General features: G+C 48.2%; 3 protein-coding genes across 4 annotated transcripts; 1 reads left to right on the top strand and 2 right to left on the bottom strand.

Moving 5' to 3' along the window:
- Positions 1-33,705: 33,705 nt before the first annotated feature.
- Positions 33,706-37,546, top strand: LOC127316355 (probable ADP-ribosylation factor GTPase-activating protein AGD11). Of its 2 annotated transcripts, none has more exons than XM_051346750.1 (9): positions 33,706-34,161; positions 34,265-34,320; positions 34,704-34,806; positions 35,262-35,337; positions 35,638-35,801; positions 35,889-36,057; positions 36,130-36,252; positions 36,337-36,432; positions 36,958-37,546. In XM_051346750.1, exons 1-9 carry the CDS (start codon positions 34,103-34,105, stop codon positions 37,237-37,239), a joined length of 1,128 nt encoding a protein of 375 aa, XP_051202710.1. In that variant the 5' UTR covers positions 33,706-34,102; the 3' UTR covers positions 37,240-37,546. The 2 variants fall into 2 exon arrangements, with proteins under 2 accessions (XP_051202710.1, XP_051202718.1); XM_051346758.1 differs by having other exon boundaries at positions 33,707-34,161; positions 34,707-34,806.
- Positions 37,547-39,758: 2,212 nt separating this feature from the next.
- On the bottom strand, positions 39,759-42,693 carry LOC127308209 (cation/H(+) antiporter 20-like). Its single transcript, XM_051339000.2, has 3 exons — positions 42,470-42,693; positions 40,027-41,049; positions 39,759-39,944 (listed from the first exon to the last, which is right to left on the bottom strand). Exons 1-3 carry the CDS (start codon positions 42,689-42,691, stop codon positions 39,783-39,785), a joined length of 1,407 nt encoding a protein of 468 aa, XP_051194960.1. The 5' UTR covers positions 42,692-42,693; the 3' UTR covers positions 39,759-39,782.
- Positions 42,694-63,112: 20,419 nt separating this feature from the next.
- On the bottom strand, positions 63,113-65,016 carry LOC127316347 (cytochrome P450 CYP94D108). Its single transcript, XM_051346744.2, has one exon. It carries the CDS (start codon positions 64,786-64,788, stop codon positions 63,253-63,255), a length of 1,536 nt encoding a protein of 511 aa, XP_051202704.1. The 5' UTR covers positions 64,789-65,016; the 3' UTR covers positions 63,113-63,252.
- Positions 65,017-71,291: the final 6,275 nt, after the last annotated feature.

The raw sequence follows: 71,291 nt of genomic DNA, 5'->3' as shown, positions 1-71,291 counted from the left end.
ATACTTGACACTTGATATCCTTCATCAATTTCTTCTTATTGCAACCTTGAAGCCAACATATGGTTCAAGAATTGCCTATGGACAACTCCTACAAATATAACTCAATGCAAACATTAGTCCATAGGGATTGTCATTAATTACCAAAACCACACATGGGGGCTCCATGCACTTTCAATCTCCCCCATTTTGGTAATTGATGACAATCTCTTTGAGAGGGTTTATATAAGGAATTTAAGTAACAAATAAGTTGAATATATAGAGCAAACTCCCCCATAATATATGCATGTGTGAATGATCTTGACTTTCATTGCATATATTGGCATTCAAAGCCTAGTGGAGTTTCCTCTAAATATTCAACTATGCAAAGCAACAAGATGCAATGCAATAAAGGCACATGCTTAAGCACAAAGCAAAGACATAACCAAATTCCCTTAAACCCTCCAAACTTCTCCCCCATTGGCACCAATTGCCGAAATGGGTGAAAAATTTAAAAGGCTAATATAGTGAGAGTTCCTCCATAGCGTGTGCATTTCTCATAATTTGAGTGGAATCAAATGCACATATCCAATGGCGAATATTCGGAAGGAATCACACTATAGATAGGATCAAAGATTGCAAAAAGATAACAAAGTCAAGAAGCTTCAACAAATGAAGCAAGCAACCAAATGAATCACAAAGAGGATACCAAAAGAAAGATAGATATTATGATAAGATCAAGAAGATTGCTCTAAATAATATGAGGAAGCTCCCCAAGGTTTGTGCACAAAACTAGACAATTTGCATTGGAGTATAAAGTGCACAAACATGGAATCATCACTCCCATAATATCATTCAAAAACAAAAGATACCAAGTGAATCAAACTCTAATGATCACCACAAGATAGTGCTCTAAATCAAATGAGGAAGCTCCCCAAGGTACATGCATAAATTAAAATGTTGTATTTGAATACAATATGCATAACATGGAATCCTCACTCCCTCATTACCATTTAAAACACAAACATTTGGAATAGATCATAGATAGAGAAATAAGCTTAACACTTGCAACAAACAAATAGTTGAGCAAAAAGTAAGAGGCACCATAATAAAAGGCTCAACCAAGAAGATATGTGAAAGGCATGATAAAGCATATTATAAGACTATTATATGGATGAGCAAAAGCATCATCATAGTCTTCAATGAATTATATTTCTTAGCATGACCAATCAACATGCAACAAATAAAAAAGATATCAAATGGAGATGTATCATCTCTTATGTGTATAAGTTTCTCTAAGTGGACAATATCACAAAGATATTTATCCACAAAGAAACATGCACACACCAAATAGATACACAAGAAAAATAGCATGATATCCAAGACGAAGTCATGCAATATACCAATAAGATTTTTGCTTAATAGCATGGCCAAAGGCTCAATATTATCTTATTGTACATTCATGAACTTCAACCACAAACAACTAAAATACATCACAAATATCAACAAGGGATAGAAGATAGTTGGGATGCATTTGAGAAGGCAACAAGTATCACAAACGGGGATACCAAAAGAAGTAACTAAATTTGCACTTTCATCTATATTGCACATGTGAGAGCCTTGAGGAATTGATATGCAACAAAATTGCTAGATAGGCATAGTTGGGATGGATGAATCATGAGCATGATTTAAAATACTTCCCAACACATGCACTCATCTCAAATTACTCACATTCACAATAAAGAGGTTTCATTAAGACTTTTGCAAGAAGCACAACATTTGCAAATCAAGAGATTCATGCCAAGATGCAACCATAAGGTTGGATACAAGAAAAGTATGCATGAGAAGATACTTGTTACCAAGATAGCATTGGTGTGGATGTAGTAGATATGTGTTCGTTGATCATCCTAGCTTGCCTCACGTTACCATTGAGTCACCACTTCTTTCCAAGAGTGAGACAAGCATTCAATGCATATCCATTGTACCTAACACAAAGGTAAGTACAAAATGGTCCCCAAACTAATTGGGTCCGAAGTAGTTAGACACACTACAACATATAGGACAAACTCCACAATTCTATGTGCATATAGATATGAAATTGAATTTCATGCACATCTTAGCCAAATTAGGATTTGATGGAGTTTACCCTATATATTGGATCAAAGAAAGTGACACATGCCATAAGATATACATATATTAAATATGCATGCACAATACTTTCAAGAACCAAAGGAAGATACAATTTGGACAAAACACCAAATAAACCAAGAGACAATGGTTGTCCAAATTATATCAAAGAATCAAATCAACACAAGATTGACTCCAAAGACTTATCTCATTATAAGAAGCTAATTAAACCTAAGCACAAAGGAATGAGATAACCAACTCCCAAGAGAGCAAGGTTCCAACAAATAAACCAAACCCTCGACACTTTTTATGATGGCACACAGTACCAAAAAGAAAATTTATGACTCCCAAAACCAAATTTTTGATAAAGATCAAGAGAAGTTTATATAACAAATATAGGAGAGCTCCCCCAAGATTAGTGCATTATCTAGGATTTAGAATATGGATACAAAATGCACACAACTAGGATCATCACACTACCTATATCTACAAAAAAAAAGCTAAGAAAGTTTGAATAGAAAAAAGAACACATGGGAGTCAAAGCACAACAAATTCATGGCAATAAATAAGGCAATTTAAACACAAGATCCATAAGATGCAAGGAAGACACATGGGAGTCAAAGCACAACAAATTCATGGCAATAAATAAGGCAATTTAAACACAAGAGCCAATGTAGATATGATCAATAAATATCTACCTCATAATTGATTACCAATTGTCCTAGGACAAGAGGTATTAGGAAATATTTCCCGGTGGTAGTTTGTAAGTATACATAAGATCATATTTACAACGAACAAAGCATATGGTAAAAGATAAGAGTTAACCATCATGCAAAGAAAGTTTCTTGATAGCTTCATTTAGTCATACCAACATGCAAGGCAATTAATAGTATTCATACCAACATGCAAAGCAATTAATAGTATTCATACCAACATGCAAAGCAATTAATAGTATTCATACCAACATGCAAAGCAATTAATAGTATGACTTGAAGCACATGGTTTTCCAAAAATGTATTGAGGGACACGTTGTGAAAAACCATGCCAAGAAAAACTTACACAAATAAGATCCACAAAGATATTAGCAATGAAGCCATTTAAGCAAATTGGAGCTTGTTTGAGCAAACATGCCACATAGGAGAGATAATCTACAATATCAATTCTATGTGACACAACCTCAAATGTTCACATTTCCTAGGCTTGTAATATGCACAAAGCTTATTACTCCCCCATAATGTGATAAGGAATTTATTTTCACAAGAGGCAAATAAGATCCAACTAGAGATATTAATGAACATTAGAATTTGAATTTCTCATGAAGATGACATACCACATAGAGACTAGATAATCTTGCAATATCAATTCTAAGTGATATTCCTCATGTACACACATTGTTAGGATTGTGAAATTCCTAAAGGCATATCACTCCCCCAAAATGTTATAGTCCAATAATCTCTCATAAGAGCCATATAAGATACAACAAGATGCAAAGAGGCTCCAACACAAGCACAAATACATGGTGTGCAACCTAACATACATAGCCTTGATTTCTCAAGAAAAACACGTAGGATGCACAACATATACAAACACATGTTAGGAACAAAACTAACACATGCAAAGGGGCGAGTAACTTTCAATATAAATGAGTTGAGCACATGTTACCGCAAGGAGGAACATTGGGTGTATGATAGAAGTAAGATAACCAAAAGACTTGGCTTGAGATAGTATAAATGATGAAGATCCCTTAACTCTTCATGATGTAGCCAAGTCTCCAATGCCCTCCAACAAGCACCTATTGATCAAGTTTTGGATTGTTGGTCCCCAACTAAGTTGGGTCCCTAAGAGGTTAGTCACAATAGGCCTGGCAACCCAAATGGTTCTTTTCTTGACACCACTTTGAGCACCAACAAATTTGGCAAACACATTGCCACCCTCATCCTTACGAAGAGAATAAACATCATCAATGGTGATAGAGTTGGATGAGGTACCAATAGTGCAAAAGGAGGAGATGTGACCCTTCTCACGGCATATGTAGCAAGTTCTTTTCTTCTCCTTCTTCTCACTAGATTTCTCCACAATGGGAGCATTGGCTTGATTCTTCTTGGGAAGTGGCATTTCTTCAACTTGAGGTTGAATATGAGTTTGAGCTTGAGGCCGCTTCCCTTTTTGCTTCTTCTTCAAAGGGCAAGATCTAACATGGTGCCCTTCAATTTTGCACTTGAAGCAAACGATCTTGGCCGGGTCTTTGACTTGTACTTTGCCCTTCTTCTTCTTGTTGTTCTTGGACTTGATCTTGTTGTTGGAGTTGAATCCAAGTCCACTCTTGTCATTGGGGGATTGTTGCACACTTAACATCTTATCAAGTTTGCATTTCCCTTCATGACCCTTTACCAAGTCGTTCTTCAAAGAAGAGACTTGGGCCTTGAGCTCTTTGATTTCCTCTACATGGTTAGTAACAACACAAGTACTAGTGGAAGTAGAACCTTCATTGTTAGAGCAACAAGGCAATGAAGATAATTCATCACAAGATTTAGCAATATTATGAGTGGATGAATTACTAGGACTAGCACATGGCAATATAACATTTTGAGTAGTAGTGCTAGTACCCACATGAGGCTCACAAGGTGTTGCCTTAGATATTATAGCCTCATGAGCTAACTTTAGCCTATCATGAGAGGCTAGAAGATCCTCATAGGAGCTAGAAAGCTTTCCATGAATTTCTCCCAATTTCCCATAATTGCTAGTTAGCAAATCAAGTTGAGCCCTTAGCTCAACATTCTCCTTCAAGGTAGATGCTTCACAAGAAGTAGAGTTAGTAGCACAAGCATCATTATCAATAGCAATAGGAGAAGGCAAGTTGGCATGCACTTTTAGATAAGAAGCTTTAAGTTGCTCATGCGACTCGGTGAGTTTGGTGAGCGCACTCTCAATGACCCTTGAGCCCTTTTTGAGTTGCTCAAAATCCTCAAGGAGTTTAGCATTAACAAACACAAGCTTATCATTTTTTTAGCTTTAGTTCATTTGCCATCTCAAGAGCTCTATCATGGTTTTCCTTTTCTCTAGACAATTCTAGAGCAAAGGTCTCCTCAAGAGCTTCCTTGATGGTTTGTTCTTCTTCAAGTTCATTCTTTAAAGATGCTACATCATCGGCATACTCTCGTTCAAGAGCACCCTTTTTATCAATGGTGTTCTCATGCATCCAAATAAGTTTTTGGCTCTCAATAGCGGTAGTCAAGATTTCAAAGAAGTGAGTGCTAGCAATTTTATCTTTGCAAATAATCTTGAATACACTCTTACCCTTATCGCGTAGAGAGACAACCCAATCCTCTTCTTCATAAACATCCTCATCCTTATCACCACGAGAAGTATGAGGTTCCATGGTAGGAGATACCGTGGAACCCTTGGCCATAAGGCACATATGAGAACCGTGAGATAAAGATGAGGAGTTACTTGAGGCTCCTTTCAAGATCTTGTCTTGACCAATAGAATCTTTGGTTTCCTCTACAATGTTAGTCACACAACAACTAGAGGAAATAGAAGCATTTTATCATGGCCACAAGACAAAGCAAGCATATCATCATTGGATTTATTCAAGCAACTTACACATGATATGCAAGGACTATCAACACAAGCATGTAAATCATTTCTAGTGCTAGATGTGTTTGAGTCCGTAGATGAAACATTGCATTGAGATAGAGATGAAGAATCATCAATAGAAAGCTTAATATCAACATTGCAATTTTCATCACCACTCACCATATCATTACCTTGTGTCTTGACACACTTTGGTGAAGTGGATGAAGATGAGAACTCATCACGGCCGGAAGTGGAAGCAATGCAATCATCCTTAATAATATTGGACACATCATATTTATCTTGAATTTTTGTCCATAACTCATGAGCGCTCCCAAAAGGCATGATTGAAGAAGTAACTACATTGCTCACAACAATGGAAAACACATGAGAAGCAAGAGCATCGAGGCAAGAGTTTTTCTCCTCCTCAAGAGATAAATTTTGAGGATCCTTAGGAGAAGAAAAACCCATGCCAAGAAATCGCTCCATGTCCGGAGACATACGCCGCAAAATATTAAGCACATAAATTTTCCATAGATCATAATTTGTGCCATCAAATATAACCAAGTTATTGTGCGCTAATCCCCTAACCGACATCTTTACTCTCAAGGCGGTGAAGCCTAAGAATGAGAGACCTTGCTCTGATACCAATTGAAAGGACACGGATGTCGCCTAGAGGGGGGGGGGGTGAATAGGCGATTTAAAACTTTTACGAGATGGGCTTAACAAATGCGGAATAAAACTAGCGTTTACTTTGTCAAGCCCAAAGCCTATATACTATGGTTCACCTATGTGCACCAACAACTTATTCTAAGCAAGAGTTCACCTATGTGCACCAACAACTTATGCTAAGCAATACAAGCAAGTATGTGATAGCAAGATATATATAACTTCAAGCACGATGGCTATCACAAGGTAAAGTGCATAAGTAAAGAGCTCGGGTATAGAGATAACCGAGGCACGCGGGAGACGATGATTTATCCCGGAGTTCACACTCTTGCGAGTGCTAATCTCCGGTGGAGAGGTGCGGTTGCTTAGTGCTCCCGAACGCCACAAGAGGCTCACCTTGAGGTGTGGTTGCTCGATGCACACCAACGCCACAAAGGCCTCACCCCAAGATGCGGTACTCACACCACACACACCGAACGCCACGAAGGCGCCTCACCTAAATCTCCGGTGACCCTCGCCACAAAGGCCTAGGTCACGGTTCCACTAAGGGATTTCCTTCGAGGCGGAAACCGGGCCTTACACAAAGATTGGGGCACACATCCACAACTTAATTGGAGGCTCCCAACAAACCGCCACAAAGGCCTAGAGTCCGTCTAGGGTTCCAAGAACCCAAGAGTAACAACCTTCTTGCTTTCACCACCACGAATCACCGTGGAGAACTCAAACCGATGCACCAAATGCAATGGCAAGAACACCACAAAGATGCTCAAGTCCTTCTCTCTCAAATTCCAACAAAGCTACAAAAGCTATTGGGGGAATAAGAGAGGAAGAACAAAGGAATTCACAAAGAACACCAAGATCAAGATCTAGAGAGTTCCACTCACAAAGAGATGGATTTGATTGGTAGAAATGTAGATCTAGATCTCCTCTCTCTTTTCCCTCAAATGGGGGCAAGAATCATGGAGGGATTGAGAGATGGAGCAAGCTTCTCTAGTTCAACAATGGAGGGGAGAGAGAGTGAGAGAAGCACAGCCCAAGGAGGAAGAAGGGGGGTATTTATACCCCCCAAGAAAATCGAGCCGTTTGGGCAAAAACAGGCCGGATATTCCGGCCCAAGTTGGGGCCGGATTATCCGGGGCCGGATAATCCGGCCTCGGGGACAAAACCTGGACAAAATCCGGCCAAAAATCCGGCCCCTATCCAGAGCTGCTTTTCTTCCGGTCCTTAGACGATTTCGGGGGCCGGATATTTCCGAAATATCCGGCCCGGATAATCCGGCCCGGATATTTCCAAAATATCCGGCCTAAGAAAACTGCAGAAACACCAAAACTAAAACGGGCATAACTTTTGCATCCGGACTCCGATTTCGATGATCTTGGGCTCGTTGAAATCACAACAACGAGCTCTACAACAATATGCATAGAAACATCATAGTCCAGCAAAGGAGGATAGAAACAAATGAAGAAAGGTTTGACCTATCTCAAAAAGACATACCGGTAAAACCTCCAATCTTGAAAATGCAACAAGTTGCCCATGGAAAAACCATTCTCAATGAACTAGAGCTTGTCATGAGAATAAGCACAAGCTCTAAAACATCACATGGATAAGATCCAAATAAAACCAAGAAAGATGATGAACCAAACTCGAAAACGCAACAAGTGATCTATGCGAAATCCGTTTTCGATGAACTAGAGCTTGTCATGAGAATAAGCACAAGCTCTAAAACATCACATGGATAAGGTCCAAATAACAACCAAGAAAGATGATGAACCAAACTCGAAAACGCAACAAGTGATCTATGCGAAATCCGTTTTCGATGAACTAGAGCTTGTCATGAGAATAAGCACAAGCTCTAAAACATCACATGGATAAGGTCCAAATAACAACCAAGAAAGATGATGCAAGGATGCAAAGGTTTGAGCTCTCTCCGAACGATACGATCGAGTTACTCACTCGAGAGCCCTCTTGATAGTACGGCAACTAAACTATAAACCGGTCTCCAACTACACTATGAGACCGGTGAGAAACAAACCCTATCAAGAGCAAACCTTATACTTGCGCATTCCACTTGAGCTCGATGACGACGATCTTGACCTCAACAAGATGGAACGCCTTTCTTGCTTGTGCTTGCTTGACGAAGTCTTGTGGATTGCTCCCCCATAATCCACCATGGGAGAGCTTCTTCTTCGGCGCATCTTCACATATCCATGATCACCATATGGATGGCAAGACTCAAGCAAAGGATCTCTTCGAGATGGCTCATCTTGAACTTGCACTTCATTTCTTCATTCTTCATCATGTTGATGTCTTGAAGTAGCTTGAGGGCTCACTTCATCTTCATCTTCAAGACATACTTGACACTTGATATCCTTCATCAATTTCTTCTTATTGCAACCTTGAAGCCAACATATGGTTCAAGAATTGCCTATGGACAACTCCTACAAATATAACTCAATGCAAACATTAGTCCATAGGGATTGTCATTAATTACCAAAACCACACATGGGGGCTCCATGCACTTTCAACTGGGAGTGGAAGAACTGTCCATTTGGATGGCAGGGTCAGTACAGCGGGCATGCAGAGGGACGGACTATCATTCTTGAAGCCATCATATCTCAAGATTTATGGATTTGGCATTCATTCTTTGGCATGGCCGGTTCGAACAATGACATCAATGTGTTGCACCGATCACCGGTTTTCAACCGGCGCATGCAAGGCAAAGCTCGCCGGGTGAGCTATGAGATCAATCAAAATGAATATGACAAGCCATATTATCTTGTTGATGGCATCTACCCTGACTAAGCCACACTGGTGAAGATTGTCCGTAATCCAAACTCCGAGAAGACGAAGAGGTTTGCCAAGATGCAAGAGGCTTGCAGGAAAGATGTGGAGCGTGGATTTGGTGTGCTCCAAGCTCGGTGGGCAATTGTCCATCACCCGGCAAGAACATGGTCGCTGAAGACCATGCATGAGGTGATGACATGCTGCGTGATCATGCACAACATGATCGTTGAGAACGAGCGTCCTGATGGCCGCAATGAGAACCACTGGGACTTCCAAGGTGAGCTAGTTGCGCCACTCCCTGGGGCTTTATCTTGGGAGAACTATCTGCATATGAATGTAGAAATTACTAACGAGAACGTGTGCAAACGGCTACAGACGGATCTAATTGAGCATCAGTGGGTATTGGCTGGCCATGAAGACCATGCCTAGAGGAATACCATCTTATTTTCATGTAGACTTTTTTAAATTTGGATGTAATAAGGACTATGACTTTGTTGAATCTCTTTATTTTGTTGTTTTTAAACTTCATATTGCATACCGACGCGAAAATGCGTCGAGCCGCTGGAGGCACCCCAGGCGCAAACGGACGCGCGAACAAAAACGTCTTTCTCGCGTCCGCCGCGAGACGCAAACGGACACTCGCGGACACCGATTTGAGTCGCGCCGCTGGAGATGTGATATGGATATCCAGGCCTGGTACACTAGGACTGTCGTGGTATCGTCACGGCATATGCCATAGGGTGGCTAATCGAAGTGGTTCCTGAGGGATCTCACGGCGGTATCCGGAAGCGGGTATGGGCACGAGCGACACGGCGACGTACCCAGGTTCGAGGCCCTCCGATGGAGGTAAAACCTCTACTCCTGCTGTGAGTGTATATGATGATCACACAATACAATGGTGCTCCTAGAGCTGTGTCCGGCTGCTCCTGGGAGGCTAAGGGAGACGATGGTCTCTCTCACAGGTCAGCTCTATGGGTGGAAATGAAGTAAGAATGATCGATCCCCTGCACGAGAGGGGGTAATGTGGCTTATATAGGCGGTGACGTCAGGAGCCGTTGAGGCATCGTGGCTTGTCCCATCCGGCTGCCACGGTCAGCGGTATGGAGAGGAGGTGTCCCTGTCGCCGTCAGCCACTGTAGCCAGTACGGATCGTCGTAAGCCCTGACGGCCTGTCCGGCGCGTGGCACTATTGCTCCACAGTGCCCCGCGCTTTACGGAAGATGGAGTCAGCGTGGACTTTGGGAACCTGGATCACCAACCCGGTTCCTTCCGGTGCAAGACTCGCCAGCCTCGAGTCGGTCTGAGGTACAAACCCCAGTCGGATATGGCTTGTAGAAGCCGGCCCAACTACAGCATTGGTGGCCGTAGCCAGGCCGACTAGGACCTAGAGCCAGCCGGCTTCCGGACCAGCCGGCCACGGCGCCAGCCAGCTGCTCCTGAGCCGGCCTTTGCCGCGAGCCGGCCAGTGGCCAGCCGGCTGCTCCGCGTCCATTGCCCTATCCGGGGTCTTCCCCCCGACATTAGCCCCCGAAGCTGGCAAGGTCCTGCGTTTAGAAGGACCTAGGCAGGTTTTCCTGGTTTCTCGAATATATTTGACGGCACTTGGAGGGGCCGACTGAGAATTTCCATTCAGCCGGCTGCGCCCTCATCCGGCTCGTTCCTGCCGGCTGCTCCCAGCCGGCCGCTTTTTACACTTGTACAGTTTTTGCTTTCTCGCAAGATCTGATGGCGTCTCCGCCTTGCTGATGAATTTTGGTTCGAATGGAACTTATTGTCCGGCTCCGGCTTGCGGCGCGCCGGAGTCTCCGCCGCCTCGGGTCCTGCGCCCGACTTGACTGGTCTGACGCCTGGCCTGGCGATCGGTTCGTCTGGTCACATCAATGTCCCCCCGGATCCGGTGCGGTAGTGGGCGACGTGGTGTGGCCGTTTCCGATAACCGTCGTGGTCGTGGGAGGAGTTACGGCGCAGTAAATCCGGGGACGTGGCCCACGACCGCCACTTGGAGGCCAACCGCCCGCGGCAGGAGGCTATAAATGCCGCGGGGGAGGCATCGAGGCGGCCACTTGCCTCTTTCTTCCTCCTCGCGCTCCTGCTCCCATCGCTCTCCTCTTCGCGCTCGAGCTCGCTGCTGCTCCGGCGAACGCCTCCCGCTGGCGAACTCCGGCGAACGAATCTCCACCGATCCGCCGCCGCCACTCCGTCAATCCGGCGCCACGGGGCCGCGCGTTTCGACGGAGCGTCCTCAGCCGCCGTTGTCGCCGCCGCGGTCGCAAGGCTCTTCCTCGCCGTTTCGCCTCTCTTGGTCATCTTCTTCCTCAACCTCGACAATGGCGTCTCCCAGCGGATCGTGGAGGGGCTCATACATGCGGGAGGACGACATCGAACGACTGGTGCGCCTCCGGCGGATCCCGCAGTCGGTGATCACGCGGGTGCCCGGCGAGGAGACGGAGCCCGCGCCGGAGCCCGGCGAGCGCGTCGTCTTCGGCGCGCACCTTGATCGCGGGCTGGGCCTGCCGGCTTCGACGTTCTTCCGGCAGTTCCTCGACAACTTCGGCCTGCAGCCGCACCACCTGCCGGCCAACGCGTGCGTCCTCCTCAGCTGCTTCGTGGCGTTCATGGAGGCCTACGCCGGCTTGTGGCCCAACATCGACTTTTGGAGCCGGCTGTTCTACTTGAAGGCGCAAACCAACGACGGCCGCCTGCGAGCCTGCGGCGCCGCCTCGATCTACACCCGGCCCGGTACGCCTTTCCCCAAAATCCCCACCGTTGACTCGGTGAAGAACTGGCAGATGTCGTTCTTCTACGTGCGCAACGAGGGGGAGCTCGTCGACCGGATCAACTTGCCGGAGTTCAACCCGGCCCCTCCAGCCGGCCGGATCAACTGGAGCTACAACGCCCGCTCGACGGATCCGGACGCTGAGGTGAACCTGCTTTGGGACCTCCTGGCGGCAGCCGTTGACAGTGGGCTGACTGCCGAAGATCTTCTCTGCACCATCGCCGAGCGCCGGGTGCTGCCGCTCCAGATGCGTACCCACAAAATCGGGCACATGTCCGGCCGGTTCGATCCGAACCGGACGTCCAAGGCGCCGCTCACCAAGGCCCAGGTGGCCAGCCGGGTGAATAACATCACCAAGGCGAACCTGCCGGAGGACTGGAACTACGGGCTGGCGCCCCGCGACAGGGACCATCCACCGGAGCGGGTAAGCCTCGAGTCTTTGCCAATTTCCGGCTTGCGGCTGCAAGGCCGACTTCCTTTTTCTTCTGCCGACTTCCGGCTTGTTATTTGCTCATGCTTTTTCTGTCTTTCTAGCTCTTTGAGCGCCAGAACGCCGAGGACGGCGATCTGGCGACGAGGAGGTGGACGCCGGATCACGTCGATCCGGCTGACCAAGCCGGCGACCAGGCCGGCGACGACGACCTGCTGTAGGCGCCTGATCTAGGCGGCCAGGGGGAGCACAATCCGCCCCCTTCACCGGAGCAGCAGGAGGACGAGGAGCCGGCGACGTCCGGCACGGGGCCAATCCCCGCCGTGCCTCTTCGCACAAGGCCGCCCAGCACCACGGCGACTTCGGCGCCCAAGGGCACAAAGCGAGCCGGCTCCACCGCCGCCTGGGAGGCGAAGGCGAAGAAGCAGCGCCGGCAGCAGCCGAAGAAGGTTCCGGAGCAGGCCGGGTGAGTTCTCTTTCTCTTTTTTGTTTGATTCCTTTTCTTTCCTTACTTTTATGCTTATCTTTTCTCTGTTTATCCGGCTAGGGCCCCTATCAAGTTTGCCCAGGGCGGTGGCTCCCGGCAAGCTCCACGCGTTGTGTCGCCGCTTCCGCGCCAGAGGAGGGAGCAGACGCCGCAGCCTTCCTCGCGCGCACCTACGCCGCCGCCGCCTGCAGGTGCTCCGCCTCCCGCAGGGGCATCTTCCTTTGCCGTGCCGCTGGCCTCAGCGCCTGGTCGCGGCACGCGGGCCGAGCCGCCGCGGCAGCCGACGCTGGACGATATGTTCCCGCGCCGGACACCTCTTCTCGGACCCAGCCGCTGGGGCCGGGCGGGGCATGCCGCCCTCGGCCGAGCCGGAGCCGGCAGGGCTGCCCCTGGAACCAGAGCTGGCAGGGCTGCGCCGCCTGCGGCCGGAGCCGGCACCAGGCTCAGCGTGGTGGAGCTGGATGAGAGCCCGGAGGGGGCACCCCAGGCGCCGGAGACGACTGCGCCGGCTGGGCCATCCGCTGCGCCCGGAGCGATGCCACCGCCGCAGCCGACGATAGAGGAGCCGGCCAGGCAGGAGCCGGCGAGGGACGAGCCGGCGCGCATGGAGGGCGCCGACTCGCGCGCGCTGGTGAGGACGGAGACCCCATCAGCGTCGCAGCAGGGCCTGCACGTGGCCAAGGGCGCACTTCTTCTTCAGGTGCCGTCCGCCTCCGACTCCAGCCTCGGCTCGGCTGCCACCATGGAGCAGGCGTGGCTCCGCGCCGACTCCTACGAGGTGACCAGCCGGGAGGGGAACCCCGGCCAAGCGTCGGTGGAGATGTTCTTCTCCAGCCTGCAGGCCAACCTCAAGGCCAGGGCAGCCAAGGCCGCGGCTAACGTTGCCAAGGTGGAGGAAGCCGGCAAGGTAAGCTTCGTCTGTTTTTGATCTGATTACTATCCTGGTAGCCCTCCGAGGCATGGGCCGACTGCTTGGAGCCGGCACGGGTTTCGCCTGTTCGACTGACTTTTTCTTTTCCTTAGGCTGTGATGGACTGGCGCACCACTTTGTATAATCGCGCCGTCACTCACTACCACAAGGCCAAGCTGGACCGGGCCGACTTGGCCCGCGAGCTGGAGATCGCCAAGGGTAAGCTTTTGCTTCTTTCGGCTCGATGCCTTATTTTCTTTTTAGTCTTGGTTGGATGACATTTCTTTCCGGCCGCCTCGCAGTTGAAGCCGCCAAGGTCCCGCAGCTGGAGTCGGATCTCCGAGCCGCTCGCGCCCAGTGCGCCGAGAGCGAGGAGGCGGGCCGATCCGCCGCCGGCAAGCTCAAGCTGGCTGAGCAGGAGTTGACGCGGCTGCGCCTGCTGGAGCAGAACCACCTCACTGAGCTCAACTCCCTTAGGACGGCGGAGAAGGAGAAGGTGGAAGATCTGAGCCGGCGGCTGACGGAGGTGGAGAAGCAGCGGCTTGCGCTGCAGGAGGAGGTCACCGCCAAGTCCACAGAGCTGACGGAAACCGCCAAGCGCTGGACCGACGAGTTTAGCGCGCTTGACCGCGGCTTGGCGGGTGAGTGCATCTCTATGTTCCTTTCCCTTTGCCGGCTTTCGGCTGTCGGCTGCCGGCTTTTGTTGGCAGCCGGCAGCAGAAACTTCTGATTTCTTCGCTATCCTCATCTTCGGGCTGGTGGCAGTCGGTTCTTGCCGGCTGCCGCCAGGCTTTTCCTTTTGGCTTAGGACTTCGAAAATTTGCATTTTTCAGCTTATTTCGGCTCGATGGTTTCTGACTTGCTTCTTCTTGCAGCGGCCTTCCCGGAGACGCAGGACGCGGCTTTGGCGGCCGTTGGCGTCGCGCGCGACTCCAGGAGGCGGGAGACCGGCGAGGGCAGCTCGGAGTACTTCTCCATGGAGGACCACATGGCGTCCATGGCTGCCCGCATCGAGCCCATCACCAAGCTCGGCTGGGAGCTTCGGAAGGCGGCTGAAGAGCTGGTGCCAATGCTGTGGCCTGAAGAGGCGGTGCCGCAAGATATCTCCGGCCTCATCTCTTCGATGGAGCGGGCGCCGGACCGCTTCCTCGACTGGAAGGAGTCGGCCACGCGTGCTGGTGCCGACATGGCGCTGTCCTTCGTCCTCTCTTGGTACAACGAGGTGGACCTGGGGCAGCTCCAGTTCCGGCGAGCCGGCGTGGAGGACAAGCTCCCAGCCGATCTCAAGGCCGCCCGTCTTGCTCGAGCCAGCGCCATCGCCGACTTCGTCGACAAGGGCGCCTTCGTCGCGGACCCGAATCCTCCTCCATCCGATGAAGATTACATGGAAGATGAGGAGGCGGAAGATGCGCCCGAGGACGACCCGGCAGCCGGCTCCGCTGATGCCCCTCCGGCTTAGATTACCTGCTTTTCAGTTGTTCCTTTGCCAAGACAATTTATTAAATCCCCGGGATGCCGGGTGCACATGCATGGATGCTATCGTCTTTTAATTAAGTCACACTTTAATGTGTTGGTTAATCACTTGTGTGCCGAGTTGCTTTCTTTCGACTCGTTCGCTTTTTCCCATCCGCCCCACTCTTTGGCTGTGCTCTTGCCGGTCGTACGTCCGACTTGCGATCCGTCGCCGGATCAAGAGCGGGCCGCTGGGTGAGGCCGACAGTATTTCAGTCGAACGAACTGAATTCGGCAATCCGGCACTTATATGAAAAGTTGCAAGTCAACTCGCTTTTACTCTTTCCCTTAGTCGTTTTTCGCGTGCCGGCTCCCTAGGCCTTACTCCCGCCATCCGGACAGCCGGGTTGCGGTCTGTAGCTGGATCGGAAGCCGGCTGTCGGAAACCGGATCACGTTACTGAGCCGACCGCGTGAGAGGGTTCAAGCCAATTGGCGAAACAAGGTAAAGTACGCGAAAAACTTGTCGAAAACGGCGCTCTTGGCGCGTGCTTTTTCATAACTCATAAAAGGGATACAAGGGATACATACATTCCTGCTCTCATGTGTAAAATGGGCGGAGTAACCTGACATTCCAGGGACGTTTAGTCTCCTCGTCAGCCTTGTCCGGCTTGTTTTTCTTAGCCTCTTGGGCATCTATGAGATAGTAGGAATCATTGCCTACTGCCTTGCTCACGATGAAGGGACCCTCCCATGGGGATGAAAGTTTATGCTGTCCGGCTGTCCGCTGGATCAGCCGGAGCACTAGGTCTCCTTCTCGGAATGCTAAGGGCTGGACCTTCCGGCTGTGATAGCGTCGGAGGCTTTGCTGGTAGATAATAGATCTAGATGCAGCCAGCAGCCGGGCCTCTTCGACCAGGTCAACTCCATCTTCGCGAGCTTCTTTGGCTTTGGCTTCTGTGTAGAGCTTGATCCTTGGCGCGTCGTGCTCGATATCAGTCGGCAGGATGGCTTCGGCCCCGTATACGAGGAAAAATGGTGTGAAGCCGACTGAGCGGTTTGTCGTTGTGCGTAGGCTCCACAGCGCATTGGGCAGTTCTTCAATCCAGCAGCCGGCTGCTCGCTCGAGCGGCTCCACCAGCCGAGGCCGGATGCCGGCTAGGACTAAGCCGTTAGCCTTTTCCACTTGTCCGTTGGACTCTGGGTGCGCCACAGAAGATAGGGCCATCCGGATCCCCATTTCCCCGCAATAGCGAGAGAAGATGCCTTGGGAGAAGTTGGTGCCATTGTCGGTGATGATGGTGTGGGGGTAGCCGAATCTCACAATGATTTCCTTGAGGAATGTGACGGCTGTGGACCCGTCCAGTTTCTTGATTGGCTTGGCTTCAATCCACTTGGTGAATTTGTCAATCATCACCAAGAGGTGTGTCATGCCGCCTCGCGCTGTTTTGAACGGGCCTACCATATCCAAGCCCCATACAGCGAATGGCCATGTGATGGGGATGGTTTTCAAGGCGGAAGCCGGCTGGTGTCTCTGCTTTGCGAAGCGCTGACAGCCGTTGCACTTCTTCACCAACTCTTCTGCGTCTCTGAGCGCAGTCGGCCAGTAAAAACCGTGCCGGAAGGCTTTGGCCACTATGGCTCTGGATGAGGCGTGATGTCCGCACTCTCCTTGATGGATTTCCCGTAGGAGTTCAATCCCTTCAGCCGGCTCGACGTACCGCTGGAACACCCCACTTACGCTGCGTTTGTACAGCTGGTGGTTGATGATGGTATAGGCCTTGGCCCTTCTCTCAATCTGCCTGGCCTGGACTCTATCATCAGGCAGCACACCGTCGGTGAGGTAGGAGAGGAATTCTTGTGCCCATGAAGGTACGCATCTTATCTCGAATACGCTGACCAACAGGGCCTCCTGCGTGGGAGCTTCCGGATTCGACTGCATGGTCGCCGGGTTCGGCTTGCTAGCCAGCGGGTTTGGCTTGCTAGCCCCCGAGTTTGGCGATGAAGCCCCCGGGTTGGACTGAGAAGTCCCCGGGTTCGGCATGGTAGCCGGCGGGTTTGGCTTGTTAGCCCCCGACTTGGGCGATGAAGCCCCCGGGTTCGGCTGAGCAGCCCCCGGGTCAGCCGGCACGAATATTGAATCCGAATCCGGTGACGGTATGATGGACGGCTTCTTGAGAACCGCCAAGGCGATGCCCGGCGGGATGGCTTGCCGGGTTGAGCCAATCTTGGACAAGGCATCAGCCGCCTCGTTGCTTGCTCGTGGCACATGGTGGAATTCGCAGCCGTCGAAGAAGCCGGATAGCTGCTGGACATGGAAGCGGTACGAGGCCATGTTGGCGTCCTTCGCGTCCCAGTCGCCAGATGCTTGCTGTATAACCAAGTCGGAGTCGCCGAAGCAAAGTATGCGACGCACGCCAATCTCCTTGGCCAGCTTCAGCCCATGAATGAGCGCTTCATACTCCGCCACATTGTTGGATGCGGCGAAGTGGATCTGCAGGACGTAGTCCAGCCGGTCTCCCTTGGGAGAGGTGATGACGATGCCGGCTCCCAAGCTGTTGCGCATCTTCGAGCCGTCAAAGTGCATCTTCCAGTGTGTGGAATCCGGCACAGGCGGCAGGTACTGCATCTCAGCTCAGTCGACGAAGAAGTCCGCGAGGATCTGCGACTTGATGGCTGTGCGTGGCTCGTAGAGGATGGTGTGGGCGGCTAGCTCCAGGGCCCACTTGGCAACCCGGCCGTTGGCATCCTTGCTGCCGATGATTTCCGCCAAGGGCGCTGTGGCAACCACCTTGATGGGGTGCTCTTGGAAGTAGTGCTTCAGCTTCTTGGCCGCCATGTAGACGCCATAGGTGACCTTCTGGTAGTGGGGGTAGTTTTGCTTCGACTGGGAGAGCACTTCGCTAAGGTAGTAGACTGGGCGTTGGACCGGCTGCTCCCTGCCGGCTTCTTTGCGTTCCACCACCAGGACAACGCTAACCACTCGGTTGGTGGCTGCGATGTACAACAGCATCGGCTCCATTGAAGCCGGCGTTGCAAGGATTGGCGCGGTTGAGAGCACGCGCTTCAAGTCATGGAAGGCCTCATCCGCCTGCGGTGACCAGACGAATTTGTCCGCCTTCTTCATTAATTGATACAGGGGCAGGGCCTTCTCCCCCAGCCGGCTGACGAAGCGGCTCAAGGAAGCTAGGCAGCCAGCGAACTTCTGGACGTCCTTGAGGCACTGCGGCAGTTCCATCTTCTCTAGGGCACTGATCTTGTCCGGGTTGGCTTCGATCCCTCGCTGAGAGACGAGGTAGCCAAGGAGCTGGCCAGACGGCACGCCGAATGTGCACTTGGCCGGGTTGAGCTTCATCCGGAATCTTCTCAGATTGGTGAAGGTTTCTCTCAGATCATCAAGGAGGGTAGTCGTCTCCTTGGTCTTTACAACGACATCATCCACATATGCGTGAACGTTTCTGCCGATTTGATCCTGCAAGCATTTTTGCATGCACCTTTGGTAGGTGGCGCCTGCATTTTTCAAGCCGAACGGCATAGTCGTGTAGCAATAAGCCCCATACGGGGTAATGAACGAAGTCTTTATTTGATCATCCGGATTCAAAGGAATCTGGTGGTAACCTGAATAGGCATCTAGGAAAGACAACAGTTCACAGCCGGCAGTCGAGTCTATGACTTGATCTATGCGCGTGATACGTCTCCGACGTATCGATAATTTCTTATGTTCCATGCCACATTATTAATGTTATCTACATGTTTTATGCACACTTTATGTCATATTCGTGCATTTTCTGGAACTAACCTATTAACAAGATGCCGAAGTGCCAGTTCCTGTTTTCTGCTGTTTTTGGTTTCAGAAATCCTAGTAACGAAATATTCTCGGAATCGGACGAAATCAACGCCAAAGATCTTAGAATCCCCGGAAGCATCCAGAACACACCAGAGAGAGGTCGGAGGGGGCCACAGGCCCACCAAACTATAGGCTGGCGCGGCCAGAGGGGGGGCCGCGCCGCCCTATAGTCTGGCCCCCCTGTCAGCCCTCCTGCGCCGCCTCTTCGCCTATATAAAGCCCCTGGATCGAAAACCCTGATGCGTTCGACGAAAACCACAGAAACCTTCCAGAGCCGCCGCCATCGCGAAGCCAAGATCTGGGGGACAGGAGTCTCTGTTCCGGCACGCCGCCGGGACGGGGAAGTGCCCCCGGAAGGCTCCTCCATCGACACCGCTGCCATCTCCACCGCCATCTTCATCACCGCTGCTGCTCCCATGAGGAGGGAGTAGTTCTCCATCGAGGCTCGGGGCTGTACCGGTAGCTATGTGGTTAATCTCTCTCCTATGTACTTCAATACAATGATCTCATGAGCTGCTTTACATGATTGAGATCCATATGATGAGCTTTGTATCGCTACTAGTTGTGTGCTACTCATGTGATGTTATTAAAGTAGTCTATTCCTCCTGCATGGTGTAAAGGTGACTAGTGTGTGCACCATGTGGTTCTTGTCGTAGGCTATGATCATGATCTCTTGTAGATTGTGGAGTTAATTATCATTATGATAGTATTGATGTGATCTATTCCTCCTTCATAGTGTAATGTGGGCAGTGTGTGCACTATGTTAGTTCTTGGTTTATTTTGCAATGATCTATTATGCTCTAAGGTTATTTAAATATGAACATTATTGTGGAGCTTGTTAACTCCGGCATTGAGGGTTCGTGTAATCCTACGCAATGTGTTCATCATCCAACAAAAGAGTATATGTAGCACATATGAGAAAGAGTTATTTATGCGATCAATGTTGAGAGTGTCCACTAGTGAAAGTATGATCCCTAGGCCTTGTTCCTAAATACTGCTATCGCTGCTTGTTTACTGTTTTACTACGTTACTACTGCTGCAATACTACCACCATCAACTACACGCCAGCAAGCTATTTTCTAGCACCGTTGCTACTGCTCATACTTATTCATACCACCTGTATTTCACTATCTCTTCGCCGAACTAGTGCACCTATTAGGTGTGTTGGGGACACAAGAGACTTCTTGCTTTGTGGTTGCAGGGTTGCATGAGAGGGATATCTTTGACCTCTTCCTCCCTGAGTTCGATAAACCTTGGGTGATCCACTTAAGGGAAAACTTGCTGCTGTTCTACAAACCTCTGCTCTTGGAGGCCCAACACTGTCTACAGGAAAAGGAGGGGGCGTAGACATCAAGCTATTTTCTGGCGCCGTTGCCGGGGAGGAAAGGTAAAAGGTACTCACACTCCGGATCTCGGCTACCAAGCTATTTTCCGGTGCATTGTAAGTACTCAAAGCTATTTCCTTTAGATCCTGCAATTGCATCTTTTTGTTTCTTGTTTACACTAGTTTGGCATAATGGACAAAAATGAGCTTCTTATGCTATTTCCTGATTTAAAACATGGATTGTTTGATGCGAAAATTAAAAAACCTATGGAATCTTATTTGCATGCTGGTAGTAATATTAGTATGAACGCTTTGAACACCATTGTTGATAATGATATAGAAAGTTCTAAGCTTGGGGAAGCTGGTTTTCATGATCTTTTTAGTCCCCCAAGCATTGAGGAGAAAATTTTCTTTGATGATACTTTGCCTCCCATATATGATGATTATAATGATAGTGGTCTTTTGGTGCCACCTACTATGGAGAGTAAATTTTGTTGTGATTATACTATGCCTCCTACACTTGATGAGAATAATAATGATAGCTACTTTGTTGAATTTGCACCCACTACAACTAATAAAATTGATTATGCTTATGTGAAGAGTAATAATTTTATGCATGAGACTCATGATAAGAATGTTTTATGTGATACTTATATTGTTGAGTTTGTTCATGATGCCTCTGAAAGTTATTATGAGAGAGGAAAATATGGTGGTAGAAATTTTCATGTTACTAAAACACCTCTCTATATGCTTAAAATCTTGAAGTTGAGCTTGTCTAGTTTTTCTATGCTTGTTGCATTATGCTTCTTGAATTTGTTTATTTACAAGATTCCTATGCATAGGAAGCATGTTAGACTTAAATGTGTTTTGAATTTGCCTCTTGATGCTCTCTTTTGCTTCAACTACTATTTCTTGCGAGTGCATCATTAAAACTGCTGAGCCCATCTTAATGGTTATAAAGAAAGAACTTCTTGGGAGATAACCCATGTGTTATTTTGCTACAGTACTTTGTTTTATATTTGTGTCTTGGAAGTTGTTTACTACTGTAGCAACCTCTCCTTATCTTAGTTTTGTGTTTTGTTGTGCCAAGTGAAGCCTCTAATCGAAGGTTGATACTAGATTTGGATTTCTGCGCAGAAACAGATTTCTATCTGTCACGAATCTGGGCTGTTTTCTCTGTAGAAAAATCAGAAAAACATGCCAATCTATGTGCGTGTTCCTCAGATATTTACGCAACTTTCATTAGTTTTGAGTTTTCTGATCTGAGCAACGGAAGTATTTATTAAAAATTCGTCTTTACGGACTGTTCTGTTTTGACAGATTCTGCCTTTTATTTCGCATTGCTTCTTTCGCTGTGTTGGGTGGATTTCTTTGTTCCATTACCTTCCAGTAGCTTTGAGCAATGTCCAGAAGTGTTAAGAATGATTGTGTCACCTCTGAACATGTGAGTTTTTGATTATGTACTAACCCCTCTAATGAAGTTTATGAGAAGTTTGGTGTGAAGGAAGTTTTCAAGGGTCAAGAGAGGAGGATGATATACTATGATCAAGAAGAGTGAAAGCTCTAAGCGTGGGGATGCCCCGGTGGTTCACCCCTGCATATTTCAAGAAGACTCAAGCATCTAAGCTTGGGGATGCCCAAGGCATCCCCTTCTTCATCGACAAATTATCAGGTTCCTTCTCTTGAAACTATATTTTTATTCGGTCACATCTTATGTGCTTTACTTGGAGCGTCTGTATGTTTCTTGTTTTTGTTTTTGTTTGAATAAATGCTTGTGTGGGAGAGAGAGACACGCTCCGCTGTAGCATATGGACAAGTATGTCCTTAGGCTTTACTCATAGTATTCATGGCGAAGTTTCTTCTTCGTTAAATTGTTATATGGTTGGAATTGGAAAATGATACATGTAGTATTTGCTATAAATGTCTTGGGTAATGTGATACTTGGCAATTGTTATGCTCATGTTTAAGCTCTTGCATCATATACTTTGCACCCATTAATGAAGAAATACATAGAGCATGCTAAAATTTGGTTTGCATATTTGGTTTCTCTAAGGTCTAGATAATTTCTAGTATTAAGTTTGAACAACAAGGAAGATGGTGTAGAGTCTTATAATGTTTTCAATATGTCTTTTATGTGAGTTTTGCTGCACCGGTTTATCCTTGTGTTTGTTTCAAATAGCCTTGCTAGCCTAAACCTTGTATCGAGAGGGAATACTTCTCATGCATCCAAAATACTTGAGCCAACCACTATGCCATTTGTGTCCACCATACCTACCTACTACATGGTATTTCTCCGCCATTCCAAAGTAAATTGCTTGAGTGCTACCTTTAAATCTCATCATTCACCTTTGCAATATATAGCTCAAGGGACAAATAGCTTAAAAACTATTGTGGTATTGAATATGTACTTATGCACTTTATCTCTTATTAAGTTGCTTGTTGTGCGATAACCATGTTCCTGGGGACGCCATCAACTACTCTTTGTTGAATATCATGTGAGTTGCTATGCATGTTCGTCTTGTCTGAAGTAAGAGAGATCTACCACCTTATGATTAAGCATGCATATTGTTAGAGAAGAACATTGGGCCGCTAACTAAAGCCATGATCCATGGTGGAAGTTTCAGTTTTGGACAATATCCTCAATCTCATATGAGAAAATTAATTGTTGTTACATGCTTATGCATAAAAGAGGAGTCCATTATCTGTTGTCTATGTTGTCCCGGTATGGATGTCTAAGTTGAGAATAATCAATAGCGAGAAATCCAATGCGAGCTTTCTCCTTAGACCTTTGTACAGGCGGCATAGAGGTACCCCTTTGTGACACTTGGTTAAAACATGTGCATTGTGATGATCCGGTAGTCCAAGCTAATTAGGACAAGGTGCGGGCACTATTAGTATACTATGCATGAGGCTTGCAACTTGTAAGATATAATTTACATGATACATATGCTTTATTACTACCGTTGACAAAATTGTTTCATGTTTTCAAAATCAAAGCTCTAGCACAAATATAGCAATCGATGCTTTTCCTCTATGAGGACCATTCTTTTACTTTCAATGTTGAGTCAGTTCACCTATTTCTCTCCACCTCAAGAAGCAAACACTTGTGTGAACTATGCATTGATTCCTACATACTTGCTTATTGCACTTATTATATTACTCTATGTTGACAATATCCATGAGATATACATGTTACAAGTTGAAAGCAACCGCTGAAACTTAATCTTCTTTTGTGTTGCTTCAATACCTTTACTTTGAATTATTGCTTTATGAGTTAACTCTTATGCAAGACTTATTGATGCTTGTCTTGAAGTGCTATTCATGAAAAGTCTTTGCTTTATGATTCAGTTGTTTACTCATGTCATATACATTGTTTTGATCGCTGCATTCACTACATATGCTTTACAAATAGTATGATCAAGATTATGATGGCATGTCACTCCAGAAATTATCTGTGTTATCGTTTTACCTGCTCGGGATGAGCAGAACTAAGCTTGGGGATGCTGATACGTCTCCGACGTATCGATAATTTCTTATGTTCCATGCCACATTATTGATGTTATCTACATGTTTTATGCACACTTTATGTCATATTCGTGCATTTTCTGGAACTAACCTATTAACAAGATGCCGAAGTGCCAGTTCCTGTTTTCTGCTGTTTTTGGTTTCAGAAATCCTAGTAACGAAATATTCTCGGAATCGGACGAAATCAACGCCAAAGATCTTAGAATCCCCGGAAGCATCCAGAACACACCAGAGAGGTCAGAGGGGGGCCACAGGCCCACCAAACTATAGGCTGGCGCGGCCAGAGGGGGGGCCGCGCCGCCCTATAGTCTGGCCCCCCTGTCAGCCCTCCTGCGCCGCCTCTTCGCCTATATAAAGCCCCTGGATCGAAAACCCTGATGCGTTCGACGAAAACCACAGAAACCTTCCAGAGCCGCCGCCATCGCGAAGCCAAGATCTGGGGGACAGGAGTCTCTGTTCCGGCACGCCGCCGGGACGGGGAAGTGCCCCCGGAAGGCTCCTCCATCGACACCGCTGCCATCTCCACCGCCATCTTCATCACCGCTGCTGCTCCCATGAGGAGGGAGTAGTTCTCCATCGAGGCTCGGGGCTGTACCGGTAGCTATGTGGTTAATCTCTCTCCTATATACTTCAATACAATGATCTCATGAGCTGCTTTACATGATTGAGATCCATATGATGAGCTTTGTATCGCTACTAGTTGTGTGCTACTCATGTGATGTTATTAAAGTAGTCTATTCCTCCTGCATGGTGTAAAGGTGACTAGTGTGTGCACCATGTGGTTCTTGTCGTAGGCTATGATCATGATCTCTTGTAGATTGTGGAGTTAATTATCATTATGATAGTATTGATGTGATCTATTCCTCCTTCATAGTGTAATGTGGGCAGTGTGTGCACTATGTTAGTTCTTGGTTTATTTTGCAATGATCTATTATGCTCTAAGGTTATTTAAATATGAACATTATTGTGGAGCTTGTTAACTCCGGCATTGAGGGTTCGTGTAATCCTACGCAATGTGTTCATCATCCAACAAAAGAGTATATGTAGCACATATGAGAAAGAGTTATTTATGCGATCAATGTTGAGAGTGTCCACTAGTGAAAGTATGATCCCTAGGCCTTGTTCCTAAATACTGCTATCGCTGCTTGTTTACTGTTTTACTACGTTACTACTGCTGCAATACTACCACCATCAACTACACGCCAGCAAGCTATTTTCTGGCACCGTTGCTACTGCTCATACTTATTCATACCACCTGTATTTCACTATCTCTTCGCCGAACTAGTGCACCTATTAGGTGTGTTGGGGACACAAGAGACTTCTTGCTTTGTGGTTGCAGGGTTGCATGAGAGGGATATCTTTGACCTCTTCCTCCCTGAGTTCGATAAACCTTGGGTGATCCACTTAAGGGAAAACTTGCTGCTGTTCTACAAACCTCTGCTCTTGGAGGCCCAACACTGTCTACAGGAAAAGGAGGGGGCGTAGACATCAGCGCGGCAGGGGGAAGGGATCCTTCGGGCACGCCTTGTTCAGGCTGGTGTAGTCGATACACATGCGCCAGGAGCCGTTCTTCTTCAAAACCAGGACCGGGTTCGCCAACCAGTCCGGGTGCAGCACTTCCATGATGAAGCCGGCAGCTAGGAGCCGGGCGATTTCTTCACCGATGGCCTTCCTTCGTTCTTCGGCGAAGCGCCTAAGAGGCTGCTTCACTGGCTTGGCTTCGGGCCGGACGTGGAGGTGGTGCTCAGCCAACTCCCTCGGCACACCCGGCATGTCTCTTGGAGTCCATGCGAAGATGTCCCGATTCTCACGGAGGAAGCTGGTGAGCTCGCTTTCCTATTTCCTGCTCAAGCCGGCACCGATGGTGACGAACTTGTCCGGCTGCGCCGGGTCCAGCAGGATCTTCTTGGTGTTGTCGGCCGGCTGGAAGTGAGTCGTCCCAGCCGGGTTGCCCGCAGCCGGCATGTCTGTCTGCGCGGCCTTGGCGAGGGCGACGGCGTCGTGGATGAGCTGCTTCTCGGTGGCGATGACCAGCGTCTGGGCCATCTTGGAGCTCTGCGTGGCGCAGTCCATGGAGCGGCGATAGTCGCCGGCTACGGTGATGACCCCCTTGGGGCCAGGCAGCTTCATCTTTAGGTACCCATAGTGGGGCACCGCCATGAACTTGGTTAGGGCCGGCCTGCCCAGGAGCGCGTGGTAGGGACTCACGAGGTCCACCACCTCGAACTCGATTCTCTCGGTGCGGAAGTGGTCCGGCTTCCCGAACATCACCTCCAGCGTGATCCGGCCGATCGGCTGGCAGCAATGGCCTGGCACGATGCCATGGAAGATGGTGGGGGTGGGGCGCAACTCGGCCTCCTGGATGCCCAGCTTGCGGGCGGTGTCGCGGTAGAGGATGTTGATGCTGCTGCCGCCGTCGATGAGGACGCGCGAAAAACGCACGCTGCGCCGGGTTGTGCCGATGGTGGGGTCGAGGACCATGGCGTAGCTGCCCGGCTTCGGCAGGACAGCCGGTGTGTCGCGGCGATCAAAAGTGATGGCCTGCTCTGACCAGTTTAGGTACTGGGGGACCGGCGGTATGACCGCATTGACCTCGAGGGAGCGGCTCTGCTGGCTCGTCTTGTCCTCGGGCTCGGAGGTGAAGATGATGTAGGTGGCGTCTTCGGCCAGATATCGGCCGCCATGGTGCACTTGGTTAGCCTCGTGGTGCTCGAGGTTGGCGTTCTCTGCGCCGGCTTGGCCACCCGGCCCGCCAGCTGGTGGGGGCGGGGGTGGAGGCGGGAGAGGTTCACCGCTTGTCAGCCGCTTCATGAAGTGGCAGTCGCGGGTGGTGTGGTTGGAGGGGTTCTTTCCGCTGTGGTACTTGCACGGCGAATCGAGCATTTGCTCAAAGGTGTACTTCGGCTTCCACTGCCGGTCTTGCTTCTGGCGGCGGCTGCCGCCTGCCGCGTTGTCTGCCACGGCGGCTACGTGGGCGGAGCCGTACCGGCGGTCCGGCTGGTCGCTGTGACGCTTGCCGCGGTAGTTATCCCGCCGGCTGCCGTGAGAGGCGCCGTCTGCCGGCTTGTGCTCAGCCGACTTGTGGTGGTCTCGCCTGGAGGGAGCCGGTGCTGGGTCAGCCGGCGCCTTGCCGGCTTCTTCGGCCAGCGCGTACTTGTCCGCGATGGCCATCAAGGCGGCCATCGACTTGGGGTCACTGCGGCGCAGCTTGTGCCACAGCATGGTGTTTGGCCGGCAGCCTCCCATGAAGAAACTGATGGCCTGGATCTCGTGCACGCCCTCGCAGGAGTTGCGCATCTCGCACCAGCGCGTCAGGTACGCGCGATCCGTCTCGTCCGGGCCCTGCTTGCACATCTCAAGCTGCTGAGGGCGACCCGGCCGGCGGTAGGTGCCGGTGAAGTTGCTGACGAAGGCCTCTTCGAAGTCCAGCCAGCCGTTAATGCTGCCGGCTGGCAGGTTGTTGAGCCAGGTGCGGGCGGAGCCGACCAGCATCAGGGGGGAGTAGCGTACCGCCCACCGCTTGTTGCCCCGCGAAATGCCGACTGCGGTGGAGTAGTCCAGCAGCCAGTCCTCCGGCTTGGCGGTGCCGTCGTACTTGGGCGTGTCGCGGGGGAGCTGGAAGCCGTCGAGCACGGGCTCGTTGGCGATGCGGGGCCCGAAGCACTTGGGGCAAGCCGGCGCCTCCTCTTCCGCGATGCGGGATTCGATCAGCCGGTCGAGGCGGTCTCTGGCGTCGGTGGGCTCGATGCGGGGGCCCAGCCGGGAACGTGCCGGCTGGCGTGTGCCGGCTGCTTCTGGAGCCGGCCGGTGCTGACGGCGGGGCTCGGAGTCATGCTCCTGGTTTCGGCTTGGGGGAGGCCGGCTGCGGCTGCTGCCGCTCAGCTGGTGGCTCGGCCGGCCCGAACTTGCGTGCGTGGCCCGGGAATCATGGCGCCGGCTTGGTGCTGGGGAGGCGGACTCGGCCGTGTCCCTGGCGCCTTCCCTGTCGTTGCCTGCAGCGCCACGAGCGTGAGAAGCTCTGGGGGCATTGACATACCTGGGGTCGGCGATCTGCCTGTTGGCTGCGTTGAGCAGCTCAGTCACCCGCTTGGTCTGGCGGCGTAACTCTTCGCCTTCAAGGCGGTTCAGCTCTTCTGCGGCGGCTTCTGCCGCGCGCATGTTCTTGTCGGGGGTGTTGTAGACGGGCAGCTCTGCGGACGGAGCCGGCGAGGGAGCGCCGTCGCGGGCGATCTCGGCGCCAAGGTCGCGGCCCCTACGGCGGACATGGCCGGCTCGGCTTGGCTCGTCGCCGCCTGGAGTGAGGCCGTGGGCGCGGTTGTACTCGCACTGGGTGATCTCCATCTGGCGCTTAGCAGCAGCCAGTTCTTCGGTTTGCTTGAGGAGGAGCTGGCGGTGCGCCTCCAAATCCGCCTCGATGGCGGTGGGGTCTCCGCCAGGCGTGAGCGGCGTGCTCAGCTTCGCCCGGACTTCGTCCAGCCGGGAAGGTGGCGGTGGCGGCCTGGCGCCTGAGCCGGAGGCGTTGGGGTCGATGTTGCGCTCCAGGCCGGGGCCACGGGTGCGCGGGTTCTTGACGGGGGGCTCCTCGCCAGCCATCATGACTTGCACGACGGCGGGGCTGGCGGGAGCGCTGCTGCCGGCTCGCGGAGGAGGGCTTGCGCAGCGCAGCACCTGCCGCGGGTAGCGCGGCGGCGGTGCGACGGTGGCGACGTAGACGTCGTGGCCGCCGAAGGAGATGACGCTGCCGCCGGCCAGGGACGGGCCGGTCGCCGAAGCGGCCAGCGTTGACGATGACGCAGTCGAGGGAGCCGAATCTCCAGATCAAGCCTGAAGCGACTCGCTCGCCGGTGGCGATGGTGAGGCCCGTCCGGATGAAGACACCGGCCGAGGATGCTGAAGGCCCCACGGTGGGCGCCAAATGTCGTGGTATCGTCACGGCATATGCCATAGGGTGGCTAATCGAAGTGGTTCCTGAGGGATCTCACGGCGGTATCCGGAAGCGGGTATGGGCACGAGCGACACGGCGACGTACCCAGGTTCGAGGCCCTCCGATGGAGGTAAAACCTCTACTCCTGCTGTGAGTGTATATGATGATCACACAATACAATGGTGCTCCTAGAGCTGTGTCCGGCTGCTCCTGGGAGGCTAAGGGAGACGATGGTCTCTCTCACAGGTCAGCTCTATGGGTGGAAATGAAGTAAGAATGATCGATCCCCTGCACGAGAGGGGGTAATGTGGCTTATATAGGCGCCGGCACTTTACATATAAGACCCTATAGTTTTACTGGCCGGCTTGGCCGGCTCCGGCTTCCGCTCCTTCCCGAGGCGGTGACGTCAGGAGCCGTTGAGGCATCGTGGCCTGTCCCATCCGGCTGCCACGGTCAGCGGTATGGAGAGGAGGTGTCCCTGTCGCCGTCAGCCACTGTAGCCAGTACGGATCGTCGTAAGCCCTGATGGCCTGTCCGGCGCGTGGCACTATTGCTCCACGGCTCCCGCGCTTTACGGAAGATGGAGTCAGCGTGGACTTTGGGAACCCGGATCACCAACCCGGTTCCTTCCGGTGCAAGACTCGCCAGCCTCGAGTCGGTCTGAGGTACAAACCCCAGTCGGATATGGCTTGTAGAAGCCGGCCCAACTACAGCATTGGTGGCCGTAGCCAGGCCGACTAGGACCTAGAGCCAGCCGGCTTCCGGACCAGCCGGCCACGGCGCCAGCCGGCTGCTCCTGAGCCGGCCTTTGCCGCGAGCCGGCCAGTGGCCAGCCGGCTGCTCCGCGTCCATTGCCCTATCCGGGGTCTTCCCCCCGACAAGGACAACCATTGATATGATAATTAGGTCTAAGGTTGTACCAGTATTTTATTATAGTCTTGTTATTAGGAAATAATAATGTAGCCAGGTCATGTGGTGGGCCAATTAGGGTTAAATTAGTGTTGTGTTTGGTTTTGGGCCTGTCCAAACCAAACCAGGTCAGGGCCCATAGTGGGGCGCCCCAGCCTAGCAAGGCTGGCCGGCCACTTCCCCTCATATAAGGAGGTGGGATGGCTAGGATTTAGGTAGACAAGTTTAGACTAAAGATTAGGGTTTTCCCCATTCCGTGTATTCACGTGTATCATCCCTCCGGGGGTATGGCGTTGCCGTTTATCTATTATATTCGCTGCGAAGGTTCTTGTGTTCATCAAGGATTGTCTAGCTCAAGGTTTGAGGCGTATCGTTCATCGATCCGTTGCTTGCTGGATTCGTTCCCTCTTCTCCAGGCTGCGTTCATCGCGTTGTTGGGAGATTTTATGTACCCGGGTTCTCGCTGTGAAAGATCAGGCAACAACTAGGAGGATCTGCTGGGATTCCCCTTATCATGTGGTATCAGAGCCTCAGGTTTACTCGGTGAGCATCCACAAAATTTATCCCTAGATTAGTTTTTGTTTTCGTCCTATACAGAAAAAGCCCCACAAAAGTATTTGCCATAGCCCCTAGATTGCATCTGCTCATCTGGTTTAGTTGCTGATCGTAGTCTTTTCTTTTGCTTAATTTTTTTTCTTCCGATCTAAGTCATAGTTTGCGTCTAGGTTCTATGTTCATCTAGAGGTAGACTATGTTTTAGACAAAAATATGTTTAGTTGAATTGCTATACGCAGTCCTCTGAAATTATACTCTCCAATTCGTATCGATCTGGAGTTGTACTGAAAGTTTTCGTGTGATCTGCTGTTCCACTGGGAATTAGAAGATTGCAACTTACCGCTTCGTGGTCGGCGGCTACGTGCGCAAGCGTGTGGTGTTGCGAATATCCATAGGGTTGAAGATCTGTTGCACTGGCAGCAGGGGAACAGCCGGATAGTTCGAGGGCATCTCGCGAGTTATCATCCACCATCTACCATCGCTCAACGAGAAGATCGGGCCACCCCTTATCATGTGGTATCAGATTTCTGGGTTGCTCAAGGCGAGGTTTTGTTGATCGGTCGCATCTAGATCGGTTTGCATCGGAGAAGGTTGGCTCTAGATCGGAGGAGATTTGTTCTCGGTCGAAGGAGGTTGAGTTGGAGGAAGTTTGGAGCTATTTGCGCGAAGTTCCTCCATTGTTTCTGGCAGTTTCTGCGGACAGAATTGCGAATTTTTCGAGTTGGAATCGGGGAAGAAGATGGCTTTTCGGACCCCGTCCGGCGCACGACCCGGTCAACCGGCCCCACAACCGGACTGGCTGGCCCAGAACCCGGTCGGACCGGCCGGCCCGGTCCAAACCGGCCCTCAGGCCGGAGCTAGCCGGATGGAGGTCCAGGGGCCTCTGCACGTTCGCCCGGTCTTCCGCCCGGTCAAACCGGCCACCGGACCGGACCGACCGGTCCCCAGCCCGGTCAAACCGGCTGCTGGGCCGGACCAACCGGTCACTAGCCCGGTTCAACCGGCTGCTGGGCCGGATCGGCCAGTTCTCGTTTCTGCGCAACATGTAAATTCACAGTATTCCGCGACGGTTGCATTTCCCGGCGATGTTGTGGGCATGAGGTGCACTCTTCCGACGAAATATAGTAAGGTTTTCAATGACTATCTGGACATCTTGAAGGGAGAAGAACGTCCGCCATCCAGTCTTCGTTGGTATCTACATCGTCTTGCGACAGTTCAGGAGTATGAAGATTGGGAGAGGAACATGGAGTTGGGTTTTGCTCGATGTCGCGTATACAATAGGAAGTTCAATGGATCTTATGCATTTCTTCTTGCTCAACGACGTGTGGACGAGGCATTAGACCATTGCTGGCATGATGCGGTTAACAGAGGTGAATTTGCTTATACTTGGGAGGACTACAAAACTTTTCTTCGTAATGGTTTCGTGTTACCGTATATGGAGGAGAGTGAGCAGCCGTCCAGCGTTGTACATGCAATAGAGGAAGTGGACAGATGCATAGTTCCTATTCAGGAGATTGTTCCACTACCAACAGTCACTACGGGGGAGGTGATATATTCAGAGGAGAGGAAACCTGGCTCTGATACCAAGAGCACTACTGTGACTGTTGAGGAGAATGTACCATTGAGCGGGCTGAATATGCAACTCAAGAGTGTACATGATGATGCTTGCAAGACAGTTGACAAGGGTCAGCGGTGGAGTTTATTTCAGACTCAGTGCTTTATCAAGGGCAAGGCTTGCAAGTTAATGATTGATGGTGGTAGCTGTACTAATGGCATTAGCAAGGCGATGGTGGCAGCATTGGGGTTGTCTACATGATGTCTTCCAGAACCTAAACATTTTGAGTGGTTGAATAGCTGTGGTATGCTGAAGATTACTCACAAGGTGCGTGTGCCATTTACAGCTGATGATTACGTTGATGAGATAGAGTGTGATATGTTGCCATTGGAGGTGTGTGGATTGTTACTTGGGCGTCCTTGGCAGTATGATCGCAATGTGACACATGCTGGGCGAGTAAATACATATTCTTTTATGCATGGTGGCAAACAACGGACTTTGAAGCCTATGGGTGATGATCATATCAAGTCCGATGTGGAGTTAGTGGTGCGTAAAAAGAAGTTGCACAAGTCTAAAGTGCAGCAAGAGGTGTTTGATGTTCCGAGCATTGATGTTGGTGATGTTTCAGCCATGCCTGTAGATGACAAGCCAGTTATTGTTGGTGACAAGCCGGATGAAGCTACACTTGTTGTTGATGTGGATGTTGCAGCATGTGCTACAGTTCCAGTTTGTGTTGATGCTAGTATGCAGACTGATGATGTTTGTGCTGATGGTGTTTCAGTACATATGTCGCAGATGCGCGTGGGAGGAGTGGGAGGCGAGCGCGTCAGTGGAGACAGTGGGCAGCGGCACTACCGTGCTAGGAGTACTGCAGTCTAGTTTTCCGCGACACCACGGATGCATCGAGGCAAGGATGGACGTGTGAGACATCTATGTGGCCCAGGAATTACACATCTTGTGCAGGGTCATGTGCAGCGACACAAGGGTCCATCAAAACCTCGCAAGAAGAAGGTATTGGCGCCGAAGTCCAAGTTCATGTGAAGAAGAAAGGATGCGCCAAGTGTTGTATCAAGTCAAGCAGGCCGCAAGGGAGGATGTGGTGTGGAAGGCAAGTAAGACTTGAGGACGGCGAGGACGTGTCATGTTCATATCACGTCACTATTTTCTGGAAGACCCTCACGCGTTGGGGACAACGCTTCTTGAAGAAGGGGAGAGATGATATGGATATCCAGGCCTGGTACACTAGGACAACCATTGATATGATAATTAGGTCTAAGGTTGTACCAGTATTTTATTATAGTCTTGTTATTAGAAAATAATAATGTAGCCAGGTCATGTGGAGGGCCAATTAGGGTTAAATTAGTGTTGTGTTTGGTTTTGTGCCTGTCCAACCAAACCAGGTCAGGGCCCATAGTGGGGCGCCCCAGCCTAGCAAGGCTGGCCGGCCACTTCCCCTCATATAAGGAGGTGGGATGGCTAGGGTTTAGGTAGACAAGTTTAGACTAAAGATTATGATTTTCCCCATTGCGTGTATTCACGTGTATCATCCCTCCGGGGGAACGGCGTTGCCGTTTATCTATTATATCTGCTGCGAAAGTTCTTGTGTTCATCAAGGATTGTCTAGCTCAAGGTTTGAGGCGTATCGTTAATCGTCCGTTGCTTGCTGAATTCGTTCCCTCTTCTTTAGGCTGTGTTCATCGCGTTGTTGGGAGATTTTATCTACCAGATTCTCGCTGTGAAAGATCGGACAACAACTAGGAGGATCTGCTGGGATTCCCCTTATCAAGATGCCCTTATGCAAAGAATTTTCATGGCGCAACAGCCGACAGTAGTGTAATATGGTTTCATTTCCTCCCAACGCTGACGGGGCGGGGCGGCGCCGGTGCCGGTCTGCCGGCGGTGCACTCGTGTCAGATGAGGCGAACATGTGGCCACGTGTCAGCATTTCTATTCGGGCGTCAAAGCTGTCCACACCCGCCTATTCTTGGTCAGCCGCGCTTCCACCCCCCGAATTCCCCCAATCAGACACAACGACGAACGAGGAAGAAAGAGGAAAGAGAACGACGCGCGCGGCGAAATCCTCTGCTGTCCCAGCTCCCGGCATCGCCAATGGTGGCCCGTCCGTCCCCGCGGCGAATCTGACCAGGGCCGCGCGCGCGCAAGTCGATCCGAGCCCCCCGAACCCTCGATCTCGTCGGCGCATGCGGTGGTGATGGGTCGCCGCCACCACGTCCTCTGCGCGGCGGCAAGGTGAACAAGGAAACAAGGAGGAGGGAGGGAATGGACGACGACAACAGTCTCCTTCATTTTCTTGAGACCCCGAGCAAGCATTACAGCAAGTGAGTACATGCATACATCATGTCCTCTCCGAGTTTTCTTGCATACTTTGATCGCGTGGATTCGATGGGAGTTGCGATTTGATGCTAATAATCTGTCTTCAAGGACGTGCGATGGATTCGGATCCCAAAATGATGGCGGCGACCACTCCGATTCATCAGGTGTGTCCTTCCTCCCCGATTTTCCTCTTATTTAATCTTGCTTCACGATTCCGCTCCTGCAATTTTTTTAAACTGAATGTCTGATTCACTGGTAATGTAACATCTAGCTGGAGAATTTCAACGTTTGCTGAGCCTTGCTGGCTGTAGAGCTTAATTTCGAACCCTTGATCTATCTGCAGAATCAATGCAACATTTGTTGATTCCCTTCCTTTTTCAGCATTTTATTTCATTTCTTGTTCGCATTACCCGTGACCCATGAGACTACATATCTGCATTAGTTAGCCGCTCTCCTGTCCTGCTAAAATTCAAAAAAAGGAAATTAGTTTGTGCAATTTGTTTTGTCTGCTTTCGTGGCCTGCTAATTGATTACTTCTGATGCTTAGCAGATACGGATCCATCTAATGCAAGGGAAAGATTGGAACATCTTCTGAACCAACCTGCCAACAAATTCTGCGCAGACTGTGGCACCCCAGATCCAAAGTGGGCGTAAGTACCAATTGGTTTTCACATAAGCGAAATTTTTCTTAAATTTTCCATGTGGTTTATGTCTCATTGCTAGGCTTACATGCCCTATTCGGAAAAGTTTGCACCATTCTCTGCTCAGCTAAATATCATACTCAGTTTTTGTGATGTATCTCTTAACCTGTTGCATCACAGTTATTGATATATGATTTGATATCACAAAACATTTATTTTGCTAAATGGGGTATCTGCTTAAAACGAAAACGGTAATATAACTACGTAAATCATATTGTGCATATTGGATGTTATGCTGTTTCCATTAGGATTGTGTTATTTCGTTTGGAGTGTACCATAAAGATATCAATTAGTGCTACGATTTATGGATCCAATTTTCATTAAAATATTTATCACATTGTTGTGACCATATTTAGGCAATGCCAATAGTTTTTCACTGTCATTAACCGGTGTGGCACTTGCAGGGCATTGCCTTTCGGTGCATTCATTTGCATCAAGTGCTCTGGAACTCACAGAAGTCTTGGAGTACACATATCGAAGGTACGCGATGGATTCTGTGTATTTCTTTTTTGTGTGCCATATTCCCATCTCCAAATTTTTGTTAGATCGACTTGTGAAGTATGAAAATAGTATTATTTATTTTGTGAAATTAGCTGATCAGTAGCACTATTAATACCCTGAATTCCTCTGTACATCATACGCATATGGTGACAATTTTTTTCTGGGACTCGCGGATTCGTATCTCAAAACCAGTAGATAGTTAAGATAGTGAATACATAGTTAACAAACCTATTAGTTTCTTACTGAACTGATCAACAATTATGGTTGAGATGTGGATAGGTGATTTCGGTGAATCTGGATGAATGGACGGATGATGAAGTCAACTGTTTAGCTAATTCAGGCGGGAATGCTACTGTGAACACTAGATATGAAGCATTTTTACCTGAGAACTACAAAAAGTCAAGAGTGGATTTCGCTACAGAGGAGCGTGCTACTTTCATTAGGTATAAAATTGGGTTTTTTTTTTACCATCGCTACTTTTCTGTAACTTTGTTGATGGGACTATTTTTTCTGTTTTTATATATATGCAGGAAAAAATATGAGCTTCAACAATTTGTGACTGATCCACAATTTGCATGTCCTTTGCGCAAACCTGGATCAAATAAACATCATAACCAGCAACACAGTAGCAGCAAACATGGTACTTTCAGAAATAGCTGGAGGAAAAAGGACCATGATCACAAAGGAGTAAAAAAAATGGTGCAATATACTCTCATGGCCATTGCTGCTTTGTACACCACTTCTACTCTAACAGTAGCTATGGTTTTTCAGATGGAAATCGGCATGGTAGAATTCGTTGGATTAATTAAGGTTGACATCATAAGGGGCATAAATTTAGCTGTTCGTGATGTGATGTCAAGTGATCCATATGTTATGATTATCCTAGGACACCAAGTAAGCAGATTTCATTGGTGGATACTACAGCTTAGTCGTGCAAAGATGTTTTTTTGCAACCAATTAACAGTTTCATCTTTTTAGTCCATGAAAACAAGGGTGATAAAGAACACCCTGAACCCTATATGGAATGAAAGATTAATGCTATCAATCCCTCACCCGGTGCCGCCTCTTAAAGTGGTACGTGTTCTTTCATGTAGAGGACTTTTAATAGCAGCAAAGATTTACGGAGTAGTATTTTTACTTTGTTCATATCAATGAAAGTTGTGGTTGTTGTCTTAACTGAGTGTAGTAGAAAAGTATTCTTGTGTGGTGTGTGTGCATAGTGAACTCTTACCTTTGACGTGTAAGCCTAAGGCATTGAACAGGTTGCGTCTAAATTGCTCTCGCGTATTAAATTAGAAGTCAATTTTAAGTAACAAAACTCATGGCCAGTGACTATATTTATACTGGTAATGGAGGTTTACATATGCATACTTCTCTCCAATGTGGTCATATTTTTTTTCTGGACAAGGGGTAGCCTGCAGTTTTGTTTTAGGTTGACATGCTAGTGTAAGAGAGTTTTTTTATGAGAGTATGAAGATTAAAGAGTAGTTACTGAGGGAATATTCATTGTTCTTCAAATGTCTCATGCTTCTACGCCCTCGATTTTGTTTTTGACAAAATAAAACGCACTCTGAACTATCTATTTGTACCACCTAACAGCAAGTCTTCGACAAGGACACATTCAGCGCTGACGACCGAATGGGGGAGGCTGATGTTGATATCCAGCCATTGATCTCTGCAGCAAGAGAGTACCAGAGCTCTATGAACACAGAATCGGCGCAGATCTGCACATTCTTGGCAAGTGAGAACAGCATTCTAGTCAAGGACAGCGTCATTGCGATTGTCGATGGTAAGGTGGAGCAGGAGATCGCGCTGAGGCTTCAGGACGTCGAGCATGGGGAGCTTGAGATCAAGCTCGAGTGTGTGCCCCTCAGTCAGTAGCTGCGGCTTTCCGCTGAGATGAAATGTTCCATGGCTGTGATCAATTCTAAAATCGCTTTGCACTACGGGGAGATATTTTCTTGTTGAGTTTACTGCATGCCTGTAATTGTCATGCTGAAGGACTTCATGGATGTGAAATGTTGTATAGATAGGAATCAAAAGTTAAACTCATATATATAGCTCTAATTTAGGCTCAAAGAAACAATACGGAGGAGGAGGCTTGTAGATGGACCATTTTTTTTGCGTGTCTGAAAGTGGCAGAAATCTCCCGCTAGGAGGATGCTAACCTGGCCAAACTTGATCTTCATCATTGCTAGGCTACGATGAAGCATGTCGTTGCCGGTCATAGTCCAAGTTAGTCCTCCCGATCAGGGCGTTGTAGCACTGAGTTCTTCCCCAGATCATTTGATCGAGTGCTACTATAGCCATGCCGCCCTGTCCGTGGCTTGGCGTGTGGACGTTTAACTTGATTGGTCCTTGAAGGTGATCTGAAGTGTTCCGTGGGTCTGAATGTCCATGGTAAAGCGCATACCTTTGGTTCGTGTTCACTATTGTCAAGATTGTGAGGTATGAGATGATGGCTCAACATGTGAGGACGACATCACATGTTGAATTTGGTCTGAATTTTATTGGTTGTACCTGAAAATAACGCTGGTTACATGGCGTTCCATGTTAGAGGCATTGACTGAAGTTTTCCCTCAGGCTTACTCTCCGCAGTGAAAACCATACTGACCCTAATCGTTGAATTTTGCAGCGGAAACACTCGTGCATCACCCTTCCTGGATCCTTTGGGAAAACCATTCCAGAGTATTGTGTGCTGCCAAGTGCCAACCGTAGTGGTTGATGTTTAGTTTTTGTTTTTGGATATGGTTGATCCCTTTCAACATAACTTTTTTTTGGGTTCTGTCTTTGTTTTTGTATTTTCATGTAATAATTTGACAGTTCATTCGGGATTTCTCTACGAGCTCTTGACATTGTGTTGTCGGAGAGGCCGTTCCGAGCGACTTCACCATCTCTGGCCGGCCATGGAGGCGAGGGGAGGTGGTGCTACGGTTCTTGTTCGCCCAAACCAGCATGGAGGCGGGCTGTTCTTGCCTCTGCCCCTCTGTTTCCCTTCTCTCCTCTTCCTCAAGACGACCGAGGTGGCGAGGGGAGATATGGAGGAGAGGAGAAGCAGAAAGCAGAGGCTCAGCAGCTCTGGGACGCCATGAAGCTCGATCTGCGGCGGATCTCAAGCGTCAGCAACTTCTGCTGCCGCTATCTCTAGCCAGAGAGGCCTCGCCGTTCCTCGGCGACTTCTGCTCCGAGGAGTATCAACTTCCTCCAAGCCGTTGGGCTGTGGGGAAAGATCTGCAATCGCAGCGGGGTGACCCATCCCGTTGACGAACCAAGTGGCGTAGTCCCCGGCGTCGTCGACGGAGACCGTCGTCTGCGATTGATTCTGTGTTGCGGTGGAGAAGAAGGACTGGATTGCTTTTTCTATTTTCTTTCTGAGGTCCTTTTTGTAATCTTCCAGGACGCTTGTGCTATTCCTTCGAAAGCCAAGGTCCTGTATGTAATGTTGCCCACCGATTAATGGAGCTTCTCCTTCCCTGTTCAAAAAAATAATGAAAAAAAACTGTACAAGCCAGCTTTGTTTTTTGAAAGGGAAGCCAGGCCAAGGCTCGGGTCCAGTCCAGGGCGGCGCTGTTGCGGAAGAACATCCTTTCCGATGCGGAGGCGGGGTGCCCCATTTGCCAGGATCCCCTCGAGATGGCCAACCACATTTTCTTCGGCTGTTCTTTTGCGCGTCGCTTTTGGGACGCTGTTGGATTCAGTCCCCCCCCCCCCCCCCCCCCTGATGCCGATGTCCGGCTACTGCATGAGTATGGCGCGCCCGTTGAGGTTCCTGGTGGCTCGGTTGTTACCTTCACCCTCTTCTGCCTATGGAATATGTGGAACCATCGAAATGTGGTGCCCTTTAGGGAGCAGCAGGCCTGCCTGCCCCTCCTGCTACAGACATGCCGCGAGGAAGCGTGGCTTCCCGAAGACCAGGGGCTTGCTGAGACGGCCTGGCTGCGCTGCCTCACCGAGGGCGCCCTGTGATGTCCTCCCCCCTCCTCTCCCGCTTCCCTGCCTTGTAAAAAACCCCTCTTATTAGGCCGGTTTGGGTCTATCAACATAGGGATTTGTTAGTTCTCAGCTAGCTCAAGTCTTACACCATTTGATTTGCATCGCGATTCATGCTAGTTATGAGTTGTAACTGAAATTTGATGACATCATCTGACCGAGAACGAAGTTAGTTTCTGAGAAATAGTCACACACATCAATATATGCAAAAACAAATTAAGGTGGAGACTTTGCTCCCCCAGTGACCATAAAAAAAAAGGGAAGCCAGGCTTCTGTTATTTCAACTAGACCAAAGGAAGATGACGTTACATTGATCAACCCAAACAGCCAAACTGATACATTACGAAGCTCACAATACATGGCAATCACTACAAAATAAAGAAGAAAAATGAAAAACAACAACACAGGCATGCATGGGGCTGGTGGACAATCAGCTAGGCCGGGCAAGCATCGCCGCCTTTGAGCTCGACGCCGTCGCTCTCTGGAGTGGTCGCAGTTGGCGGCTGTCGGTAAAGAGCCGTCATGAGTGGCGTCGCAACCACCGTTGTTGTGAGCGCCATGATCACGAAGATGGCGAACGTGGTGTCATCCAGCACCTGCACAAATATGAGCTCGTCAGTCGTCAGTCCACATACGTAATGGCAAACATTCATGTGCATACAAGTAGCTATAACGCACTTTCTTCTCCTTGCCGATGTTGAGCACGATGAGCTCCACGAGCCCCTTGGCGCTCATGGCCACGCCTAGCGCGGCCGCCTCGCGCCTGGCCATGCCGGTCCCGGCTACCGCCACCGCGAACGTCCCTCCAAACTTCCCCGCCACGGCCACGGCCACCACGAGCGCGACCATCCCCCACGCGGCCACGCCCTGAACGCTGTCGACGTCGGTGTGTAGCCCGCTGGTGGCGAAGTAGAGCGGTAGCATCAGCCCGGACACCAGCGGCGCCACCTTCGTGCCGATGCGCTCCGCGAAGCCGCTCTCCCGGGGCATGGCCAGCCCGAACACGAACGCGCCGAATACGGGGTGCACGCCGATGGCGTCGGTCACGGCGCCCGCGAGTAGCGCGCACGCAACGGCGCCGGAGCAGGCCAGGTCTCCGTCCGCGCCGCCGGGGCCCGCGCGGCGCGCCAGGCGGGCCATGAGAGGGCGGAGCGCGAAGAACGTGAACACTACGAAGAGGGCACCCGACGCGAGGATGTATACCGGCGCGAGAGGCGGTCCCTTAGGCTCGCGTCCCCCACCGGAGACAGCAAGCGCGAGAGCGAGGAGCGTCCACGCGAAGACATCGTTCACGGCGGCCGCCGCCATGGCAGTCTCGCCGAAGGGCACGCCGAGGAGGCCGAGCTCCTTGAGGATGCATGCGAGCACGGGGAGAGCGGTCACCGAGAGTGCAGCACCGAGGAACACGCAGAGCGAGAAGTAGGATGCGTCGCGGGGAGCCGGGACGGCGAGGTCGAGTAGCGGCACGATGCCGGCGGCGGCGAGCAGCGGTGGCACGATGCCCGCTCCGGCGATGGCGACGCTGCGGGGCCCCACGCGGCGCACGGCACCGAAGTCGAGCTCGAGGCCCACCAGGAATAGGAAGAGGAGCAGGCCGAGTCCTGAAACGGTGTCCAGCGCGGCCGTGCTCCACTCCGGGAAGATCGTGCGGCGGAAGGCGCCCCAACGGCCCAGGGCCGAAGGTCCGAGCAAGATGCCGCCCTGCACAATTTGACATGCAAAAATGCATTTAGAAGTTGAGAATATGTCAAGTATAGTCTTCTCTGATGCAAGCAGAGAAAGTAGAGCCGATCAGTCATCGGTTAATCTAAAAAAAAAGTTGGGTCGTACTCCCTCCGTTCTGAAATAGCCTACATTTTAGCCCCAAAATTTATTCTGAAATACTTTACATTCTAGCTTTTAGTCAACAACAACACTGAAAACGAGGCGAGTTTACTTTCTTTATTGGATGTTGTTATTTTCAATGTAGCTTGGATTGGTTGTTCAAATATCTAAGTAGTACTAATAAATGCACTACTAATTTATCTCATTTTTTTTAGAATGTAGACTAAATCAGAACGGAGGGAGTATTATGACTCATGTCTTCGTGTTGCGTTCTTTTTGCCACGTTTGGTCATTTTTCATTCAATTTGATATACATTTGGAAGGTACTAGTTGAAATCACGACGAAATCTCGTAGAATTTAATTATTTCAGAAGTATAGCAAAATAGACTATTTTAGTTATTTTCCGATAAAAGTTACGGTTCTTCATAATATTCTGCGAGTTTTTCCATGAATTCAATTAAATTTCAAATGGATACAAAATTAACTTAAAATTGGCCAAACATGGCAAAAGAACGCAACACGAATCGCGATACGTGCGGATGGTGGATGCCTAACCCGTAAAGCCCGGCTCGGTGAGAAATGTGTTTTCGCGGGGGTTGTGGGAAGTGGGAACATCACCTAGTGGATGTCTAAAACCCTTGATGTGATAACCAACATGGAACAATGTACGCATCAGTATTGTTCAGCATTAGTCGGCCGTCATTCTTTTGCCAGTCATTTTCAAAACACCTAGGTTAATGCCAACATCTCAACCTCGTGCACTTTGTGACCACTGAAACTATATACTCAAAGTTGAGTTACTTATTTTTGGACAGAGAAAGTAGCAACTAGCTATTAGATCTATGCCAAAAAATGGCTATTTTTAGGTGCATATACCAATGCAATCGACGCCTTATCGTGCTTAGTTATCTATGTCTTTTATTTATACCAACATAATATATACTCGTATTTCTAAGGAAAACGTAATTTGTATATATTATTTTTTGTAAATTCTCACTCGATTGAGAATTACCTTAATTCTCAGTTAACTCATAGACCATAGGATTACAACGCGATACTAGCATGATTTTGTAGCATGGGTTGCAAGTTGCAACTAAAATTTGCTTCTTGCATATATGAGGTTGCAACTAAGTAGAATGTTATGTTGGATCGTTTTGTGATTCATGCTACTCATGAATTGCACCGTGGCTTGCAACTAAGATTCGAGAACATCAACTAAGAATTAACTTAGAATTAGTCACACCCAAAATAGGATGGTTCAAATATAAGAACTAACATAGTTATAAGGCATCATACCAGAATCTCGGCGACAACCCTAGGTTGGCGAAGGGGCTTAAGGGCGAAGGCAAGGCCCTGCGTGACAACGAGCACGACGGCTATCTGCACCGCGAGGAGTGGCAGCGCGAAGTCGAGAGGGTTCTCGCCCTGCCACAGGCCGTCCGATGCCATCTTCACTGCCATGGTAGATCGATCTACTAAGCTTACGATCTTGCAATGTGTGTTTGCTTGTGCATGCATGCACGTGGTGGTCGATGTGTCTTTGGACTCTGAAACAACACTCCCAATTTATAGGCGCTTGAGGCGTGGTGTGTGTGGGCTGGTCGATGCAACCTGGCTAGCTACCCCGTGCCCCTGGTGATTCATTAGCCTAGTGGCCTTCTCCATCATTAGGGGAGAAAAGAGAGTATATTTTTGGACGGACGTGGGAAATGCCCACTTGCTAAACTATGGTGTGTTCGAACTTATATTTGACTACTTTCTCCGATTAATAAGTGTCGTAATTTTAGTTCAAATTTAACTAAAATAAATTAAAACCACAACACCTATTATAGATTAGAGAGAGTATAAAATTACGCTGATAATATCTTCTGATTAACATGGGAAATGTTTGGACTGGTAAGTTGAAAATACAGTATCATTTGATTTTTCTACTAACATATGCCAGTAAGATGCATATAGAGAGAATGTTCGTGTTTACAATACCCACGGGTGTGCATAAATAGCTGCAAAGTATTTAGCGTTCCAGTCTAGCTTGATACTATGATATCCGAAAGTTATCCAAGGGAGCACTGTAGGCACTGTAACTAATTTGGTGGTTTGGTGAAAAAGATTATTGTTCAGCCTACTCTCGTAAAATACATAAAATTGAAAGATTACTGGATTACCCCACGAATCATATGCGATGTGTGTACCGTGTCCGACCCTCAACTACAATAAATAGTAGCAGACTATCCAATAATTAACTAGGATTATTCAAATGTTTCTCAATGGATAGTCCATTTTTTCAGTAAAAAGCCAAGGTCAGTTTGGCATAGTTTAGTTCCCGCAATTTTTTTTTGGCGTAGTTAGTAGTTATTAAGTAACCGAGTTCATTTGATAAGCATGTATAGCTCTGAATTCCTACCACCGACCAATTGATGCTTCATTACTAAATATTTATTTATACCACCTTGTAATTGCTTGGTTTTAGTCCAAATCTTGTCTGAACTTCTTAACTAATTGACACTGTCATGGTTGAAAAGTTAAACCCTTCTTATGTTTTTCGAGAAATACATCTATCTCCGTAAGTGAGTATTTAGCCGTATATATTCTTTCCGGTCTAAGTCCATCCCATTTCCGAATCAAATCTGTGGTTCGATATAATCACATTGAAACACCCAACAGGTGATTTTCCACTACGTACGCACTGAATCTGGTAAAAGGATATCATAGAGGATACGGTACTGGTGAAATCCTATTTGATCTGGTCCACTTACACCTCTATAAAACACTCTCGGTTCCAATCTGTTTACACCTTTATAATACACTATTAAAATTCTCAGAGTCATTCGTCTGACTCTTCTTCACTCCCCGTCTCTCTAACCAAAGTGGCTTTTTTGGGGAGTTGCCTCAAACTTCTCTATTTCTTAAGATATTTTCCCTGTGGACAAAAATTGCTAAGTAATCAGCATAATAGTTCCATGAGAATAATTATTGTTAGATCAAGATTTTTTAGAAATACTACTCCTTCCGTCCTAAAAATATAAGTTATTCTTAAATTTCGCTTGACAACAACTTAGAACTTTGACTATGTCCTTATAATATGTTCACAAAAAAGTGTGCCTTAAATTTTAGAATAGAGGGAGTAGTAAACTTCTTAGAAATTTGGAAAAATCTAGAAATGCAGAGATCTTTTAGAATAATAAAGTATCAAAATAAATTATTAAAAATGTTAAGAAAAAATAATAAATCACAAAAAATAAATTATAGAAAAATTACTATAAATTTTAAGAAATTGTATTTGGAAAAATCATATAGGTTGGAAAAATTTCCAACTTTCCTCCATTTTATCTATAGTTTTTAAAAGGTTTTTTGTTTTCACACTCCCTAAGAAAATATTTTTCATTTTGTAATATTTTATTCCTTTAATTAGTTCATCATTTTCACACATTACGAAGTCTTTCTTTTTTCTATGTTTTCATAGTTTTTTGTGAATTAATTATTATTGAAATTTTCTTTCAAATTCGTCGGTCAAATATGATGAAATATGCGCTAAAATGTCCATAAAAAGTCATAAATCATGGGCATACGCTTCAGGCACCAACCGTCATGCTTTTTTTAAGAAACATATATGAGGATACACACTTTAAGTTTTACTATATTGGAATTTCAAGTACCAAGCTAGTTCATGCCCAAATGGGAAAAAGACAGTAAAGAGCTAAATCCTACAATTTCCCAGCATATTTTTAGTTGTTCTTCCAATAATTTTGTGTTGATTTAAAGTTGTTAGAGCTGTGGCCAAAGTAAAGTTTCGGGTATTCCCTCCTGCTCTATCATTATCATTAGCCGATGTTAGACACAAGTAGCGAGACCACACAAAATGCACACGCACAAACTGGTGCCTGCAGCCACCCTGCCGGAGAAACACACTTGAGATATATCGTTCTGGAGGTTGCTCACGTTATTCAATAATCATGCATGCACAACAAATAGGAAATTGTTGACATATATCGCCCAAACATCAAATAAGCAAGGTCAGAAGGAATCCAGCCACTCTCCCCCACTAACGGAGGCAAAGTTGGTGAGTAGCGACTCTACGGATTAAAACAACTACTCTAGCAATATCCAGGCATGTGACTTCAATCTTTCTTTCTCTGCAACGTTCCAGAACACTAATCCAGAGCTAGCGAGCCTGTGGACGGCACAGCTTGATCGAAGCTTAAAAGGTCAACACCAGCACGTCGACTCGACGTGCACATCTCGATCGACCCCTTTGTGCCCATCCGTGTTCATCGATCTGGAAAAGGTAACAAGGCAGTAGAGGTTGAGCAGCTATCAAGGTATCTGATAAGGTTTCAAAAAAAAAAAAGGTATCTGATAGCCTGATAACACGGTTGGAGCAGCCTAATTGGCACAGCAACTCAGTGCGTGCTTCCGTGACCACTCGATCAGGGTTTAATTTAATGACAGACTTAATCTTGAGATTGGTTGGAGGCCATGATTAACAAAAACATTTCTGAGAATCTATCGGCCAGATTGATTGGAAAGGTTTGCAGCACTGACATATGATACGATTAATTCAGTTGTTTGTGAGAAGATTTTGATGGTCTCACATGTCATTACTAGATTGGGTATTCTGATTGACGTGGACTGCCACCTCATTCCGACTTGTCATTGGACTACTGGAGAGCAATTGAGTATCAGCAGAATGCTAGCTCGGCTAAGGGTTATATTTGAGCTAACGCGAGACCACAAACTGTTAACCTCTCTCTCTCTCCCTCTCCCTCTCTCTCTCTCTCTCTCTCTCTCTCTCTCTCTCTCCCTCTCCCTCTCCCTCTCCCTCTCCCCTCTCTCTCTCTCTCTCTCTCTCTCTCTCTCCTCTCTCTCTCAAAAGCATTTCCGAGAATCCATCGGCGAGACTGATTGGAAAGGTTTGCACCAGTGAAATATGCTACGATTAATTAAGTTGTCTGTGAGAGGGTTTTGGCGGTCTGACATGTCATTACTAGATTGGGTATTCTGATTGAGGTGGATTGCCACCTCATTCCAACTTGTCATTGGACTACTGGAGAGCAATTGAGTCTCAGCAGAATGCTAGCTCCGCTAAGGGTTATATTTGAGCTATCTCAAGTCCACAAACAAACCGCTAACGGGAGCGGCGATTTGGCTCCCGGGGGCATTTGCTCCCGGTTTTTTTCGAAAAATTAAAACAAATCGAAAACTTGTAAAAAAATTCGAAAAAAGTCATGCATGTACCTGACCATGGCACGCACCACCGTGTAAAATTTCATTGCAAAATGTCATCGTATGCGCCCTGGATATTTTTGCCCAGGACGCATACGATGACATTTCGCAGCGACATTTCACAAGGTGGTGCGTGCCATGGTCAGGTACGTGCATGACTTTTTTCAGAATTTTTTGAAAAGTTTTGAAAAACAAAATTTGCTCCCCAAAAATCCTGGAGCAAATGCTCCCGGGAGCCAAGACGAATTTCCGCTAACACATCTCTCTAGAAAAACAAAAAAAAAAAATCATAGGTGCATATGAATCTATTATGGAAAATTCATATAATTTTTTTAAAATGTCAAAAAATTCTGAAATAAAATTTCCCGTGTATATCCTAACATTCTATGTTCGCACACAAGTTTTCGGGAAAAAATATTTATGTGGCATGTGCAAAAAAATCCATGAAATAGTCATGTTGGACAGTTGGAGCATAAAAATTGTCTTTTTTTTCATGTGACACAAGAAATGTTATCTTTCCCGAAAACTAATGTACGAACATAGAATATCTACACACTACCGGAAATCGTATCTTTGCCGTGTATTTCCTTCTTTGCCGGGTGCTTTTACTCGGGTACACGGCAGTGAAGCTCTTCGAGGGTGGCAAAACACAATACACGGCGAAGAAAGCTTTGCCGAGTGTCGACACGGTAAAGAATAAACACACAACATTGTAGAAAAAATGCACTCGGTAAAGACGAAGACACGGCAAAGAGACTCATTGCCGAGTGTCCGCACTAGACACTCGGCAAACAGAGCTGCCAGCTGGCGAGTAACGCGGCCTGCTGACGGGGGTATAACGGTACCTTTCTTCACCGGGTATCACCAGTTAGACGCCCGGCAAAGATCATCTTCGCCGGGTATTTTACGGAGATACACGGCAAAGAAAAATTCCCAGGCCGGCGCGAGATTTCCAGCCCAACAATAATTTGCTTTGCCGTGTGTCTTCTAGAAGGTACACGGCGAAGGCCTTCATTGCCGTGTGTATTCCAGATGGTACACGGCAAAGCCCTTGTTTGCCTTGTATTTCATTGGGGTACTAGGCAAAGACGTCCCGTTTCGCCCCGTCGAGGGCGGCGGTGCTCCTATTTGGCGGCGCGCGAAACCGAAAAAGTTGGCCACATAAAAAGACACTATCATGAGCTAAAAAAAGTTTTTCCAGAAAATCTGGAGCAGGGGAAAGTGGACGCTCAAATTCGGCTCGATTCCAGCGACATCGGCGGGAGACGGCGCAGGATCCTACTGCTTCCCGGAGAGCTAGCGCGCGGGGCGGGTGTGTGGAACGCGTTGCGTAGGCGTTTTTCTATCGTTGTGCACGTGTTTCCTCAACCCTAGTTCACGCCCCATGTACTTACTTCACAAAAAAACCCCGTTTCGGCACTCGGAAAATGGAAAACGGGCTTTTCGTAGCCATGATGGAAAAACCTCACACATAGCATTGATTCCCATCTCATAGCACACGCATGTGCGCGATGTGGCCTCGTTTTGGCAAACTATGCATGCCCATTGGACATAACCTAGCCCATTTGACCTAAAAGCCGTAGAACTCCTTAGGTGATAACTCATTTCGTGAATGTTTTTCCGGAATAACTGTCTAATTCCAAGTTTGAAATTTTTCCTCGCATCTAGGTCACATAAAATGACGCCTCTCGAAGGTCTCACATTTTTCTGGTTTTTTTGAATTAGTTTTTCTCGGAATGGGTCACGCAAAGACGTCCTATTTCGCCCCGTCGAGGGCGGCGGTGCTCCTATTTGGCGGCGCGCGAAACCGAAAAACCTGGCCACATAAAATGACATGTTCAGGAGCTAAAAATGTTTTTCCCGGAAAATCTGGAGCAGGGGTGAAAGAACATCTCTCGGTTTATGTTTTGAATGTTTGATGACAATATATGTGATACTCTAATGTTTGATGAGATGGTGCAGAGAATATATATGTATATGTATATAGTTGTTTTGTGTGGAAAAACAAGACAAAAAAAGCAGGCTGATATTCTCCAGGCCGGATATTTGCAAAATATGCGGGGGGCCCAAAATCGGCTAAGGATTTTTTGAGATGTGGCTCAGTAACCCCCTGGATAGGGGCCAGACATTTGCCCGAAAATTCCCGAAGGCCAGATTTTCACGGGGGGGGGGGGGGGGGGCATATTTTCCGGCCCTCACTTGCACCAGATAATCCGGCCCTCAAAATGTCCGAACGGCTGGATTTTGGAAGGGGGTATTTATACCCCCCCTTCTTCCTCCTCCCCAAGCTGCTCAAATCATTGCCAAGTTATTCACCATTAGAGCCACCTCAAGAAACACAAGAATCACAAGATTTCCTCTCCACCCAACCAAAGCTCTTGATCTTTGGAGATTCGAAGGAGAAGACCCCGATCTACATCTTCACCGAATCGATTTGAATTTCCCACTCATATGCTTGAGGGCCCCTTTGCTAGTGTTCCTCTTTTGAGAAACCCTAGTTATTTTTAGTTGATATTGTTCTTGTTGTTGTTGTTACAGATTTGGGAGCCTCCAATTTGGTTGTGGATGTGTGTCCCAAGAACCTTGTAAAGGCCCGGTTTCTGCCTCGAGGAAATCCCTTAGTGGAAGTGGGTTAGGCCTTCGTGGCGGTGCTCACCGGAGACCTGAGTGAAGCCTTCGTGGCGTTGGTTTGGCTTTCGTAGCAACCACACTCCTCCAAACGTAGATGTACCTTCTTGCAAAGGAAGGGAACTACGGGAATCAACTCCGTGTCTTCGCGTGCTCCACTCTCGGTTACCTCTATCCTATTATCTCCCTATATATTGCGTAGCTATATCTTGTTTAGTCGTTGACCTTGTCATATAGGTGAATTCACATAGTTGCATATCTAGATAATTTACCTTTGTGTCAAGCATAAATTGAAAAAGAACTAAAAATTGGTTGGCACCTATTCACCCCCCCCCCCCCCCTCTAGGTGCAGCATACGATCCTTTCAATTGGTATCAGAGCCTTGGCTCTTATTTCGGGCTTAACCACCTAAGAGTATGCCAGATGATGAGGGTACGGAAGGGGCCGCAAAGCCAGTCTCCATGGATGATCTCAAGTCGATGGAAACATCTTTATGGTCCGCCATGGAAGCTCAAATGGAAAGCTTGATGAAAATGTTTTCCGACCGCTTTCCATCGGCACCCTCTGTGGCTCCCATCATAGAGGAAAAGGACAAGGGTGCGTTAGAAGAGGGAGGTGCTTCGGCATTACCCGCCTCTACCAATCCCTTGAATGGTGATCACTTAAACACAATTAAAACCCACATTGCTTCTCCTAGGGCAACTAGTGGAGGTGTGAGCTACAATAATGTGGCTCCACCTTTCCGCTCTCCCGATATCCCGGTTCCCCATCCTCATATAAACACTAGGGGTGATCCACCCAAACTTAATAATAAGGATTTTAGTACATGGCAATTTGAGTTTAAATCTTATGTGTGCAGTGCCTCCAATGAACTTTGGAGAATTATCGTGGAAGGTTACAAGCCTTACAACCCCGAAAGGTTGACTAGAAGAGAAGAGGTTGATAACCAACTCAACTTGATTGCCTTGCACATGATTCAAACTAGTGTGGGGACACAAGACTTGTCTCTCATTCGGAACTTCACAACCGCCAAGGAAGCATCGGAGGGCTTGGACACAAGCTTCATGGGAAGTGAAAGCATGAAGAGAAACAAGTATAGTGCTCTCCGGAATCAATCCGAAGGATTCATGAGGTTGCCGGATGAAGATCATCAAGTCATGTATAGAATACTTATCACAGTTGCCGATACTTTTCGGAATGTGGGTGCCAAACATATTGATGATTTTTGGATCAAGGATAAGTATATTGATTGCATGATGCCGTTTGAACCCATTGATGTCAAGACTCTTGTTGGGAGAGAAAGCTTTCCTTCTCTCACCTCACAACAAGTGGTGCACGAGTTGCAAGCTCTCAAGGTGCTCGAGCAAAAATCTCAAGACTCTCGCAATCGTGCCATTGGGATGTCAAGAGGGACCAACCTTGCCTTGACGATCAATACCGTGGAACAAGTGAACTCTCAAGAACCATATAGGACATCTTGGAGTATGTCCTATCCGAATGATTTGGAATACCACTACAATGACCACATGGCATTCCATGCAAAAACCTTTTTGGGTTGATCCATCCAAGGAAGAAAATATCAAGAGAAATAACTCAAGTGGGTTCAAGAGTTTGGGCCCAAAAACAAGGTCGTGCTACTATTGTGGTGACAAGAATCATTTCATCGTGCAATGCCCCTATGAGCATAGGGAAACTCGCGGTGGAAGGCTCATTCTCCAAGGTCAAGAGCAAAGATTCAAAGGCTCCCAACAAGAAGTTCTACAACAAGATTAAGAAGGACAAAAGGCCTTCAAGGATTGTGCTAATGACCAAGGAAGAGTATTCTTCCGATGAAGTTGAGAGTAGTAGTGATGAAGAAGAAACCTCAAAGGAAGTGGCTGCCATTGTCACCACCCATATTCCCTCTTCATATCTATTTGAATCCCCCAATGAGAACCCTCACATCAAGAATGCACATTGCTTTATGGCAAGGTCCTCCTTGGACACATCTATTGTGCTATCAACTCAAGAAGAATACACATCCGGTGATGATGATGATGAAGAAGAAACTTCCAATGGATTGATGGCTCTTGCTTCCCTCTCCAATAACTCTTCATCACCAATTGAATCCCCCAATGAGGATATTCATATGTTGGAAGAAAGTTACCTCATGGCTAATCTTCCGAGGTATCATCCCCTAACCCCTCTATGCCTATCATATCAAATGATCTAGGGGTTGACCATGCTAGTTTAAAAGTGAAACAAGAAATGCTTGATTTCGATGAATTCATTCTTAACTAGAAGGGTGACACTAAAAAGCATGTTTCAAATCTCATGGTTCGTCTAGCACAACTAGATGATGCTCTTGATAAAAAATGTCAAATCAAAAGAGAGGACTCTCTTGAAATAGCCGCTCTTAAAAATGCCCTTGAGGAAGGACAAGAAACTATAGCTTCTCTTGAAGAGAGGCTAGAAACTCTTGAAGAGCCTCAAGATGAAATTAATAAACTTACTAAAGCAAGAGATCTTGCTAGGGCTAAAACAAAAGTGCTTAAAAAGGAAAAAGCCCAATTTGGTGTTGATCATGAGAAACTTGTGAAGGATCTAGATGAACTAGACAAGGCTCACAAAGCTTTGAAGAGTGAATACTCACTCCTCTCCAAGTCTAATGAGCAACTTCAAATTAGGGTTGCTAAATATGATGTGCCTAGCTCCTCCACCTCTACTTGTGATCATGCAAACATTATTGAGGAAAATGCTAGGTTAAAGGATGAACTTGCTAAGGCCTCCTCTCCCCAAAGTAAGTTGTATTTGGATAATCTTTTGAGTAAACAAAGATCAAACAATGGGAAGGAGGGCATTGGTTTTATTGCCAAGGCAAAGAAGGGAAACAAGAAGAAGGCCAATCCCGCACAAGAAAAGAAGAAGGTTATCACTAATGATGAAGCCTCTAGGGCCAAAACCATTAATGATGATGATGCGGGAATTGCTAACCCTCACTATCTTTTATTTAAAGATTATTATGGTGATGTTTATGCAAAATATGTTGGCCCATATGATGGTTATGTTGCTTGGTCTATTTGGGTCCCAAAGACCCTTGTTGCTAACAAAAGAGAACCCATTGAAAAATGGGTACCTAAATCCAAGAATTGATCTCATGTAGGACTATGCCGCCGGAGGGTCAAAATGGGTGCTTGATAGTGGATGCACAAGTCATATGACCGGCGGAAAGAACCTCTTCAAGGAGTTGAGGCCCAACATAAATGATATCACCATCTCCTTTGGCGATAATTCTACATCTAAGGTATTGGGTTCTGGCAAGGTTGTGGTTGCACACAACGTTACTCTTGTGGATGTCATGCTTGTCAAAACCCTTGGTTACAATTTGTTATCCGTTTCCGCCCTTCACAAGATGGGTGTCGCCGTCCTTATTGATAATGATATTGTGGTCCTCTTGTGGAGAAAGACTCTAAAAGTCGCATTCATTGGGTATCGCGAAAACAACTTGTATGTGGTGGACTTCTCGGGGACCACCACGACAAGTGCGATGTGCCTATTCGGAAAGGCGGATGTGGGTTGGTTGTGGCATCGCCGCTTGGCCCATGTCAACATGAGAACTTTTCAAAGTCTTGACAAGGGGAAACATATTGTGGGTCTAATGGAAAATGTGTCTTTTTTCCAAAGATCGTGTTTATAGGGCTTGTGTTGAAGGAAAAATGCATGACTCTCCGCACCCAAGTAAGACTATTATCTCTTCCAAGAGGATCTTGGAGCTCCTTCATGTGGATCTTTTTGGTCCCACCACTCATGCAAGTCTTGGTGCGAAGAAACATTGCTTGGTGATTGTTGATGACTACTCAAGATACACTTGGGTCTACTTTCTCAAAAACAAAGATGAGACTCAACAAATCTTTGCTGACTTTGCCACCGAGGTGCAACGCCAACACAACCTCCTTATAATGGCAATAAGAAGTGACAACGGCTTCGAGTTCAAGAACTATACACTCAATGATTTTCTTAGTGATGAGGGGATAATACATCAATATTCCGCTGCATACACCCCTAAACAAAATGGTGTTGCGGAGAGGAAGAACCGGACTCTTATGGATATGGCAAGGTCTATGATGACGGAGTACAAATCCCGCTATAATTTTTGGGCCAAAGCCATATCCACCATTTTCCACTCTTCTAACCGGCTCTATCTCCGCAAGGGCTTGAACAAGACTCCATATGAAATACTCACCAGGAACAAGCCTAATATCTCATACTTCAAGGTGTTCGGGTGTAAGTGTTTCTATAAAATCAAAGGAGTTCGTTTATCTAAATTTGCTCCTAAAGCTTTGGAGGATATATTTGTTGGTTACGGTGCCGAATCTCACACTTATAGAGTCTTTGGTGTATCCTACGGGATTATCATCGAATCTTGTAGTGTGAAGTTCGAAGAAAATGATGGCTCCCAAGTGGGGCAAGTTGATGTTTGTGCAGGTGATGAAATACCTCAAGATGCCATAGTAAGAATGGGTGTGGGATTTTTCCGCCCCATTGAGGGACACGGTGTGGCGTCTCGGAAAGGACTATGCTCTACCATGGTGGAGCCCTCATCTTCTCAACATCAACAAACTCCATCTCTTGAAGCTAATAATGCACCAACCTAAGAACAAGAACAAAACCCTCCATTCAATATTTATCATTCACCGAATAATGTCCAAGATCAAGCACATGATGTTGAGCAATCTCAAGAAATTGAGAAAGCTCAAGTTGAAGGTCAAGACGGGGACCCAAATGATCAAGTTGATCAAGTGATACCTCCAAGGCCAAGAAGAACCAAGGAGGAGATCGAGGCATGTCGTCTAGCAAGAAGAGATAGGAACTTGGAAATTCTTGGACACACTCATGGTAAGGTCCAAAGTGATGTAAGAGGAAGAGTTTCCAGAAGAAGGCAATTGGCTAACTTTAGCAATCATCATGCTTATATCTCCTTAGTGGAACCCAAGAAAGTATTTGAAGCTCTTGAAGATCCGGATTGGTCGGAAGCTATGCACGATGAACTCAACAACTTAAAGTGCAAAAAAGTGTGGTCTTTAGTAGAGAAGCCAAAGGAGTGCCGCAATGTTATAGGCACTAAATGGATTTTCAAGAACAAGCAAGATGAGTTGAAAAAAAGGAAATGTTGTGAGGAACAAGGCAAGATTGGTGGTTCAAGGTTTCTCTCAAATTGAAGGAATTGACTTTGGAGAAACTTATGCTCCCGTGGCTCGCCTTGAGTCCATCCGTATCCTTATTGCTTATGCATCGCATCATAACTTTAAGTTACAACAAATGGATGTGAAAAATGCATTTCTTAATGGTCATTTGCAGGAAGAGGTTTATGTTAAGCAACCCCCGGGGTTTGAGGATCCCGACTTCCCTAACCATGTCTATAAGCTTGATAAAGCACTTTATGGTCTCAAACAAGCTCCTAGAGCTTGGTACGCGCACCTTAAAGAATTGTTGATAGACCGTGGGTTTGATGTTGGGCTAATCAATCCCACTCTTTTTACTAAGAGGGTCAATGGGGAGCTTTTCGTTTGCCAATTGTATGTTGATGATATTATCTTTGGCCCTACTAACAAAGCTTTCAATGATGAATTTTCAAAGCTTATGACCAATAGGTTTGAGATGTCTATGATGTGAGAGATGAGGTTCTTTCTTGGTTTTGAGATCAAGCAATTGAGAGAGGGGACTTTCATTAATCAAGCAAAATATCTCCAAGACATGCTCAAGAGGTTCAAGATGACCAAGATGAAAGGTGTAGCCACTCCTATGGTTACTAAATGTCATCTTGCACTTGATCCCAATGGTAAAGAGGTGGATCAAAAGGTATATCGCTCCATGATTGGATCCTTGCTTTACCTTTGTGCATCTAGACTGGACATAGTGTTGAGTGTTGGTGTGTGTGCAAGGTATCAAGCTTCTCCTAAGGAGAGTCATTTGATTGCTCCCAAAAGAATCTTTCGATATTTAGTTGATACCCCAGGATATGGTCTTTGGTATCCTAAAGGCTCAAGTTTCTTTCTCAATGGATACAACGATGCAGATTGGGCGGGAGACAAGGATGATAGGAAATCAACCTCCGGGGCTTGCCAATTCCTTGGTAGGTCCTTGGTGTCTTGGTCTTCTAAGAAGCAAAATTGTATATCTCTCTCCACCGCTAAAGCCGAATATGTTGCCGCCGCAAGTGGATGCACTCAATTGTTATGGATGAGGCAAACTTTAAAGGAATACGGTGTCATTTGTGACAAAGTGCCTCTTTTATGTGACAATGAAAGTGCCATCAAGATTGCTTATAATCTGGTGCAACATTCAAAAACGAAACATATTGAGATGCGGAATCATTTTATTAGGGATCATGTTGCCCGTGGTGATATTGAGCTATGCTTTGTTCCTACCAAAGATCAACTTGCCGATATATTCACGAAGCCTCTTGATGAAGCAAACACACCTTCGTCTCAAAACTTTTATTGGTTTAGATGTGGGCATGGAATGAGCTAAATATCATTGATTCAAGGAGTCTAGCTTGACCATCTTGCAAACACACCTTCGTCTCAAAACTTTTATTGGTTTAGATGTGGGCATGGAAATAGGGGGAGTGCGGTTTAAACCATTGAGTTATCCCTCCCCCCATAATGCCAATAGTAAGAAAACATTCTCATTATATCATACATATTGATATGTGAGCTTCAATGACGAGTATTGGTTTTGGGCCCAAGATTTATCTTCGCGGTGCCAAACCATAACACTCCTACATGGTGGCCTAGGCCACGACACTCTTCTTTGTGAAGAGTTGGAGTTATTTGGATCTTAATTGGATTTTATTTGACATCTACTTGTTCTTATGGGAAATCACTCTAGTTCGGGCTTATGTTCTCGTATCTTGCAAACTTGAGTGATCATGTACCATTAACAGTTCGATCGTTCTAAACCCAAGCCTACACTCATCTATAAGCCATTTCCATCTTGCTCCTATGTCATGTTTTGGTAAAAACTTGGAGTTTGAGGAGTTTCGGTCGGATGATCTTGGTTGTCCCATCTTATTGGTCAATTTGGATCTTATATGTGACGTGATATCTTATTGCATCACATATGGGCATAAGCAAAAAACCAACAAAAGATAGGCAGGATTTCCGGTGTTCTAGAATTTCCAAGAAAACCGGATAATCCGGCCCTTGGGCACCCCGGAAAATCCGGCCCTGCCGGATTATCCGCCCTAACTTAGGGCCGGATTATCCGGCCTGGGAAGGTTTCGAAGAGTCTTGAGAGGGAGGCCGCGGGGTGAACGGTTCCAGAACCAGTTTGCCCACGCACCTCTCTCTCTCTGCCCTCAACTCGCCGGAGCTCCTCCTCCTCGCCGGAGCCGCCCCGTCCGCTCCCTCTCGGAGTTTTTGGGTGATCGGGTGCTCCTCCTCCCTAGCTTTCATCCCATCCAAGCGGCTCCTCCAATGGAAGAGGGTATGGTTCACAATCCCTAACCCTATGTGTTGTGATTTATATGTGCTATTTTCTTGATGAGGATGTTGTCTAGTTGTTCCAAATCGTGTGTAGTATACTCCATTTGCATGCTATGAGGCCGATCTGGTTCTAGACAAGTTTTTGCTTGAGATTTCTGCAGATTCGCAGGGCCGGATTATCCGGCCCTCGCGGTGGTCGGATTATCCGGCCCGGCCGGATTATCCGCCCCTCGGGGACACCGGATTATCCGGCCTGGAGCTATGTTGCTGCTGCAGTTTCGTTCAATCTATCATGTCTAATTTTTTACCGACTCATAGTATGTTTCTAGAGTACACTACTGTATCAATACATGACTTATGAGCATTCTTTTCTCTATACTATCCATCTTTGTCTATCACAGGTAGTGGCTCTCGGAGGCGTTCTCGGACTCAAAGGTCGAGTGATGAGTTTGCACAGAACGCTCCTCGGAAGTCCTCCACTCTGAGGCGGAAAGGCAAGGCAACAAGGGAGAACTACAAGACTATGGATAGTATCTCTTATGATGCTATCCGACGGAAGAACTGGTATGATGACGTTGAGAGGGACTTTGATATTGAGTATAAGAGCTTCTGGTGCATGAAGCAGTGTTACATCTTCAAGGACATCTATGAACCGATGAAGAAGGTGAGACCTATGTAAGCCATTGATGTGGAACTTCTGGCTGTGAGTATTCACTTTGAGGATGCTATTTGGGTCACCGAAAGGATGGGCTTACAGAAGCTAATGAAGGTCCAGTGTGACTACAGTCCTGATTTGATCAAGCAATTCTTTGCTACTCTGGCTTTCAAGAAGGATGAAGAGCGCACTATTCAGTGGATGTTAGGCTCCTCTTCATGTGAGGCCACTTTTCGCCGGTTTGCTGCGGTTCTTGGCCTTCCCTATGAAGGTGGTCACCGTCTCCATGTGGCCCTCAGAAGACTTATAAGAATGTGCTATTTAATATATATGACGAGTCTGGGGCTGTTGGTACTACCAGGGGGCTTCTATCTATCTATGGTCAGCTGCTCCGCTTCTTTAGAGCCACCATTGCTCCAAGTGGTGGGAACAATGATGCTCTCCGTGGACCTCTAGTGGATCTTATGCATCTTGCCTATGAGTGTGCTCAGGATGGTGATGAGGAATCAGATTTCACTCTTGATATCATGGACTATATCTTTAATGAGATTCATGATGCCATGGTTTCCCGGACCACTATGCCCTATGCTCCATACATTCAGCTTCTCATCAACAACACTGCGCTAGCAGAAGACTTGAGCCAGTACCCTACAGAGAGTCACACATTCAAGAAGGCTTATAAGAAGAAGCCAGTTCCCCGTGTTGCACCTGTTTCTGGCTCCTTTATGGCAGATGCTCGCTCTGGTGGTTATGCACCCGGTCGCCCTGTTGATACCCCTGTGATTCAGAAGAATGTGAAGAAGCTCAGTTGGTTTCAGCGCAATGTTCTGTGCATGAAATTTGAGATTCACAAGGAAAACTATGAGGCCAGCCGTCAGCGCTCAGAGATTCAGCATACTCAGGCGGTCATTCTTCACAGGCTCAGTGGTGAGCAAGGACCTCCGCCTCAGCCTCCAGTTCACCCCGCCTACAGTGGGTGGCACTCTTCCCAGGTTCCGTGGACTGACCTTGAGCAGAGTATTCAGAGGGCCAACATCGCTCGCGACTCTCCTCTAGCTGCTGACAGTGATGACGAGTATGTCTCCGAGACGGACTCCGAGTGATCTCCATGGGGCGCGTAGCATCGCGCTTTTCCCCTTTTTGGCGTCTCGATGCCAAAGGGGGAGAAGTGTTCTATTTAGTTCTCTACGGGATTTGCACGGGTAGGGCACAAGCATATGCGTTTACCATTCCTTTATCGCTTGTGTCCTCTTTTATATCATTTATTTGAACTATTTGGTTTGGTTTGTTCGCTCAAAACTATGTTATATGTGTGGTTGTGAGACATTATGTTAAGGATTTCGGAATTCTATATGTTGAGACCAAGGTTTATGATATGGTGTGGTATTTATATTTCCGGTACTATATATCTCCATATGGGTATGATCTCCATCACCTTGTCTCATCTATATATATTTGCCTATGTATCTTATTTGAGCTCATGTTGGATATCTCTTGTGTTGAGGCACCTCGCACCTATATGTTGTGCATTTGTATTCAAATGCAAATTACTTGTATGCACACATTTAGGGGGAGTGCCTCTATGTTTTGCCAACATGTTAGTTCTCTCTAGTGGTTTTTATTGCAAATCCATATATTGTCATCAAACACCAAAAAGGGAGAGATTGAAAGAACATCTCTCGGTTTATGTTTTGAATGTTTGATGACAATATATGTGATACTCTAATGTTTGATGAGATGGTGCAGAGAATATATATGTATATGTATATAGTTGTTTTGTGTGGAAAACAAGACAAAAAGAAGCAGGCTGATATTCTCCAGGCCGGATATTCCGGGCCGGATATTTGCCCCCCAAAATCGGCTAAGGACTTTTTGAGATGTGGCTCAGTAACCCCTGGATAGGGGCCGGACATTTGCCCGGAAATTCCCGAAGGCCGGATTTTCCGGCCCTCACTTGCGCCGGATAATCCGGCCCTCGAAATGTCCCAATGGCTGGATTTTGGAAGGGGGTATTTATACCCCCCTTCTTCCTCCTCCCCAAGCTGCTCAAATCATTGCCAAGTTCATCACCATTAGAGCCACCTCAAGAAACACAAGAATCACAAGATCTCCTCATCCACCCAACCAAAGCTCTTGATCTTTGGAGATTCGAAGGAGAAGACCCCGATCTACATCTTCACCAAAGCGATTTGCATTTGCTCCTCATATGCTTGAGGGCCCCTTTGCTAGTGTTCCTCTTTTGAGAAACCCTAGTTATTTATAGTTGATATTATTCTTATTGTTGTTGTTACCGATTTGGGAGCCTCCAATTTGGTTGTGGATGTGTGCCCCAAGAACCTTGTAAAGGCCCGGTTTCTGCCTCAAGGAAATCCCTTAGTGGAAGTGGGCTAGGCCTTCGTGGCGGTGCTCACCGAAGACCTGAGTGAAGCCTTCATGGCGTTGGTTTGGCTTTCGTAGCAACCACACTCCTCCAAACGTAGACGTACCTACTTGCAAAGGAAGGGAACTACGGGAATCAACTCCGTGTCTCCGCGTACTCCACTCTCGGTTACCTCTATCCTATTATCTCCCCTATATATTACGTAGCTATATCTTTCTTAGTCGTTGACCTTGTCATATATGTGAATTCACATAGTTGCATATCTAGAGAATTTACCTTTGTGTCAAGCCTAAATTGAAAAAGAACTAAAAATTGGTTAGCACTTATTCACCCCCCCCCCCTCTAGGTGCGGCATACGATCCTTTCAAGGGGAAAGTGGACGCGTAGTTCAAGTTCGGCCCGATTCCAGCGACATCGGCGGGAGATGGCGGAGGATCCTACGGCTTCCCGGAGAGCTAGCGCACGGGGCGGGTGTGTGGAACGCGGTGCGTAGGCGTTCTTCTATCGCTGTGCATGGTTTCCCTCAACCCTAGTTCGCACCCCATGTACTTGCTTCACAAAAAAACCCGTTTTGGCACTCGAAATATGGAAAACGGGTTTTTCGTGGCCATGATGGGAAAACCTCACACACAGCGTTGATTCCCATCCCACTTCTGAGATGTGTGATCAACTGGTACGCGCAAGTGAAGAGGATTCCACTTCCGAAGTCCAATGCACGGCTAAGGCTTATGACACGCGAGCAATACAATTTGGTTAGTATACTTGCTTCTTATTTACTTCATGACCGCAAGTTGGTGTCAATTCCATATATTTTGTATCATGTGTACACAGGTGCCTCCTCAGTGGTGCGCCTCATAGAAAGCGTGCTATGCCCAGATAGTGGATGATTGGGTAAGCCCGACATTCCTAGCAAGTCACCGTGATGCGCAGAGAAGGCGTCGCCTCTTGGTAGGTGGAGTACACCGTCATGGGCCCCTCGCCTTTGGTGCCTATGTGGAAAAATAGGTGAGCAAATGCATCCACTATTTGTTCTCACATTGTTATTCTTTATGCACGAGTGTTGCCTTCATTGTTCTTAATGTTTTCTTTTGCAGAGAAAGGAGAAGGGTGAAGATGTCCATGAATTTGATATTTTATGTCAGTCCCGGATGAAGAAGGTTGTGAAGGAGGGGGAGTCGCCGTGGCTCAACGAGAACTTCAACAATAAACGCATAGCGTACTGCGAGAAGTACAAGCAGGTGAAGGGTAAGGACGCTGACCCGTACAAGGAGCCCATCGATGCTGAGGTTGCTATGCTCTCGGGAGAAGGCATGAAGAATGGTCGATTATACATTGCCGATGGTTCCGTCGACACCAGTAGCACGCCTTCTTTGTCCCAACTCTGTGCTACCAGGACAAGCGGAAAGCCTGGTATAGAGACCCGTATTAAGCCTTCAGTAGTCATGTTCAACAAAATGCAGGCATGTTCTTCATGGCCCGTTCAGAAATTGCTTAAATGTTTTGCATTCTAAAGATGATGATGACATTACGACGTAGGCTAAGTGGGATGAAGAGCGCCGTCGTGCCGAGGAGGCCGAGAGAGAACATGCGGAAGTGAAGGCGACGCTGCAAAGCCACGACGAGAGGTTTGCTTCTTATGACCAGCTATTTGCGGTAAGTTCTTGCTTGAAACACATAATACCATGGTTGATGTCTTATTTTTTTAGCTTGTGAACCTTACCTTCTAGAATTGGATTTGCAGATGTTGCGTGCAGCTGGTGCACCTGGTATGGCCGGCGCACCTCCTCTTCCTCCTCTCCCACCTGTCCCTCCTCTTTCTGGGCCATTTGTAAGTTGTTTTGCATCTTTTTCGTTCTAGGGAATTTTATTTGTGTCATGCACCTTCTCATGCATGCATACTCCTTTACCATGCTTGCAGGGAATCCCATCGGCTGGTTCTCACAACCCGTCGCACCAGTCGGATGCAAGCCCTGTGACCCCAGCCGGTAGTACGAGCATGCCTCCGCCGGCCAATCCTGACCTTCACAGCCTAAGGAGGCAACTTTGTGAGTTCTCATGCTCTTCTCCTTATCTTGCTTGCAGAAATTACGCCTAGCACTATCTTTAACTATATCCATAGATACCCAAAACTATTCCATTTTGTGCTTGTTAACTCAACATGCCCATTTGTTACCTTGTGTGTATGTCGATTATCCTTGTCAACTAGTTTTCTACGGTAAACCTTACTCTTCCGTGCTTTCGAATTTGTAGGATTTCATCGAGGACTCCTAGGTTGATGTGGACTTGCATGTGTTGATCGCAGAGTCGAGGAACCCATGATGGATTTGTACTCGTTTGTTGATTGAGGATCATAGTGTGTCTTGTAGTTTATGATCGTCTGCTCGTTTGGGGACTTGTTTGTCACGTTTGAGGATTGGTGAACTTGTATGATGTTTGTTAGATTTGTGAACCTCTACTTTATGTGTGTGATTCGTGATATTTATAGTATCGATGTACTTCTATATGTCAACCGTTGGTATTGGAGTTCAACATGTTGCTAGTTATACATTATATGCATATTTGTGTGTAAAATGCAGGAATATGAGAGAAAACAGGGGCAATGCCGTTGTGCTCCCAGTCCTCTTTGCCGGGTATCTCAGGGAAAAACACCCGACGAAGATACCTTTGCCGTGAGTCCCAGGAAAAAACACCCGGCGAAGATACCTTTGCCGTGTCTCCCAGGCATACCTGGCCATGGGCAGCCCGGCCCGAGGCCCAGCCCGAAGCCTAGCCCGAAAAACTCGGGCTGGGCCGAGAAATGTTGGTCCGATTGCCGGGCCGGGCCGGGCTTGGGTAGCCCGAAAACAACATTTAACACTACGGCCGGGCCCGCGGCCCGACGGCCCGATGGGCTTGGTGGGTATTTGGCTGGGCAGGGCCGGGCTTGGGCCAGATTTTTTGTGTCGGACTTACCTCGGGCCGGCCCGGCCCGACACATGCCTAGCTATGCTCCCAGGCCACGGTACTCGGCGAAGAGGGCTTGACGTAGCTTTCCCATGGGACTTTGCCGTGTGTAGTAGCAGGTAACACCCGGCAAAGAAATAGCAATGACGTGGCTTCCTTTCTTGTTTGCCGTGTAGCTTATAAAAAACACCTGGCGAAGACAAAAAAGGTGACGTGGTTTTTTTGGTCTTTGCCCTGTGTGCGTTTCAACGGGACTCGGCGAAGATAAAACGATGACGTGGCCCTTCCATGCTCTTTGCCGTGTGGTAGGAACAAGCACACGACGAAGAAAACGCGCCGTAGGCTGCAAACGGAGTTTCACTTTTCTCTACCGTGTGCCTTCTTCCGACACCCGGCAAAGAGGCTTTGCCGTGTATCCGAGAAAATACACCCAGCGAAGATTCTTCGCCGGCCATGTCTTCGCCGTGTCGTCTTCGCCGAGTGTAATACACGGCGAATTCTTCGCCGGGTGTTTTTAGCCTTTCGCCGGATATTTTTGGTACCCGGTAAAGATGTTGTTTCCTGTAGTGAGATGTACATGTGAAATTTTATTTAAGATTTTATTTTGACATTTTTAAATCTTCTAGAAGTTATTACTGCCCAGATAAGGTTCTACGGTATACTGTATTTTTCAAACCTCTTATTCCCGCAGACATCGACTACTAGTCGCATTTGGTGCGCGCGCGGGGATACAACGATTAGTCCACTTCTTGTCCAGTTGCTGACTTAGCACCGATGATCACTCTCAGTCCCGTATCTTGAGCTGTACATGTAGCCCGCCTAGAATCTTCATTCCCCCGGTCATCTCGTACGCCGGCGGCGACTCCATGCTGGCCGTCGGTGCCTGCACCTTCAGTGTGAATCTCCGGAGAACAGCTGCCGCCACCGTCTTCATCTGCAGGTAGGCCATCTCCTTTCCGGGGCACGCCCGGGGCCCGGCGTGGAACACCGGGTACTGCGCCGAGTCCACCGCCACGAACTCGCCGTCGTCGCCGAGCCAGCGCTCAGGCAGGAACTCTAGGAAATTCTCTCCCCACAGCTTCTCCATCCTCCCCATCGCGTACGCCGAGTAGTTGGCGAACCAGCCGGCGCGCACCTTGGTGCCGTCCGGGAGGACGTCGTCGGCGACAGCCACCCGCCCGTTGAAGGGCACCGGCGGGTACAGGCGCATCGCCTCGGTGAGCGCGGCGTGGAGGTAGCGCATGCACTTCACGTCGCCGTCCGGCGACCGGGACACCTCGTCGTGGACGCGCCGCTCGCACCGCGGGTTCACAGCAAGGAGCCAGAAGAACCACGTGAGGGCCGAGGTCGTGGAGTCCTTGCCGGCAAGCACGAAGCTGACGACCACGTCCCGCAGGAGCCGGCGCTTGGCCTCCGGAGTGGGGAACATGGCAGCGAGCTCGCCGCCGCCGTCCTCCTCGTCCATGGCCGCCATGAACCGCGAGAGCAGGTCCGGGTCGCCCTCGGCTTGGTTGTTGTTTCTCTGGCTCGCCTCCTTGGCTTCGATGATGGACATAGCGTGGTCGTCTATGACGCCGATGGCTTCTCGGAGCCGGCGCGACTTGCCGACGTTGAGAAGCTTCGTGAGCTTCCGCACGGGCGTGGACGGCGTCAGCGTGCGCATGAAGGAGATCTCGACGGCCGTGTCGAACGCCTTGAAGAGCGCCTGGTGCTGGGGGTCAGCCCACTCGAGGAACGTGGAGCTCTCGACGCCGAAGGCGACGTGGCAGATGTTGTCGAACGCGAACCGGCGCAGCGTCTCCTGGAGGTCGACGGCCTCTCCGGACAGTGCGGCGGCGTCGAGGAACGGCAGGAGGCGGCGGCCGAGGTGGACGGCGAGGACGTCTTGGGTGAAGCGGCGCAGCGAGCGGGAGGAAAAGGCGTAGGACGCCAGCTTGCGCTGGAGGCTCCAGAGGCGGCCGTCAGCGCCGAAGATGCCGTCGCCGATGAGGTCGGACTGCGCGGCGCGGAACTGCGCGCCCCTGTTGTAGTTGGCGAAGCTGGCGCGCAGCAGGTGGTCGACGCCGGCCGGGTCGGCGGTGGTGACGGCGTGGCTGGCGCCGAAGGGCCCCCACGCCTCGATGGTGTTGGACGGCGCCGCGCGCAGCATGTCGGCGTACCAGTCGAAGAATCTCCCGCGGTTTCGGATGAACTCCACGGTGTTGCCCAGGACGGGGTGGGGGTGCGGACAGTAAGCCGACGGGGAAGCTCGGCGGCGCCGGGCATAGAGGATGACGGTGGTGAAGAGGAAGAAGAGCACGGCGATGTGTGTGATCTCCATGGTGGTTGGTCCGTCCACCTGAAACTTGGGATTTGGGAATCCGGATACGAGCTTTTAGACTTGTAGTTCTACGCGAAGGGTGAACACAAGCATTTTCCTTTCACTTCTTCCCAGTTCCCATTATTTTCTCTCCGGCGTCGTGTATGAACCTACCACGCTCGTTCGGTTCCTGCTTTCCGTGACAATTCTGCGCGTAGGATCGAAACACAAGTATCTGGTATCCGTATTCGGAGAATCACTTTCCGTGACTAACTGATGTTGAAATTGCGAAGTCTCTCTAATTGTATTCTTGTACGCGTGTGGATAGGATGGAAAGCGGTACAGTAGTATATAATCCGAATTATCTGGCATTTGTATTTAGAAAATAAAAAATATATGTGGTAATATTCGAATAATAATGGACATGAATGTTGTAAGTATCTGAATTCGTTTTGCAAATACATATACAAAGGTGGTAGTGGTACTACTAAATTTTGAAGAAAATAGGGATATGGTAATGGATATATCAATAAAATTATGTTAATGGAATTTAGGATTTGAAACACACACCTTATTTTCTCGCATTTCGCCTTGGATTTTAGAATAGAAAGAATGAAACTAGTACCACCTTATGGCTAACAGTGCTTTCTACCCCTCCACCAACCTCGGGCGGGAATATTGATTTCGTTTAGCTCCAGTTAAGCCTGCAATTGCTATTTCTATTCTGCTTATTTCTTGTGCCGACTTTGCTAGCTTCGCTACGTACCGATTTCCTCCTACTTTATGTGCGTGCCATTGACGTCTTTAATGGGTCAAAATCTACTTAGTTCTCATTTGTATTTTGTTTTATACAAACAAGAATATTAAGGAGGATTTATGTTAGCAAGATAGAGAATGGAATAAGTTCATTAGTCTTGTTGTATTGTGATCCAAATTCATATACTGAAGGGAGGCTAACTTCTGACGAGCGGAGCGAGGCCCGTCGCCGGAGGCTTGGGGCGAAGCGTAGTGGAGTCAGAAGTTAGCCCATACGTCGTGCCCTGCAGGGACGCCTGCGAAGGGGGGTGCGGGGGACGGCAGGCCCCCCGCGGTACGGTACGGATCGTTGGCACCGCCTATATATACATCTTGTAAGCCGCCGGCTAGGGTTTATCAGATTATAAGATAACCCACGGCGTTTGTAAACACCTCCCGATATAGTGAAGTTTTGCTGGCTGGCGCCCGTGGTTTTTTCCCTTTCTGTGTTGGAAGGGGTTTTCCACGTTAAATCTTGTGTCCCCTATGTGTGTTCTTGTTTCGTTCTTCGTTATTTGCTTGTCACTTTTATAACAAGTGGTATCAGAGCCCGTGTTTCAATCTAGGGTTTTGCGACATGTCTTCCTTGAAGTTCGATCTACCGCAGCTGGATTACACCACGAGATTTTCTCTGTGACAAGTGAAGATGAGGGCGATACTTACCCAATCTTCTGATCTGGATGAAGCTCTTGATGGATTTGGCAAGAAAGATGCCAAGTCCTGGACCGACGATGAAAAGAGGAAAGACCGTAAGGCTTTTTCATTAATTCAGCTTCATCTATCCAACAATATCTTGCAGGAAGTGCTGGTTGAGAAATCCGCAGCGGCGCTGTGGTTGAAACTGGAATCGATCTGCATGTCCAAAGATCTAACCAGTAAGATGCACGTGAAGATGAAGTTGTTCTCGCACAAGCTGCAAGAAGGTGCGTCAATGATGAATCACCTATCGATCTTTAAAGAGATCGTTTCTGATTTGCTGTCCATGGAGGTAAAGTATGATGATGAGAATCTAGCTCTTATACTATTAGTCTCGTTGCCTAATTCTTTTGCGAATTTTCGACACACCTTGTTATACAGTCGTGATGAACTAACCCTTGCCGAAGTTTATGAGGCCCTCCAACAGAGGGAAAAGATGAAATCTATGGTGCATGCAGAGGGTTCGTCATCTAAGGCAGAAGCACTGCAGGTCCGCGCCAGGACCGAGAACAAAACAACAACTACAACAACTACAACAGAGATAAGAGCAAGACCGACAGAGGTCGCTCAAAGTCCAAGGGACGAGATGGTAAGTTCTGCAAGTATTGTAAGAAAACTAGCCATAATATTGATGATTGCTGGAAGTTGCAGAACAAAGAGAAAAGAAACGGTACTTACCAACCGAAAAACAAATCTGAGGGTGATGGTAAGGCTGCTGTTGTTTCCAGTGACAATTCTGATGGCGATTGCCTAGTTGTGTTTGCTGGTTGTGTTTCTGGTAATGATGAGCTTGATTCTGCATGTTCGTTTCATATTTGCTGTAACAAAGACTGGTTCAGTTCTTATGAGTTTGTGCAGAGTGGAGATGTTGTGCGTATGGGAGATAACAACCCACGTGAGATCGTGGGCATTGGCTCCGTTCAGATCAAGATGCATGATGGCATGACACGCACTCTGACAGATGTGAGACACATACCTGGCATGGCCAGAAATCTGATCTCTCTCAGTACCCTTGATGTTGACGGGTACAAACACTCCGGTTGAAAATTCGCTCTGAGTGATCAAGTCAGAAAACGATTCGGTGTGGCTCCTGCGCGTCGCTCCCGCGGGCGACGGCAGGGGCGATAACCCTAACCCGCGCCTCCACCTGTCCTCCTCCCCTCCTCCCCCGCCGCCGGCGGCATGGGCCGCCGGGCAAAGCCCGCGTGGCGCCGGCGGCGGCGGGATCGCCCGTACCCCCTCGCGCGTGGTCCTGCGCGGGGCAGGAGCGGTCGGCGGCGGTGCGCCTCGGGGCGCCTCATGCTCGGTCCGGCGGTGATGGCAGGACATGGCGGCGACGGTCCCGGCGGAGTGGTGGGCAGGTGCGGCTCGTGGCCTTGGGCGACAGCGGAGAGCGGTGGCGGGGCGGCTGCCGGCGGTGCGGCCCAGTTTGGGGCCAGGCGGGCCCCGATCTGGGCCAAAAGGGCCTCGGTCTGGGACAGGCGGTCCTCGGTCGGGGCCAGCTCCGGCGGAGCTCCGCCCTACTTTCTCCACTGTTGGAGCCAGGGCTGGGCCAGGTGGGCTCAGCTCCGGCGGTCCTCGGCGGCACGGTCCGAGCCGCTCCTCCTCCGTTTGGGGGGTCAAAGCGGTGTTCTTCCTGGAGTGCAATGGCGAGAGCGAGGTTGCCGACAAAGTGTCGGGCTTGACCAGCGACATGGCGGCGTCAGAAACGGTGCGGTTTTGTCCCTGGGCGTCGCGGTGGGGGTGCTTCTGTGCGGCGGTATGCGGTTTCGACCGAGGCCGTCTTGCGAGAAGTGAGGTCGCGGCGGCGCCGCCCATGGTCTCTGGCTAGCGCATGGCGATTCGGTGGTGGCACGGTGTTGCAGGTGGATGGCGACGACGGCCTGGGCGCAGCTGCACAGTGGCACGGCTAAGGAGGCTTGATCGAGGCCTGGCAGGCGGCCGGGCCTGATCTTGGCCGAATCGGCTATGGTACTGTGTCCGGTCGGCGGGCACCTCCTGGTGGCGGAGGGCGGATCCCCTCCCCTAGGTTGTCGTGTGCTCTGATGGCTGCTGGCAACGGTGCCTCCTACTTTGTCCAATTCGCGTTGCGATGTGATGGCTGAGTCACGGGCTCGAGTTCGTGGGGATGCCGGGGCGGTGGCCCTGGAAGGCGGACTGCGTGGATGGCTCTACGGCGGGCAACGTGGCAGCGGTGGTGGTCTCACTCTTCGGTCATGAGGATGGCGTGGAGCGGGCGGTGGGAGTTCCTGGGGTTGGCGGCGCTTCGGCTTTGGCAACCCCCAGATCGTGTTTGGAGATCCCATCTTGGAGACAGCGGGCGACGAAGTTCTCGGGCGTGGTGTGCGGATGCTTTCGAGCGAAAGTTCAGCGCCTCGGCGCCAACGACGGCGATGCCTGCGGGTGTCGTAACCCTCTTGGGGGCGTCGTTGTGGGTATCCGTCCCGTGCTATGGCTCCGGGTGAAAACCCTAGACCTCACGGTCTCGACGATGGCGGCGGATTGCGTCATTACCCTCTTGGGGGCGTCGTTGTGGAGCCCCGAGTCGACTTGGTCTCACCTCAATGTCTTCGGTGGCAAGTGTGGGGTTTTCTGTGTTTTTTCTTTCTTTTCTTTGATCTGCTTTGTATGAGGTTCTCCTCTCCACCTTGTATCGATTCGGCCGTTGTGGCTTTATTTATAAAGTGGGGCGAAAGCCTATTTCGAGGAGGAGCAAACACTCCGGTTCTCGCGGAGTTCTGAAGGTATCAAAAGGTTCTCTCGTTCACATGATTGGTGATATGAATTCTGCAAAGTTATATGTTCTTAGAGGTAGCACTTTGTCTGGTATTGCTGCTGCTGTTATTCCTGATGAACCTGGTAAAACTAATCTGTGGCATATGCGTCTTGGACATATGAGTGAACATGGCATGGCAGAACTGCACAGGAGAGACCTGCTAGATGGCTGCAATTTGAATAAGTTTGAGTTCTGTGAGCACTGCATTTTTGGTAAGCATAAAAGAGTTAAATTCAATGCTTCCTTTCATACCACCAAAGGGATTTTAGATTATGTGCATGCTGATGTGTGGGGACCTTCCCGCAAGACTTCTCTTGGTGGTGCAAATTACATGCTTACTATCATAGATGATTACTCCAGAAAAGTGTGGCCTTTCTTTCTGAAACATAAATCTGATGTGTTTGATGCTTTTAGAAAGTGGAAAGTTATGGTAGAGAAGCAAACAGAAAAGAAAGTTAAATTGCTTCGTACTGACAATGGCATGGAGTTTTGTTCTACTGTTTTCAATGATTATTGCAGCGATGAAGGCATTGTCAGGCACCACACCATCCCATACACTCCTCAACAGAATGGTGTGGCGGAGAGAATGAATAGAACCATCATCTCCAAGGCTCGCTGCATGTTGTCCAATGCTGGTATGCATAGACGTTTCTGGGCTGAAGCAGCCTCCACCGCTTGTTACTTGATAAACAGGTCACCTTGCATTCCGCTTGATAAGAAAACTCCTATTGAGGTATGGTCTGGTTCACCTGCTGATTATTCACAGTTGAGAGTTTTTGGTTGCACTGCTTATGCTCATGTTGATAATAGAAAGCTAGAGCCCAGGGCTATTAAGTGTGTGTTTCTTGGTTATGGTTCAGGAGTTAAGGCATACAAGTTATGGAATCCTGAAACTAAGAAAGTTTTGCATAGCAGAAATGTAGTCTTTAATGAGGCTGTCATGTTTTATAAGAGTTCATCTACAGATATTACTGATGCTGTTGATTTTTCTGATAGTTCTGATGATGAGCAACAGAGGATCAGCGCGTGCAGGTGGAGCACGTGGAGGAGAAAGAAAATGAAGTTGCTGAAAATGATAATACTGTTGTTCAGCACTCACCACCTGTTTTGCAGCAAACAAAATAGTTCAATTGCTGCTGATAGACCGAGGCGTAACAAAGGTCCACGTCCTCGTTTAATTGAAGAATGTAATCTTGTTCACCATGCTTTGAGTTGTGCTGAACAGGTGGAGCATGATACTGAACCTGCTACATATACTGAGGCTGTTGCATCCGTTGACCGCGTGAAGTGGATTTCTGCTATGCAAGAGGAGATGCAATCGCTTGACAAGAATGGCACATGAGATGTTGTGCCCTTGCCTAAACAAAAGAAGGCTGTCCGCTGTAAGTGGATATTTAAAAGAAAGGAAGGTTTGTCTCCTAATGAGCCTCCGAGGTATAAGGCAAGGTTAGTAGCAAAAGGTTTCAGCCAAATTCCAGGTATTGATTATAATGATGTATTCTCTCCGGTTGTGAAGCATAGTTCCATTCGTGCATTCTTTGGTATTGTGGCTATGCATGATCTTGAGCTTGAGCAGCTAGATGTAAAGACTACTTTTCTGCATGGTGAGCTTGAGGAGGAGATATACATGGACCAGCCTGAAGGTTTTGTTGTGCCTGGCAAGGAGGATCTTGTTTGCAAGTTGAAGAGGTCCCTTTATGGTTTGAAACAGTCTCCAAGACAGTGGTACAAAAGGTTTGATTCATTTATGCTTGCACATGAGTTTAAGAGATCTAAGTATGATAGTTGTGTCTATATCAAGTTTGTTAATGGATCACCAATATACTTGCTGTTATATGTTGATGATATGTTGATTGCTTCCAAGAGCAAGAAAGAGATCACTACTTTAAAGTCACAGTTAAGTAGTGAGTTTGAGATGAAGGATCTTGGTGCTGCTAAAAAAATACTAGGTATGGAAATTACAAGAGATAGAAAATCTAGTGTGCTATTTCTTAGTCAGCAAAATTACATTCAGAAAGTTCTTCATCGTTTTAATATGCATGATGCAAAGTCTGTTAGTACACCAATTGCTTCTCACTTCAAATTGTCAGCATTGCAATGTCCTAGTACTGATGAAGATATTAAGTACATGTCTCGAGTTCCATATTCTAGTGCTGTTGGTTCCTTGATGTATGCCATGGTTTGTTCTCGTCCTGATTTATCATATGCTATGAGTTTGGTCAGTCGATACCTTGCTGATCCTGGTAAAGAACATTGG

This window comes from Lolium perenne, chromosome 1 (assembly GCF_019359855.2).
Source record: "Lolium perenne isolate Kyuss_39 chromosome 1, Kyuss_2.0, whole genome shotgun sequence".
NCBI lineage: Eukaryota > Viridiplantae > Streptophyta > Magnoliopsida > Poales > Poaceae > Lolium > Lolium perenne.
This window is presented reverse-complemented; position numbering and strand designations above follow the sequence as displayed.

Excerpts from the sequence above, each read along its gene's own strand:
- LOC127316355 (XM_051346750.1), top strand. The coding sequence starts at position 34,103 with ATGGACGACGACAACAGTCTCCTTCATTTTCTTGAGACCCCGAGCAAG. Across the intron at positions 34,321-34,703 it reads CGACCACTCCGATTCATCAG|CAGATACGGATCCATCTAAT; the intron begins GTGTGTCCTTCC and ends TCTGATGCTTAG. Across the intron at positions 35,338-35,637 it reads TTGGAGTACACATATCGAAG|GTGATTTCGGTGAATCTGGA; the intron begins GTACGCGATGGA and ends AGATGTGGATAG.
- LOC127308209 (XM_051339000.2), bottom strand. The coding sequence starts at position 42,691 with ATGCATGCACAAGCAAACACACATTGCAAGATCGTAAGCTTAGTAGAT. Across the intron at positions 41,050-42,469 it reads GGGTTGTCGCCGAGATTCTG|GGCGGCATCTTGCTCGGACC; the intron begins GTATGATGCCTT and ends CAAATTGTGCAG. Across the intron at positions 39,945-40,026 it reads ACATCGGCAAGGAGAAGAAA|GTGCTGGATGACACCACGTT; the intron begins GTGCGTTATAGC and ends ATATTTGTGCAG.
- LOC127316347 (XM_051346744.2), bottom strand. The coding sequence starts at position 64,788 with ATGGAGATCACACACATCGCCGTGCTCTTCTTCCTCTTCACCACCGTC.